We start from the raw sequence: 62089 nt of genomic DNA, 5'->3' as shown, positions 1-62089 counted from the left end.
AGAATTACAGAGCGAAATAAAATCACTCTTGCGAACAAAAAGTTATTATTTACAAAAGGTCATGTTGGTTGCAAACCTGGGTGATTTAGTCCCATCCGTTAATGCGGATAATATGTAAATTTCAAAAGGAGTGTGACTACAACAAACATGGACACAATATAGACGAATCCAACGAGCCAAGTGATGGTCGGAATGTAGCGGCCATGACCGGGTCCCCGGCGCACCAAACTGGTGTTGTGACTGCCCAATTGGGTGGATTAAAGGCGCTTAAAATCAATGTTATATTGTATTACCCCGCCAAGGACGCATTGTGTCATATTTTAGGTGGATATACCCGACCGGGACCCAGCTGTGGCTGCCATTGAGGTGTAGGAATGCGTGAAATTGGATTCGTCTATAAACGGCAATGGATAAAGGTAACGACATCGTCCTGAGTGAATAGATCATTTTTGTTTCTTACTGGTTTAGCTATCTGATATATATACTACGCTAATGATAACATTTAAAGCGATCAATTGATGGGCAATACAGCTGAATACACATCGTATTCATAACGCAAATTAAGCATCACTGACAAGAAACGATAGCGCGATTACTTTATATTAAAGCATTGTCACGTATACGTACGATATACAATATTTGCCTTGTGGATTGATACATTTATATTTGCTCGTATTTTCCGACATTTAGATGGCAACAATTAAGTGATTTTTCTCGTGCTTGATAAAGGTTAAACTGCGTTTTACTTGTTGTTCGAGAAATTTAACAAAGTATTTGATGCACTTGTGCTGAGATGTTGATACGTCTATAAATGTACTCTTCCTACAGGGCTCATGCATTAGATGCATCGACATCTTTTGTATAATTTCACTCTCAACCATTGCCTCTGATTGGTCAATTACATGATATCTCTACTTTAATCACCAATCAGAATGGCGCTTTGCAAATAATTCACCCCAATTTTTTTTTTGCTTTGTGAAATTATTCTAACAATGTTGCTGATTGGTCCAATATTGATAATGAAAAAATCGGCAGGTAGTTCTCATGGGGTTTACACAGTTATTACCTAAACTTAATGGTAACAACTTAACACACTCTTTTGTTTGTTTTTCAATAACTTTTCATATTTGTAACAGACTGTGGAACCGGTTGTTTAAATGGTGGGGTATGTGTAAAGGATGGACTGTGTGCCTGTTTTCCGGGATTTGGTGGTAACCTGTGCCAGATGAACGGTAAATGAACTTTATTTTATCATTTTAGTGTATAAACAAAGATTTATTTGTACTCACCGGACCAACCTACCTAATCTTGACAATCTGAACAAAAATACTTTTTACTCTACAGAAGAACAAAATAAAAGTTTGGAAATTAATTTTTTTATGTTATCGGCATGGGGACAAACGATAGCATATTCAGTTTTTCACTGTCAGGAATGTCAAAAAGTAAACACTAATCTCTTACATATATGCTCTATGTCGCTCTCTATCCACATCACACGTGTATTCAATAATTACATAGTCGTAACATCGATGGGATTAACGAGATTCACGTATAGAATCGGTATGTCATATTAAGGCAAAATAATTGAAAAGACATCTCGGTGACCATCAGTACTGTTGTACATAATCTACGAGGAGGATGCACTACGTCATACCTCGAATAGTACATGATGGGATATACAGTAAGCCAAAGAATTAAGGTACCAGTTATGTTTACCCCCTGTATATGCTAAACAAATCTTTTATCTCGAATTTAAGACCTCATTTGTTGAAACTGTTCAAGAAATAAAGTCACGACGATCCAAAAACCAAATGGCAATCTAAAAGTTGCAGTTTACTCCATTGCATGCCCTAGCAAAGCGTTCGCGAACAGGAGAACTAGCGCCGGGCTTCCATTGATCAGCACGTTAAAACTAGGGTCGTGCATTCATTGATTAGAACACAAAAGTGCAACTTTTGATTTCGTTTTTTCATTAGGTTTTATATCACCGTTTCTTTAATTCTCAACCAATTTCAACAAATAAGGTCTTAAATCATAGCTAAAGAGTACAGGTATTAAATTTTACATATCTGTGTTTGTTTTGGATATAAAGGGGTGAACACAACTAGTACCTTCATTTTTGCTTACTTTTAAGAAACGGTCTATAAACATTACTTTATTGCAACTTGCAGATCTTGCAGGTTTTGCTGTTGTTCACTTTCTTCTTCTTCTTTTTTTTTTTAATTGTTGGCGGTTTTTTTTTGTACAAAAACGTTGATATAGTAGATTACTTCCTTAGGCCCTTTCACTAAATTAAGAAATAAAGGGTAATGCATTATCCTTTACACGAAAATAATGTGTCCGAGGCAGTAAAAACGTATATAAGTGGGTGAGGCGCAGCCGAGGATACATTATTTGTGAAGGATAATGCTGCACCCTTCATTTCTATTCTATTACCACAAAATACTACGATTTAAAGAGAAAAGATCACATTTTTTGCCCAAATATTACAAGTTGTTTACCTCAAGGTGGAGCGCCTACGCGTAGCCAAAGCGTAAGTGATAGCGATATTGCAGAACGCGTAACAAAGCGTAATGCTTTGCGTAGAATGCGTAATGACGCTAATACACTGCATCGCGCTTTGCTGTGCGCTGTGATGCGAGAAGAACATAAAGTTCGTTGCCCTGGCCACTTTATTGCTAATAAATGGTCTTTCACGTGACGCGTTTCAACAAATCACAAAGTTGAAGCCTCAATCAAATACATGTAGCAAATTTCGCGACTAAGTATAAAAATGACAGATAGGTGTAAAATGTCTTATTTTGTCATTGATACATGGCTTTCAGCTTAACCACTAGCAGGCTATGTTAGCATATCTTTGACAGTAACCAGGAAACAAAGTCTGAATTTTGGTGATTTTACGATCCTCCCGATGAGCAAATCACTGAATGAGCATTTAAATCATACGAGATATAAATTCCATGATGGAAAATTACTTTCTGGCTTTGGAGATTCTATTCAAGATGAAAGTTAAGCTGAATTTATACTCCACCGCTGAGTCATTGAGGTAGCGCGCTTTTTTGTAGCGTCGGGAAAAGCGCGAACGATGGTGTATAAATTCACTTTTACTATAAACACTATGGGTTGTTTTTTCAGACACTGACGGTGATGGAATACCAGATGATATGGATAACTGTCCATACACACCAAATGGTAATCAAATAGACACCAATAACGACGGAGAAGGAGATGCTTGTGACAATGATATCGACGGCGATGGAGTACCAAATGACAACGACACGTGCCCTTTTACATTCACCTTAAATCAAAACGACACTGATGGAGATGGCATCGCTGACGCTTGTGATGATGATGATATTGATGGTGATGGGATTCCGAATGATTGTGACAATTGTGTAAAAGTACCCAATGTAGATCAGGCGGACACTGATAGTGACGGCCTAGGCGATCTATGCGACAAAGATATCGATGGTGATGGAATACAGAATGACATGGACAACTGTGTTTTCATTCGTAATGAAGACCAATCAGACCTGGACGTAGACAATGAAGGTGATTCTTGTGACGAAGATATTGACGGTGATGGAGATCTTAATGGCGATGACAATTGCCCATTAACACCAAACCCTAATCAAAACGACACAGATGGCGATATGATTGGGGACGCTTGTGACAACTGCTTAAACGTATCTAACACTAATCAACTAGACAGTGATAACGACAATGTTGGTGATGCATGCGATAATTGTGTCTCTACTCCTAACGTACATCAAATCGACATGGACGGGGACGGCATTGGGGATACTTGTGACAAATATCCTGGTGGTGAGTTTCAGATGATAAAAGCATCATCAGCGCCATCATTGATCCACACACACCCCACACAAACTCCACACCCCTTTCACCCACCCCTACTTGTAAAACGTGCCAACCGGGGATACGTGTGTGGAGACTATCCAAATGCGCTATGCTATGTTGCATTGCATTCGTGGATAATCCCCACTTTGCTGGAAAAAAATCATGTGTGTATCCCTAGTTGGATAGTATGGAATCAGATTGGCCGGATTTTGTACTATGCAATAGTAATGCAGGCCCTATGCCTAACTAATGCGTTTAGCGCCCTCTAGGGGGTTGTATAGCCCTAAGCATAAACGGTCAACCGGGAATATCCCGTTTGCAGGTAAAAAATCAGAAATGTATCCCCGTTTTACACGTTTTACGCACGCCACACGCACGCATGGGCGTATACACAAGCGTCCACTTTTGCACACCCATAAGAACATAATAACAACAGGCGGTGGTGGAAGCGATATCGCCATTTTTGACGTCGCCATTGGATTAACACATAATCATGAATTCTTCACAAACAATTTTAAATTTGTTATGTGGTGTCAAAGCAAAATTATCTTACTCTAAAACCGTTGAGGTACGACAAAGTACCCCACTGCAAGTATGTTAATTTTCCATTTGTAATTGCTAACCGTGTATTTGGAATGGGGCTGTCAGCCCTGTATCTTCGGCAGCCTCGTACGTCACGTGTTGCGTGTCCTATGCCGCCTGATAACAAAATGCAACACGGCCATGTAACCTGAGCGATTCATTCCGATCGATTATACACAATGCCTTCAAGTATTCTATAAAGACCGATACGAACCACGGGATGTACCGGTACCTGTTATTCCCAAAATGTTCTGGAGTTTGTAAATTTGTCAACCCAGGGTAAGGTTACCCGGGGTAGAAAGTCATATATACACCCAGTCGCGCGTACTATCTTCAACTGACAAACGAGCACAGCGATGAGATGCCTGCTCTCCGTTCTTTCAAGCGTGATTGTAACAACTCGTCAAACTACGTGAAAAATACATTTGCAATGGTCGATCTGGGGTGGTCACTTGGTAGAATCTGTTATATTATATTTAAAAGCAGGCCTTATAACATCGAATTTTACCCGTATAAAAAAATCGGAGATTCTGATTTATGCATTCAATCGTTTCTTACAGCTGTCTATACTTTCATGAAGCCTGTCTATTACGTACTCGAGACGCAAGGAAATATATCTATTGGTGTGATAAGAACTGGAGATACAACTATAAATGGATCGGTTGGTAAGTGTGTTGTGGATAAAACAGTTGTAATAACATGAATAAAGAGTTCCAATAAATCCTTTGGCGATGCGACCACACAAATCAGCCTTATCCCACCCATGTCAAAAGTGTGTCATATGTCCACTTATTAAAGTCTCGCAACTACATTTTTTGAGGTCGAGGCCTGATTTGGGATCGCGGCCTTATTAGAACAATAAGCGGGTTGTTAGAACTAAAAGCTTTTTGTATTTTAATTTGACCACTACAACAACAAACATCAGTCTCGTAGCCTTGATTTTCATAATCAGCACCAAGAGGTCATCTAAGAAACACTCTTGAAAGGCCTTTATTAACCAATTTTCGTTTTCATATATTATTGGCATGAACTCAAGAACCGCAAGACCTATGGAATATAAATGTGATTAGTGGCTTCCTTGACCCATTTTCTATCAGATTAATGTATATTAATATTAAGAGGTGCATCACAGTTTTTGTGATTTGGTTAAATTTGGACAAAAACGGTCTGTTTCCTTTCATAACCAATCGGCTTAAGAGATATTATCTGAGAAATACAGATGCCATGGGAAAAAGGTGGAAGATGGGGGTCAGCAAATTTCAACCATATTTTGGCAATTTAATAGGTTTGGATAAGTGTTCATAATAATCAGTATAAAAAATATGCTATGCCCCCTCCTGGTAAATATGGGTCCCCCTAAAATATGCTCCCTAACACGTACTTCTCTGACTTGTAAAATACCGTTGTATACCATTTTTGAACAAATATTTGGCACCTAAGACAAGCATCTATAAAAGTAAATCTTTCTACACACCATCTTTCATCCTTTGTCTTTATGAAAAAATATAAAACAACAAATGTTTGTATTGGGATGTTCCATTTATGAACAGGGGTGGGGCCCATATTTCACATTTTACAACTTTTGCAAGAAAGTGAAATATCCCTCTACTTTGTGACGTCATTGTGGGAGTTCCTCAATCTTTTTTAAATTGTTCACTACAGGAAGGAACCTCTGTACATAGGTCATTTATATAATGCAATAAAAATCATGGAGACTTATTTACTTTTCATAAAACACAAACATGGATTTTCCCAATATGTAGCATTGGTATAATAATGCTGTGTACAACACCAAAATCAAATGTAAGATATTTTAACTGTAGCAGTTCCTTTTCTTGAGCCAATAGTCAGTTATTGCATTGAGGAGTTAAGAACCACATTTAAGAATGCAAATCATGTAAAGGGTGTGTGTTCTCGTACAGCATATTGGATAAATCGCCAGTAGATAATGATCCTTGAATATGAGCCCCTACCTCATGTCACAAGCTCGTATTCATACATGTTAGTAGTATTATGATTATTATGAAAATCACAAGCTCCTATTCTTAATCATTTCACATGCATCAGTTCTTTAGCTATAGGAACTAGGCCTAGTAGGGCCCCATACCCCAAAGTACTAAATCCTAATAACCTGGGGTGGATCTTAATACTAGGAGTGGGCTATAAATGGGTCTTGTTTTGTTTTGCTTCGGGATAAGGTTTTTTGTATGTTCTATTTGACCTAGGCTTATCTCAACATGAAATTACAAAAAGTTAAGCCAGGATTTCCAAAAAGAATGTGCACGTCAAAAATCCAAAATGGCCGCCTTTTCCCCTGAAAGTCAAATTTTAACCAAAATGTGTGGGTCTTTTTACTTGGTTCTGGTGTCTAGTCTATGTTTTATGGGTCAATCAACCTATTTATGCAGTTAGAAGTAGTCTCAAATCTTCATATGTTGAGTTACGACCATTTCTGACCCAATGCACCCTTTTGACCCAATTTTGAACCAGGCCCGTAGACCTCATATAGAAAAAGCTAGACAACAGGTTAAACATTACATAACAATATTAATTGGAAAAACAAAATAGACACACAACATACGTTACATTAAGAAAAAATGTAGATTTTTGCACTGCAGACTTTTATACAATAATTTTTTGATAGTGTAATGGATTTTATTGTAGGCCTATTCACATTTTTAGCAATTTCTTGCATTACAAAAGTTTGTATGACACACAACATACTTTACATTTAGTAAAAAATGTAGATTAGAATTTTGCACTGCATACTTTTTATACAATTTTGATAGTTTAATGGATTTTACTGTTTTACATTTCTAGCAATTTCTTGCAAAAGTTTGTATTACACTTTATATTACTGATTATACGAGGCATATTTGATTGTGATCTAGGATAATTCAAAGAGAAGGCTGTTGGCAAATTCCATCATCATGTGAACATGACCTTAAACATAGCTAGTATCAGGGTAATAAATGTTCTTTTCCTGATATTTTTTACACTGTCAGCAGGGGAGAGCTCCAACCAAGCCATGTGTATTAACCCTTGCCCTTCTACGGTGACAGTGGTATGTTAAAATAAGATCAGGGAAAGAAAATATATTATTCCCAATACTGGCTATTTGGGAGTAAAATTTTTAAGTACATCTCCACAACAAGAGCAAAAAATTTAAAGTAATATAAATGGCTAGTTGCTATGTTGCTACAAAAACTGATAACTGTCACAGGAAAAATCTCAATCTGCTGCATGATAGTGTCCTAGATATCATCAATGACGTGTGGTCGCTGCTAAGTTTCATCTTCGGTATCGGTACCAACGCGCATCAGGTGATCCACTCGAAGGTTCTGCCCCCCCATTATCATCACGGTAAAACCCAATATACCAACTTTTGTTGCCTCCTCATCCCAGATGACAGCAATAACATTTTTCTGTGACCTATGACCTTTGAATTTTGGGCAGTTTGACCCCAAATTGACCCATTTTCTTCATTTTGAGCAATTTGTATTACAAAGTATACAAGTATATACATGGATTCGTAATTTTAAGCATGTATTAGGAGATTTCAAAGGGAAGGCAGTTGCCATGGCAATGGCCATATATACTAATATTTAAGCGAATTTCCCCAATAATCTATGATTTTCATTTTGAGCAATTTGTTGCATTAAAAAAGTTTGTATTACACTTTATACATGGATTCTTTAATTTTAAGCTACATGTATTAGGAGATTTCAAAGAGAAGGCAGTTGCCATGGCAATGGCGAATTCGATTTCACAAGAAAAGTAGGCCCTCTCCGAATAACTAAACAGAGCCAGTTTTAGTGCTAGTTTCGGTGTTGAAATAGCACCATCACTTGGAGACAAAATTTGGTGCTTAAGTGAAAAATTAGGCTTTATTTAATACACCTAAAGATGACGTAAAAATGAAAAATATTGTCATGCGTGGTAGAATTCATAAGAATTGTCGCTTAAAAATGTTGATTTTTACATGCTTTTCACAATGATGGAGAGGTTATTTGGTGGTCTGCGCCCCCTTAATAGACAGAGGTCACTTAGATGAAAGAGAGCAGTATACTAGTTTATTGACCATCAAATGACCCTCAATACAAACCCCAAAATCCATTTAATATCAGCAGCATGATTGGTATTTCAAAAATCGAGAATCATAAGCATTTTTTTGTTTAACACAATAACACCCCTACTTGATCAATGTAGTGTTCCAATATATTATTGTCTTTGTTGTTCACTACATAGTGAACTAATTATGGAATAGTCCTGGTCTAAGCATTTATTTAACACAATTTAGGCCCCAATTTATTATGTAATAGTGTTGTTGATGTTGTTTACTCTTATAGGCCCCTTTTCATCAAATTTCATTTCCAAGCTTGGAAAATCACTGAGCCTGAGTTTAGCATGAAAATATCGCAATTTTGCACTTTTCTGAAAAAGAGCATAAAGTAGGATGTGCTCATTTTAAAACGGAAAAAGTCTCCATGATTTTTATTTGCTCAATTGTTTAACCTATATCTACTTTATCCAACAAGTAAATAACTTTGACAAAAATATTGAGGAACTCTCATAATCATCTTGCAAACATTGCTTCAAAATTAGGATTTTCACATTTATACAATTGTGAAAAGGCCATTAGACCCCTCTCTGAAAATGGAACAACCCAAATGTTGTCCAAAGAATTTTAAATTGTTATGTCGAGACAAAATATGTATAATTACTGTGAAGTATAAATAAAATGTCTGCAGATGCACGTTATTACGTGGTTCTACTCATAAGTTGGTGCTTATTTCAAAGTTTTTGTGTCTGAGAAGGCAATCATGGGGGTCAATTTGAGGGGGGCCCATTATCTCCCAGTGGGGGGGGGTCCTCAAAAAAATTTAATACCTCCACTGTAAATACTCATGGACACATGTTTGATTCACAAAATATGAACAAAATGTGCTGACCCCATCTTCCACCTACCATCTGAGTCTATGGGATAAACTCTCTTAAGTGCAGTAGACAAGAGTGATTTTACACGCGTATTGTTTAGTTAATTCAACGCTTGATGAGAATACTTAAAAACTAATTACTTAAATTGCAACACATTATATGTTTGAGTGAGGGGTTAGGGGTTTTGTTTATGGCTGATTTATACAAGTGACTGTTAAACACAAGTATTTTCAATGATGACTTCTTTCTTATAGGCAAACTAAACTGTTACGCTTTTGTTTTCAGAAATTTGTACATCCGATCTGTCTGCTAAAGCAGACGTGCACTACGAACCTCTTACAGATGAGCTCATTACTTTTGAGGTGTCATCCGATTTACAGTATATAACATTAAACCTTGAAGAAGACATTGATATAGAAAAAGACAAATACTTGGATGTATGTCTTAAAGACCCCACAGCGGGTACACTTGGATCATTGCGATGTGCAACCGTTATTATCGCCGATTGTGGTAGTAAGTATCCATCGTTGCTGGTTCAGAGGACCCTCATATAAAAGCGAATGCTACTTACTTATTACTTACTTACTAAATGTATTACTTACTTATTATTTACTTTCTTTTCTTATTACTTACTTACTTACTTACTTACTTACTTACTTACCTACTTACTTACTTACTTACTTACTTAGCTTGATATCAAAATCGGCACAGCTTTTCGAAGTATATTTTTTAAACCTTTTTCAAATCAAAGGTCAAAGGTCATAATGAAACGGCATACGAATATCTTTGAACACCTCTATAGTCTGTATATCTTCCTCAAGTCAATAATTTAGATATTGTTTTTCATTGCATCTCTAATGAAGTATATAAACGTATACATTTGCAGAAAGGAAATGCTACAAGAAATCCAACTAACATAACAGATTCCTGCAAAAAAATATATATTTTTGAGAAAATCTCAAAATTTGATTTACTTTACTGACTCGAGGAAGGTGTACGGACTATAGGTGGACTATCGGTGGTTCGAAACCGTCTTTGCTATGATATCACTACGCTGTTAATTAATTTCGTCATGTTCATACAGACCTTGTGCAATAAATCAACCGTTGGAGGACAGTTCAAAGATGACAGGCAGGTCTCTAGTTTGATTCCACAACCATTCATACCTATCACCTGTTTTATTGTATTATCATGGAGAACATAATTTTATTTAAATGAAGATGACTCTGTCATGAGTGATGTCGTATTGCATACCCTCTATAAACAAACTCCATACATAAAATTCCTTCATTACATCAGCTTTTTAAATTCTTGAAGTCTTCTTTTTATGTTCATTCTTCTCTCATCTTCTTTATCAGCTTCATCATCATCTTCATCATTATCATCTTTTCTTCATTTCTATTTCTTCCTCCTTTAGTTCTCATCTTCCTTTGTTTTCTCATTTCCTATACAATATTTTTATGTCATTAAATGAAAAAGCACACTTATATTGTCCATACACTAGGGTCACGAGAATGAGCAATGGCTAATTCTCTTTAAATTGCAATTCTTGTGCAAAAACTTACTATTTTCGCATACGGTTGTAAATTCAATGAACTATGACTTTGCAAAAGAGCGCTTACAAATTGATATGAAACAATATCTTGAAGACACTAAAATTGATTTACTAAATGAAGCAATCAAATGATAGATGAAACATTTTGTTCTGCTTATTTTGTCATTAGACATTATGCGACTTTATTTTATACAACATATACCAATTTGAATTTTGAAAGTGACAAAATTTGCAGACGTTTCTTTCGAAACACGCTAATCATGAGCGTGGCGAGTGAGTGTTGGTCTGCCACTCTGCAGTGAACCCGTTACAATAGGTGGTAGGAATCACCCTGAAATGCTGTTTCAATAAGCCCAATCGGCATTGGAAGTTTGCAATGCATTGTAGGACAGTTTTTGCAGTTTTAGGACACTTTGTCCTTTGACCTTTCAGAAAATTCAGAAATATTGGGTTTTTGTACGTACAAAATATAATCTAAAATGTTTTAGAATATTTAAAACAAATATAAAAAATATTAGTGTTGTATAAATTAATTATTTGGTATTTTTAATGATCAAAATTGTGACAATAATAAGAAAATTAATAATAATTACGTAAATTTTCCCGATATGTCATAGGTCAAAGTGTCCCAAAACTGCTCTCAAAAACCGGAAGTTAGAATGGCGATTGGGCTTATTCGGTATAACTTGCGGAAATAAAGTCGCATCGTGCCAAATGAAGTATCAAACTACTAAATTATACACCTTATAGTTTGATCAGCTCGTAATCGGCGGACCTTATAACATCGCGGATTAATATCACTATATTTCATTTGGAGAATTGCCTTGAGAAATCTCGCCAGAAGTAGGCTATTACAAATTTTCATTTAAAATCCTATACTTTGTCTACATTTTTAACACGCAAAATATAGACCAGGCAGATCAATTATATCCTTTTTAACGTGGGTCCACTTTTCGGCGTAGTGGTAAATAGTCTAATAATTTCGGCCGATTACTAGCTGATCAATGTATAGCTTTTGTTTTAAGTGTTCGAATACTTTTTTTTTTTTTTATATATAGTCTATATAGATATCAATGTTAATATACTTAGTATACTAAATAATGAACTTGTTCTTCTATTGTAGCTGAACACAGTTTCTGCCAAGCAGTGTACTATGTCAGAAGTCATGGCAGTAATGATACAGTTGATTTGGATATCACTCGATTTGGTTCTACTAATGTCGAGTCCGTATTGGGTAAGTGAAGGTAGAATTTAGATCTTAATCAGTCCGGCCCTTGTGATAGTGATTAGCGCAGAATCCTTGAACAAACCCTCTGATCACATTCACCAGGTCCTGAGACTACATAAACTTAGAAACGGTTTTTACCAATTTTAGATTGTTTTCTTTAAAATTGGACTTTTTTTTCAATTTTGACCAAAATTGGGGATATTTCAAAAATTTGAGAAAACTGTTTCTGAGTTTGTGTCTTTAGAACATAAATATTCAATTTTCATCGTTTTGGAAGTTTAGGATAAGTTGCTATGGTGGACGAATAATTGCCATGGAAAATAAAATTTTTGAAGCAATCTGCCGTGCCGTACTAGTTGGATTCCTTGCATCATTTCCTTTCTAAAAATGTATACTTTTATGTACCTGTCATCATTACTTTAAAGATACAATACAAAACAATGTTTTCAAATTTCCAACTTCGAGTGATCCTGCGTGCCATCTTAACGTTTAATTATATCTTTTCAGATGTGAGAACCGAAGATGGTACAGCAATAAGTGGTCGAGATTATATTGCGTTAGAAAATGCGACAATCAGTTTTGCTCCTGGAGACAGAAACAAAACAGTCACCATTGATATACTGCAATATAAACGCTGTAAACGGAAAACGCCTGTGCAATTCAAGGTGTGCCTGCACAATCCGTCCAAGGGAGTTATTACTGGTGTCAAGTGCGCTGTTGTTGTTATTGAACCTGTGAGATGTAAGTATATAGATCCGTAAAATATTATAGCCTTACTCAATGATTATAGGTTAATGAAGACGTCTTACTTGTTGAGAGTGAAATTGTACAAAATAATGCACGCGTACTGAGATGTTGATGCGTCTAATGCATGAGCCCCGAAGGCTTTTCTGATTGGCTATGTGGTTTTGTATGAATGTTTGAGTGTATGAATATTTGATATTACGGAATGACATGATTTTCATCAATGACTTGCAAATTTATGAAGTACATACATCGTTGGATTCATCACATAGTGACGTAATTTCGGTCATTTTGTAATTTTTGGTTTTGGTATTTAGATTCTTAATATCGTTCTGTTCAATTACGCCATGTCCCAAATCTGAAAATTAAGTAATTGATTACTAATTCAATTATTAAATTGAGGTATGGTAAGAAAATAGTAGAAATCGGTGTATCAATCGATTTGTGTCAATTGATCAGCTTGACGCTCTGAAAACTGAAGTAAACACTGATCATGCGTGAAAATCGTTTTTATGCAAAAGCGATCGAGTGTCAATTCAGCTTTAGGCATCATTCTTTCTTACAGATTCCCACGGCTGCCTCTACCTCGTTTTAATTTATACCATGTCTTTGTTTTCACACAGCGGAGGTCAAATTTGGATTGGAAATGTATTCCGCTACCGAATCAGAGAAAACTGTGGAAGTAACAGTTTGTAGGGATGGCTACCTCGGAAACGTTGCAAGTTTTGGTCAGTTTATCATCCAAATTGCTTCGATCTTTCCATCGACTATCGATGCTTCGTCAGTAGTAGGACATTATTAATCGAAGTAGCATCGACGGCCGATCCCTTACAAATTACATTGAATAATTGTATGCGTGTGATTATGTTTCAGGTGATCTTGTATTTCCACCAAAAAGCAATGATAAATCTTACCTCCCGACGTAGATATTGAAATTGTGACTTGAACGAATCGCGCCTAAGTGCGATTAATTAATTTGACCAAAAGACGAATCGTATACTTAGCTGTACTAATCAGGTTTATCTATTGTGTAGTATCGCTGGAAACTCCGACTTTTCCATATTACAATGTCCTATACTGTTATATTTGATACCAATGGGTAGTTATAGGTATCTTCTATCCAGTGATACCAAAATAAGTACAAACATTCCCCCACACGATATTGCTATGGCGTAATTATGTCGCCAAATTGGGAAATCACAAAAAATTATACCCAAAATATAGGCTAATATTATTATTTCTACTCTAAAATGCTTGATTTCAACCGGAGTTTTCACTAAATATTACGGGGATGACTAATTATAACTTGTATACCAAGTTAAGAATCTATAGTGTTACGAGTCGCCTTTTACCCAAATTCACACGAATGCACAACACTAATACATTGTTTGATTAAGCTAACAAAATCTAAGTCTTTAATTGAAAGTTAAATATGATTGGTACATATAACAACAACTGCATACACAATAAAATCACACAATTACAGTTTTCAATTAATCAGTACTTAGCCAGCAGTCTTCTTGTTGGTGATCATAAAGTTCTTGCAATGTTCTGGACGACTGATGTATATATCCTTATTCACTTGTCCTGCGAAAATCAGCGGAGTCCATTGTACACTTGCGTTTATAAATATCCTTGCGAATAAAATCCTCACGTTTCACCTTGCGCTACTTTCTCCAAAAATGTATTTCCTTGCGCTGCTTTCTCCAAAAATGGTGTTCCTTTCACTATTAAATCACCTTTTCTCCAGGAAACAGGCTTCTTACGACACTGCTCCACTGTATTTGACAGATGAGTTGTTTTAAAATACCAGACTCCAACAAGTCGACAGAAGAACTTTAATCCTTTGATGAGCACATTCGCGTACTCATCAATCTCCTTCGTTGCTGTATTAAAATAGCTCAATTATTGGCTATGTAAACTGGTTAAAATGTACTTCCTTTTTGAAGCACGAAGACCAACACACACATGTGGAGTTTTATGCATGGCATTCGGTAAAGTCCAAACGCAAGCCTCAAGCTTTTATACACCAGAAAACCCAAAATCTATTAATAGACCATTCTGTTGTATTACAACACTTCCTGTGGGTGATTCCCAAATCATATCCATTTCACAATCCAAGGGATTTTCCCAATATTATTAATAAAGAGAATCTTCTAGAGATGAAGAGAGGTTTCCCCAAACAATCTAAAATTAGATATGATTCAATTCCCCTCAAACATGCCATGACACACAAACTCTTGCATGATTACTTCCAATGTGCTTCCCCTGGTCTCATATTTCTCATGACATACTTCCAGCTTGTAAACAAAGTTAAACAATTAAATTAAATTACTCAGGGCACATCATAATAGCCTTAGGACAACCGGTAATTTTTAAATAAAAGACCCGAATCAAGGATGAGTGATATAGTAGTTGAATGCGGGTTCGTCCCCACATACAATATATTGCGCAGGGGTGGGCACCTTTTGGATTTAACATAAAGCCGAATAGCTGTAAGTACCTGTCTTGTGGGATATATTGATTGTTTAAGAACATGCAAATAATTGGTGCACATTCACCTCTATAATATATATTTCAAATGAGTTCTCTTGAATGTTCTCATTTTTAAAATGACCAATGGAATGGTACCAACATTTTCAACCGCCGTTTACTCAGAACAGCAATTCTGCGTATTCGGCACTCTGCCGCGTTCATAACGATATATTAAAATAGATATGTCTTCAACAATAGTAAAATTTACAAACATAGAAATATTGAGCTAAAGCTGAAACTGAAGCTGGAGCTTGAATAGCTGAAGACATAATCCAAGAAAATTATTCACCTTTTCGGTAAATCCCATAATTCTTTGCGTTTCGACCCCTAATGTCGTCATTTGACGTCACACCGATTTGTACAATCCGTAGCGACCATGATTTCCAATTCCGTGACGATGTTTGCTTTGACGTGACTTCATGAAGGTCCAAACACAAAGATTTATGGAAAGATGACTTGAAGGGCTCAATATAGAAAACGGCATCCCACATTTGGGTTATTTTGAAAAAATGGATTTTTGTGTGCGAATTTCCAATACAATACATAACAACTTCACTTCTTAAAACGCTGATTTTACAACTTAATTAGGTTACATTCATGATGTTTCTTGTTTGTTATGATGACATTAAATGGTAACCTTAACATTTTAGCAGCGCCCTCTATTTTCACCGAAATGTGGGATAGGCCATTTTCATATTGAGCCTATGCTCAACTGGCATGTCTTCACTGAAGCCGGGTATGGGTGGGGCGAAGTTTACAGTCTCACCCAATCATAATGGATAATGGATTCACTGTTCAAAAGGGGCAATATTCAGCATCAGCAGTGAAGTGCTCTTTTCAGAGTCATCAGTAGGCAGGGGCGGTCTGCATGTCTCATACTTAGGTATTTTGTCCTCACGAAATCACGGATACTCCTGAGTAGACATTTCTTAACTTGTCCGACGGCGAACCCGCATAATAGATTAAGCAGTTTTTTAGAAAATCGTCCAATTTGAATTTACTTTACTGACCGGAGGAAGGCATACGGATTGACCTTTTCAGTGAGTACACCTGAGATGTCGTCATTTGACGTTACGCCGAATCGAACATCGTTACTGCGCATTGCAAGTCAGCGATGCGACGTCAAATGACGAATTCTCAAGTGTACTCGCAAAGGCGTTTGGGATTTACCGAAAAGGTCAATTATAGAGCTATAGGACGGCTGTGCCCAGGTTTTAAGGGCTTAAATAACTTGTTTTGTTATCTTCTGTTAACAGAGGTATTCACTATCGATGGTACTGCCTATGCTCATGGCCATGGTAACCACAATGGCGGTGGGTCTGGCGGTGGCTCTGGCGGTGGCTCTGGCGGTGCCTCTGGCGGTGGTGGCTCTGGCGGTGGCTCTGGCAGTCTGGCAGTGGGGCTGGCAGTGGCTCTGGCGGTGGCTCTGGCGGTGGCTCTGGCGGTGGCTCTGGCGGTGGCTCTGGCGGTGGCCCTGGCTCTGGCAGTGGCTGGCGGTGGCTCTGGCGGTGGCTCTGGCGGTGGCCCTGGCAGTGGATCTGGCAGTGGGGCTGGCAGTGGCTCTGGCAGTGGAGCTGGCAGTGGCTCTGATGATGGTGATTATGATGACTACGACCCACTTATCCGTGATATAATCTTCCGGGAAGGAGAATGTAAATATACTTTCCACGTGGTTATCAATAACAAGGATCGGGATATGGAGCCAATGGAAAGCTTCAGCATAGGTATCCGAAAGGTTGAGGGCGCTGAACTTGGCTGGCCTAATATAGCCAAGATCTTCATTGAAAATGACGATGGTAAGAACAACAGAAAGTATAAACTATTTTGAGCAACAATGTGGCTATTTATCTTGTGACTTTTGTATTGGTTGTTTATATTCTGATGGGATTTTTAAAGCCAGAACGCTCCTCATTTGTTTTCCAATTTCCATTTTGATATCAGTTTTGAAACTATTGTTTTTTCCATATAATTGTACAACAAGTTGGAGCAGTATATTGTTTGAGCTTAACTATAATTGAAGACCTAATTAAAAAGACTAGTTTGCGTCTGACGTCTGGGCAAAGGCGCAGCGTGATTGGTTGCTGACCTGCGCGGTACGGCATTTTTAGTCTTGTTGACAGGACGTCATACGCAAACTAGTCTTTTTTTGGTGTTCAATTATAGAGGTGTGAATTTTTATGTTTAAAATATCGACCTGGTGTCCCTACTGTATATTTCTTATATTTTGTATAGAAGAATCAAATCCGGCAAGTTTGACCATATTACACGCGATCGAAGTGACCCTTTAATGACCATTGACCCCAAATCTGTATATGACTCATATGCACTGGGTAATAACGATGTATGTGTGCATCCTACGTAACGTGTGGGAGAAGTAGAATTTTGAGTTGAAATCACGTTTCAACTATGACCCCTGCGTATTACGATGAATTTTTGCTCGTCTAAAACACTAAAGATATTGTATATTTTAGGAGATGATAAAAACTATTTGGGCTATTCCATTTCAAATGGAATGAGCACATTAGTCAGTTCCATTTGAATTTCATACACCCTCTGAGAAAGATTCAACCTGAATCTTCCACAGAGGGAGAGTGAGTTTCAATTGGAGATGTCTAATGTGTTCATTCCATTTGAAATTCATACTCACAAGGTTCACAATTAGGGGTAGTGTGGATTTTAAATGGAATAACCCAATATAACACTTAGATCGTATTGTTCTTCTCACCCAGAAATGTTCACTATTGTTAGTGGAAACCACGTCTTTCTAGAAAACGCACCTGCAATAGTGCCGATTATGAGGATGGGACACACCAGAAGAAGAACCGCAGTCAGTAAGTTCAGTGGGGAGGGGCACTCTGTTATATTAGTATACCCGTGGTCTACTCAAGTTTGGTTTGGGTAGGGATGTGCCCAGTGTCGTGCACGTGCCCCCCCAATCGATCTGAAATTTTAAAAAATCCCATAGGAAAATGGCCGAAAACGGCTTGTGCCCCCCCATCAGACCCGGTGCCCCCCATCGGATGACCCACGCTACGCCACTAGATGTGCCGCTGATAATTTGAATATGAACCCATCAATATACCAATTTTTTCAAGAAATTTGGACCCATCGATACACAAAAATTCAAAATTTTAGGCCAAATTTACTCAAATTGTCTAACTTTTTACAACTTTTCCCCCAAAATTTTGGGGAAATTTCGAAAATGTTGGCTAAAATAAGGCAAAATTGGGCTATTTTCCGAAAAAATTTGAAACTTTTGAAAAAAGGACCCAAAGAACCAAAATTGGCCTAGGAAAAGGGGTCATTGATATACCAAAAGGCCAAATATGCTACCCATGTTTGCGGCACATTCCCGTATGTTCATTTGTACTGAGTCCCCTGGGTGTATACACACAAACAAACTGAGTGAAAATGGGGTGTTTTAGTGAAAGAACACGGAGTTCCGCGTTTAGGGGATTTCAAACATCGATTTTAAGATAAAGAGAATTTTCAATCTATTTGAAAATGTAAACCTGTTTTAGGGGTTCATGGTTTGGTTCAAACTTCTTTGTTTAAGGGACATTTTTTGCGAAAAGACCAAATACCTGTTTGGGGGTATTTTGAAAACAGTTGGTCACGTCTTTACTGCCATGGACACATTATTTGGGTGTAAAGAATACTGCATTACCCATTATTTCTTAATTACACAACCTTTTTGCTGAATGTTCTTGCAGGCGTCTCGACGAGATCTAAGACCGCTTTGCCGGGCATTGACTACACAGAACTGTCCAATTATGAAGTCGTATTTAATGAAAAGGAAATGGTGAAAGACGTTGTCATCCAACTTAAAGATAACAATAAGCCCGAGCCTCCAAGAGTTCTCTCTTTGCACTTTGATGCTGGGCCAGAAATGACTGGTGTAGGCAGCACTGATATCATGATCATGGATAATGATTCTGCTGATGGCGATGGTAACTTTAAGTTTAAATTTCTTACAGTAAATTCTAAATCATATTAAATGAAACATTTACATAAGCATTTACCAACCGCGAAATATGGTGACCGAAAAAGACAGGTGGCCGCTAGTGTATTTTTAAATGTTTATAGATTCAACTGTTCAAGATGTGTCACGGTGGGTCGAGGGTACCATTGTGGGTCAACTAGTGTCATGGTTTGCCAAGGGGTATCGTGATGGGTGCAAGGGGTGTCAGAGTGGGTCAAAGGGTGTTAATGTTGATCAAAAAGTGTCGACTGTCATGGTGGATATAAAGGGGTAAGTGTGGGTTAAATGGTGCCGGGTGGATTAAATGGTGTCAGAGTGGGTTAAGGGGTGTCACGGTGTGTTAAGGGGTGTCTAGGTGTGTCATGGTGGATCAATACTTGTCAGGGTGAGTTAAGCGATGTAACGGTGTGATAAGAGGAGTCATGGTGGATTACGAATGGACAGGTTGGGTTAAGGGGTGTCACGGTGTGTTAAGGGGTGTCATGGTGAATCAAGACTTGTCAGGGTGAGTTAAGCGGTGTCATGCTGTGATAAGAGGAGTCATGGTGGATTACGAATGGACAGGTTGGGTTAAGGGGTGTCACGGTGTGTTAAGGTGTGTCATGGTGAATCAAGACTTGTCAGGGTGAGTTAAGCGGTGTCATGCTGTGATAAGAGGAGTCATGGTGGATTACGAATGGACAGGTTGGGTTAAGGGGTGTCACGGTGTGTTAAGGTGTGTCATGGTGGATCAATACTTGTCAGGGTGGGGTAGGCGGTGTCATGCTGTGATAAGAGGAGTCATGGTGGATTACGAATGGACAGGTTGGGTTAAGGGGTGTCACGGTGTTTTAAGGGGTGTCACGGTGTGTTAAGGTGTGTCATGGTGGATCAAGACTTGTCATTGTGGGTTAAGCGGTGTCATGCTGTGATAAGAGGAGTCATGGTGGATTACGAATGGACAGGTTGGGTTAAGTGTCACGGTGTGTTAAGGTGTGTCATGGTGAATCAAGACTTGTCAGGGTGAGTTAAGCGGTGTCATGCTGTGATAAGAGGAGTCATGGTGGATTACGAATGGACAGGTTGGGTTAAGGGGTGTCACGGTGTGTTAAGGTGTGTCATGGTGGATCAATACTTGTCAGGGTGGGGTAGGCGGTGTCATGCTGTGATAAGAGGAGTCATGGTGGATTACGAATGGACAGGTTGGGTTAAGGGGTGTCACGGTGTTTTAAGGGGTGTCACGGTGTGTTAAGGTGTGTCATGGTGGATCAAGACTTGTCATTGTGGGTTAAGCGGTGTCATGCTGTGATAAGAGGAGTCATGGTGGATTACGAATGGACAGGATGGGTTAAGGGGTGTCACGGTGTGTTAAGGTGTGTCATGGTGGATCAATACTTGTCAGGGTGAGTTAAGCGGTGTCATGCTGTGATAAGAGGAGTCATGGTGGATTACGAATGGACAGGTTGGGTTAAGGGGTGTCACGGTGTGTTAAGGTGTGTCATGGTGGATCAAGACTTGTCATTGTGGGTTAAGCGGTGTCATGCTGTGATAAGAGGAGTCATGGTGGATTACGAATGGACAGGATGGGTTAAGGGGTGTCACGGTGTGTTAAGGTGTGTCATGGTGGATCAATACTTGTCAGGGTGAGTTAAGCTGTGTCATGCTGTGATAAGAGGAGTCATGGTGGATTACGAATGGACAGGTTGGGTTAAGGGGTGTCACGGTGTGTTAAGGTGTGTCATGGTGGATCAAGACTTGTCAGGGTGGGTTAAGCGGTGTCATGCTGTGATAAGAGGAGTCATGGTGGATTACGAATGGACAGGTTGGGTTAAGGGGTGTCACGGTGTGTTAAGGTGTGCCATGGTGAATCAAGACTTGTCATTGTGGGTTAAGCGGTGTCATGCTGTGATAAGAGGAGTCATGGTGGATTACGAATGGACAGGTTGGGTTAAGGGGTGTCACGGTGTGTTAAGGTGTGTCATGGTGAATCAAGACTTGTCAGGGTGGGTTAAGCGGTGTCATGCTGTGATAAGAGGAGTCATGGTGGATTACGAATGGACAGGTTGGGTTAAGGGGTGTCACGGTGTGTTAAGGTGTGTCATGGTGAATCAAGACTTGTCATTGTGGGTTAAGCGGTGTCATGCTGTGATAAGAGGAGTCATGGTGGATTACGAATGGCCAGGTTGGGTTAAGGGGTGTCACGGTGTGTTAAGGTGTGTCATGGTGGATCAAGACTTGTCAGGGTGAGTTAAGCGGTGTCATGCTGTGATAAGAGGAGTCATGGTGGATTACGAATGGACAGGTTGGGTTAAGGGGTGTCACGGTGTGTTAAGGTGTGTCATGGTGGATCAAGACTTGTCAGGGTGGGTTAAGCGGTGTCATGCTGTGATAAGAGGAGTCATGGTGGATTACGAATGGACAGGTTGGGTTAAGGGGTGTCACGGTGTGTTAAGGTGTGTCATGGTGAATCAAGACTTGTCATTGTGGGTTAAGCGGTGTCATGCTGTGATAAGAGGAGTCATGGTGGATTACGAATGGACAGGTTGGGTTAAGGGGTGTCACGGTGTGTTAAGGTGTGTCATGGTGAATCAAGACTTGTCATTGTGGGTTAAGCGGTGTCATGCTGTGATAAGAGGAGTCATGGTGGATTACGAATGGCCAGGTTGGGTTAAGGGGTGTCACGGTGTGTTAAGGTGTGTCATGGTGGATCAAGACTTGTCAGGGTGGTTAGGCGGTGTCATGCTGTGATAAGAGGAGTCATGGTGGATTACGAATGGCCAGGTTGGGTTAAGGGGTGTCACGGTGTGTTAAGGTGTGTCATGGTGGATCAAGACTTGTCATTGTGGGTTAAGCGGTGTCATGCTGTGATAAGAGGAGTCATGGTGGATTACGAATGGCCAGGTTGGGTTAAGGGGTGTCACGGTGTGTTAAGGTGTGTCATGGTGGATCAAGACTTGTCATTGTGGGTTAAGCGGTGTCATGCTGTGATAAGAGGAGTCATGGTGGATTACGAATGGACAGGTTGGGTTAAGGGGTGTCACGGTGTGTTAAGGTGTGTCATGGTGAATCAAGACTTGTCAGGGTGGGTTAAGCGGTGTCATGCTGTGATAAGAGGAGTCATGGTGGATTACGAATGGACAGGTTGGGTTAAGGGGTGTCACGGTGTGTTAAGGTGTGTCATGGTGGATCAAGACTTGTCAGGGTGGGTTAAGCGGTGTCATGCTGTGATAAGAGGAGTCATGGTGGATTACGAATGGACAGGTTTGGTTAAGGGGTGTCACGGTGTGTTAAGGTGTGTCATGGTGGATCAAGACTTGTCATTGTGGGTTAAGCGGTGTCATGCTGTGATAAGAGGAGTCATGGTGGATTACGAATGGACAGGTTGGGTTAAGGGGTGTCACGGTGTGTTAAGGTGTGTCATGGTGAATCAAGACTTGTCAGGGTGGGTTAAGCGGTGTCATGCTGTGATAAGAGGAGTCATGGTGGATTACGAATGGACAGGTTGGGTTAAGGGGTGTCACGGTGTGTTAAGGTGTGTCATGGTGAATCAAGACTTGTCATTGTGGGTTAAGCGGTGTCATGCTGTGATAAGAGGAGTCATGGTGGATTACGAATGGACAGGATGGGTTAAGGGGTGTCACGGTGTGTTAAGGTGTGTCATGGTGGATCAATACTTGTCAGGGCGAGTTAAGCTGTGTCATGCTGTGATAAGAGGAGTCATGGTGGATTACGAATGGACAGGTTGGGTTAAGGGGTGTCACGGTGTGTTAAGGTGTGTCATGGTGGATCAAGACTTGTCAGGGTGGGTTAAGCGGTGTCATGCTGTGATAAGAGGAGTCATGGTGGATTACGAATGGACAGGTTGGGTTAAGGGGTGTCACGGTGTGTTAAGGTGTGTCATGGTGAATCAAGACTTGTCAGGGTGGGTTAAGCGGTGTCATGCTGTGATAAGAGGAGTCATGGTGGATTACGAATGGACAGGTTGGGTTAAGGGGTGTCACGGTGTGTTAAGGTGTGTCATGGTGAATCAAGACTTGTCATTGTGGGTTAAGCGGTGTCATGCTGTGATAAGAGGAGTCATGGTGGATTACGAATGGACAGGTTGGGTTAAGGGGTGTCACGGTGTGTTAAGGTGTGTCATGGTGAATCAAGACTTGTCATTGTGGGTTAAGCGGTGTCATGCTGTGATAAGAGGAGTCATGGTGGATTACGAATGGCCAGGTTGGGTTAAGGGGTGTCACGGTGTGTTAAGGTGTGTCATGGTGGATCAAGACTTGTCAGGGTGAGTTAAGCGGTGTCATGCTGTGATAAGAGGAGTCATGGTGGATTACGAATGGACAGGTTGGGTTAAGGGGTGTCACGGTGTGTTAAGGTGTGTCATGGTGGATCAAGACTTGTCAGGGTGGGTTAAGCGGTGTCATGCTGTGATAAGAGGAGTCATGGTGGATTACGAATGGCCAGGTTGGGTTAAGGTGTCACGGTGTGTTAAGGTGTGTCATGGTGAATCAAGACTTGTCATTGTGGGTTAAGCTGTGTCATGCTGTGATAAGAGGAGTCATGGTGGATTACGAATGGACAGGTTGGGTTAAGGGGTGTCACGGTGTGTTAAGGTGTGTCATGGTGGATCAAGACTTGTCAGGGTGAGTTAAGCGGTGTCATGCTGTGATAAGAGGAGTCATGGTGGATTACGAATGGACAGGTTGGGTTAAGGGGTGTCACGGTGTGTTAAGGTGTGTCATGGTGGATCAAGACTTGTCAGGGTGAGTTAAGCGGTGTCATGCTGTGATAAGAGGAGTCATGGTGGATTACGAATGGACAGGTTGGGTTAAGGGGTGTCACGGTGTGTTAAGGTGTGTCATGGTGGATCAAGACTTGTCAGGGTGAGTTAAGCGGTGTCATGCTGTGATAAGAGGAGTCATGGTGGATTACGAATGGACAGGTTGGGTTAAGGGGTGTCACGGTGTGTTAAGGTGTGTCATGGTGAATCAAGACTTGTCATTGTGGGTTAAGCGGTGTCATGCTGTGATAAGAGGAGTCATGGTGGATTACGAATGGCCAGGTTGGGTTAAGGGGTGTCACGGTGTGTTAAGGTGTGTCATGGTGGATCAAGACTTGTCAGGGTGAGTTAAGCGGTGTCATGCTGTGATAAGAGGAGTCATGGTGGATTACGAATGGCCAGGTTGGGTTAAGGGGTGTCACGGTGTGTTAAGGTGTGTCATGGTGGATCAAGACTTGTCAGGGTGAGTTAAGCGGTGTCATGCTGTGATAAGAGGAGTCATGGTGGATTACGAATGGACAGGTTGGGTTAAGGGGTGTCACGGTGTGTTAAGGTGTGTCATGGTGGATCAAGACTTGTCAGGGTGAGTTAAGCGGTGTCATGCTGTGATAAGAGGAGTCATGGTGGATTACGAATGGACAGGTTGGGTTAAGGGGTGTCACGGTGTGTTAAGGTGTGTCATGGTGAATCAAGACTTGTCATTGTGGGTTAAGCGGTGTCATGCTGTGATAAGAGGAGTCATGGTGGATTACGAATGGCCAGGGTTGGGTTAAGGGGTGTCACGGTGTGTTAAGGTGTGTCATGGTGGATCAAGACTTGTCAGGGTGAGTTAAGCGGTGTCATGCTGTGATAAGAGGAGTCATGGTGGATTACGAATGGACAGGTTGGGTTAAGGGGTGTCACGGTGTGTTAAGGTGTGTCATGGTGAATCAAGACTTGTCATTGTGGGTTAAGCGGTGTCATGCTGTGATAAGAGGAGTCATGGTGGATTACGAATGGCCAGGTTGGGTTAAGGGGTGTCACGGTGTGTTAAGGTGTGTCATGGTGGATCAAGACTTGTCAGGGTGAGTTAAGCGGTGTCATGCTGTGATAAGAGGAGTCATGGTGGATTACGAATGGCCAGGTTGGGTTAAGGGGTGTCACGGTGTGTTAATGTGTGTCATGGTGGATCAAGACTTGTCATTGTGGGTTAAGCGGTGTCATGCTGTGATAAGAGGAGTCATGGTGGATTACGAATGGACAGGTTGGGTTAAGAGGTGTCACGGTGAGTTAAACCTTAATATACGATTTCAGTCAAATATTGATTTTTTATTCTTTGCTAAATATTATAACAACTGAATTAGTAAAAACTGTCCGGAAAGTTGTCTGGTAACTTTCAGCAAAACTAATAAGGTAAAATGAAAGAAAACTCATTTACTATCCTAGTCGCTGTTGGTTTCGGGGGGTAAGTCATAATTGTGTTTATTATTGCTCTGTTGTCCAAAAACACAATAAAGGCCAAATAGGTTTAAGTTGGGACATGTGTAAACATTACAAATATGCTAAAAAATCAGATTAAAAAAATTAACCAAACTCATTTTAAAAGATCGTACATTACGGCTTTAAGGGGTGTGGACTGTGGGACGTGAGGATGGGTTAAGAGGAGCTATAGTGAGTTAGGGGCTATATATTGGGTTATTGGGAGGGGGTCGGCCTGTGACATCTAGTTTTCTTTAGTTTTTCAAGAACAGTTTTTCAATTTTTCGTAACTTACCATTGCATGCCAACTTATAAGATATAGTTTGCTGCAACCGTTCACTTGGCCATACCCAAAAGGATTATATTTATAAAATACGATATATGCTATTAGGTTCAATAACGGTACAATGGTTATATATTCCAGGTCGTGAATCGGCATAACCGTCCAATTATTGTAGGCATATTAGTTCCAAGAGTGTATCTTGTTTTGTTTTTGACTTAATGAGAAACTCAATTGCACCAACCCTCTCTACGCGGGTGTGGTCTGCCGACGAGTTTCAATTACTTTTTCAAATAAAAAATTCAGAATTGTGAATTATAACCATATTTCGAATCGGTATGAAAGTGGTTTTTAAGATATAATAGCTCTTGATATTTTGAAAAAATATCTCAAAACTTGGGACTTTTTAAATTGAAGCCTATGACTAGCACATTAAATTATGTATCTTTATAGATTCAAACCAACCATGTACTGTGGTATGTATGAATGGTGGCACCTGTATGAATGGTGGCACCTGTATGAATGGCACCTGTCCTTCCGATTGGTGTAAATGTCCCTCGGAATATACAGGAGAAGGATGTCAAACTGGTAAGAAAACTTGTAATAGATAATTGACCTTTTCGGTAAATCCCGTCACGCCGACTTCAATGCGCAGTAACGATGTTCGATAAACGATGTGCGTATCGGCGCATATCGAGTTCTCATGTGTACTCGCAAAGGCTTATGGGATTTACCGAAAAGGTCAATTGTTACTAACATAATGCTTAATTGTCATAATCTGAGTCGACAGAATTACAAAAGACTAGTTTGCATCGGATGTCACCGTCAATCAAACTTCCCACGACCCTTGATTGGTTTATAGCACGCAAAAGCACGGAAGGTTGGTTCGTCTGGTGCTGATCGGAGAAAAGGAATCCGAGGTTCTATTAAGATGTAATCAGTCCGGTCCGACTGCCTGATCAGGAAGTACTGCCGAATCAGGCAGCATGTTGCCGAGTTAGGCAACACAGGCTTTGGTAACCCTTCCGAATTCGACAGACTAAGGACTAAATTGTTCATGGTGATTTTATAAAAGATCGGTGGAAATTTTACTTTGACACATGAGCTACATGTCAGTTGACAATTTTTCACCGGGCGAAAAAAAATTCCACCGGGAGAAAAATAATTTAAATAACAAAACAATTTCTAACGGTTTTTTTAAAATTTGATTTAAATATGCAAATTAACTTTATTTTAACTAAAATTGATGAAAAATGACTACTAATTGTACATTCATTGATAATTTTATATATTTTCCCTACTTCTTTACTCTAAACCAAGAAATAATGGTATATTAAAAGATGCTCTATTTGAAATAGAGCATTGCATTGTGGGATACCATACTGACTGACTCGGCAACATGCTGCCTGATTCGGCAGTACTTCCTGATCAGGCAGTCGGACCGGACTGGTAATAGTAAATTAATTTGCAGAGTAATAGATTTGGCTGGTAAACGGTGATTGGTTAATGGAGCTCACGTGACAAGATACGTCGCACAGGTTCTATATTTTTTTACAATTAAAAAAGCGCGACGTCTGTCTTTGTTTTGCCAAAATAAATTGCATGAACGCACTAAAAACGGAACGGATGACGTCAGACGCAAACTAGTCTATTTTATTCTGTCTGATTATAAAGGAATAACACCCCATTTTTTCATTATCATATCGGTAGAGATTGTTTACTTGTTACAAATATCTGTGCATGTATAAACCTTCGTCTTGTAATCAGTGCATTGTTATTCACTCAATCCGTAAGGGGCGTACCGGGGCCATCAGCCAGAGGGGGTAAAATTTCCAAACAACACGCTGACCCGATACTAAACTGTGTTTACAGGGACAAATGCTCGTGAATCGCCTGATATTTTGCTATTTTAATGCTGAGATGGGCTAAAATGAGGACAAATGTGGCCTAAAACCGGGCCAAAGGAAGATGCACATAACAAATTATGTTCACTTGAATTTTGTACCGCGGTATTTCGAGCCAGGGGGCATCTTTGTCCCCTGCCCGGGTCAGGCCCCCTCCGGTCGGTACGCTTTTAAATATGACCATGATGGTGTCACATTTACCATGTTTACCCTACAATTTATTTCAAAATGGCGCCTCCCATATTAGTGATAATTAGAGAGTAGTGGATGAGTAGATTTGAGTAGATTTGAGTAGTGGATGCCGGCGCAGCCGGTATCCACTTAAAAAATGCCAGCCCATCCATTATGACACGATATTGATAGGCAAAAGACAAAATCCTATCATTTATTCTCATTCTTATTCAGTTTTAATGTAATTTTTGCGAGAAAAAAATAAAGTTACTTTTGTGAGGACATCCCGTTGTTTTAAATGAACGAAACCATCACGAACATCTAAGCCGCCGAATCGCGTTCTTAGTTCTCGCACGTGTATTACGCGAACGCATTATCGCGCGATCATTGAGGAGCAACAAGCGTGCCGCCGTTGCGCGGCGGCGCGCGCCCTGACTAATATCACTATCAACTATTGTGAGATATTATACACCTGAAAACCAATCAAATTACGTGAATTCTTCACAAGACGCACCCATTGAATAAGAATTTTCAATAAATATTTATTAAAGCAAGACTTCCAGAAGTTTATGACGGTCAGTTTTGACATATAAACATAACTTTAACAATATACGGGACTACCGGCAGGCGAAATCGGTTTTGTTGTTGTTTTTCTTTATTTTAGTGTTGTGTAACCGCTTGAGTATGTAAAAACCGAGTCGTTTGTAATTACGAATTGTACGGATGCCGGTTCAGAGTAACCAGCAATACAAGTCATTTATGATTGTTTAATTCCAGGATAGTACAACTGCTAACACATCGCATTATCATTACATCGATATATTTCTTAATCCTTGTAATTGGACGAGTAATTTGGTATAGGCGCAACAAGATTGGAACATTTTCATTCTTTTACCCCTGTATGACCTTGTGTGACCTCTAGCGTCCTAAAATTAACCTTGGACGTACCTTGTACTTACTCCCTCACTACAGCACTGATTTTTGGGATTACAAAATTATTATCAAGTTCTGCCAAATGAAACATAGTTCAACCCTAATCATTCATTTTGTCCTAACTGGAGATAAAAGAAAAAGTTCACTATTTTACTAATTTCTTGGGAAAAAAAAGAGCCAAAAACATGCATTTTCGGCATGTTTTCATACAATCAAGTCACACAAAGCATTCAAAATCTTGAGTATAGGCCGACATTTTGTTCTAATTTTCACGTTTTTGTGTGTTACTTTAATTATGTTTTGTTTATATAAGAATGAAACATGTCTTTTCCAAAAATTAGAATGCATAAACTGAAATTAGTCTTAGTACAAGTCTTTGGGCTTGATTGTTACTGCATACGAAAAATACCCTAAAAAGGCATGTTCTTGGTCATTATTTCCAAAAACTGGTTAAATATTAAAATTGACTTTTATTGCTAGTTGCGACTAACTAAAGGATTAGGGTTTAGCTATGTTCGTGTGGCCAAACAGGATAATATTCTTTTATTCAAAAAAATTAGTTCTGCATTTTTCTGGAATAGAGAGTAATGTTTGATAACTCTCATGCTTCTATTTGGAAGTGCACAATGGTTCAGGTTAGCAGCTGTACTAGTATAACATTTCATCGTATGCTTTTGACATAGCATAGTAAGGTATGATAAGATAAGTTACCATTATTACATTGAAAATTGTTAGTGTATGGAGATAAAACCTTTGAAGTCATGTAAACGCGATGCATTTGATTGTATAATTATGTTTAGTATTCTTATCCACAAAATAATGACAGGTTATGAGCTTTTACGAGTTTAGCGTTCCAAATTACTCAATAAAGACATTGCGATTTCCAAACGTAGACATCGGACGTACGTTGATCTATTCAAAACCACTCTCCTGTATCGAAGCGAGGTCACGTATTTAATTTTTGAAGATATTCCACGTGCGAAATCGACGTAGATACATCGTTGAAAATTCACAAAATTTGTCCATTTCACAATATGTTAAAGACAGTCAAAGATAATGAACATATGAAGGAAAGTCTAATTATTATTATGATCATTTTTGTTTGTAACAAATCATTATAATAAAGGTACAGCGATGTGTTAAAAATGGACTAAATTTAAACGCAATATTCACACGCAGAGATTGCCCATTGAAATGTGTGTGATACTTTGCGTTAAAAAAATGACATTGCGATTTCCCATTTTGGATTCCAAAGTAGAATAAAAACGCAGATGCTACGTGATTATGCTGATTTTACCTTATGTCTAAGTCCATGCAACGCGCCCAATTTTCAGGACGAAAAAGTTTCATTTTGAAAGTAAAGTCATGATGTATGTATGTATGTAGTGATCTTTAATCTACCAAAATATATGTTTTGGGACAACTATAATATTTGGGGAGCACAAAAAAACAATTAGGTTTAATCAGCATGTAGGTCAAAATTTTAATCAAAATCAAAAGCGGTCTGTTTGAATTTAGGCAGAGACTCAGCTCACTGTTATTTTTTCAATCACTATGCCCTCTATCGACCTAGGTTAGAAGCTATTAGATTAGATCAAATATTATAGTCATTATTCTAGCTGTCTTGTTCTCCTTTGTGACGAATGAGCACAATCCAGTCTGAAACCGAGACTAGCAATATTTAACACCGTATTAACGTACGTAAAAACGTACGCGAAAACGTACGTTCCACGTGCTGCGTTAGGAAAATCGCAATGTCTCTAATATTAAATTTCATTTGACCTAATATCATTAATGTTATATTGCTATTTGGCGTTATTGATGTAAACGACGTTTTTTGACAAAGAGCTTAAGTATCATGAAATATCGATATTTTCTGATAAAGGAACTTGAATCTTTTTGATATGTCAGGCATTTATTTCTCCCTCTCCCAATGATATATGTATCGTGTTTTACCCTAGACACTAACGAGTGTGACACTGTGCCACCAGTATGTCCAAATAACTTAAAGTGTGAAAACCAGGAACCCGGGTATAGTTGTATGTGCCAGCCACCGATGGTCATAGACCTCAGAGTCAACGATAGGTGTGTCGACGTCACAGGAAAAAGTAAGGGTTTTGTTGTTTTGTTATTATTGCTGTTCTGAATAATTCGTTATGAATTCGACAAATGGAGAATTTTAAGCAAATTGAGTTAAGGTATGCTTCTAATATTATGTTTCAGGTGATCTCTCATTTTCCACCAATTCATAAAAGTTTATTATGGTCAGTTTTGACATATAAACATAACTTTAACAATATACGTTAATGGATTTGACAAAGAGACGAATCGTATACTTAGCTGTATAGTACAGCTGAGCACCGCACCCCACCCACCCCCATTAAAAAAACCATTTGTTTTTCCTTTATATTAAATGTTCTGTAGTGCTATATTGAATGCCAATGTAGAGCTCCAGTGATTCCAAAATAAGTACAAACATTCCCCGCGTGACGTAGCTATGATGTAATAAAGTGTACAGTACGCCATCGCAAAATTGCAAAGTCCCAGAAAATTATACACAAAGTATAGGCCAAAATCCGGTTTTCTGCTTCAAAATCTTAGAAACATGCAATTTCCACCAAATTTATTTGCACAACGCATATTTCACCTTAGCAAATCTATTTGAAACTCATCCTCCCTCTGTGGAAGATTCAGGCTGAATCTTTCTCAGAGGGTGTATGAAATTCAAATGGAGATGCTTATATGTATTTGTTCCATTTGAAATTCATACTCCCCCGTGGAAGACAGGGGTAGTGTGGATTTCCAAAAACCAAAATGAAAAACCAAAATGATTTAAATCTTCTTTTCCTATAGATGTGTTAGCCCTGACAAGTGGATTCAAAGTCCAGGAATACGAGGGTAAACGAGTTTCTCTTGATGCTCCAGAATGTACACGAAGAGGACATAGAGAATTTAACAAATATTTATTCTTGGAATCAATGGTGAGTAGGAAATCCCCCAAGGGGGCTCTCTTAGCTCAGGTTAAAGGTGTACGGGGATGTGCCACGGTTTGGGAGGGGGTACATGTACCTTTTCACCGATTTTGGTATATCGATAGGTTGATTTTACTTAGTGAAGACCAATGAGCCGGGCGCATGTGGGTAAAAGTGCCCTGAACTTTGTTAATACTGTTGTTTTCCTCGTTTTTTGCCAACTTTTTTCCATTTCAAAACTACCTACAGTTTTAATGAATGTCCTTCACTTTAAAGCAAGGTAACTTTGTCTATCGTTGTTAATTGTTAATAACCTGTGTATGTAATGTATTAATCAATACAATTTTACCATTTCTAATATTAGTTAGTCGATACTTCATCAATCAGTATTGGTTCACAGCAGCATCGATCGACATGGATGCAGTGCCTAATTAGAATTATTAATAATGTTCTTCTTGCTGGTCAAAGGCTTCAACATAAAAAGTAAAAGTTTTGAGATATGTGCTGAAAATAATCTATAGCTATCTTAAGAACCACCCATGTAGGCTTTTTCGTGTATTTTTTATGCTGATTCCAAATATGGTCATGAAAATATACAATTTTGACATTTTTGAATTTTTGAAGAAAATTTGAAACTTTTCGTCTGCAGTCGACACCCATGCAGAGAGGGTTAAACTTGAAGAATTGTAATAAAACTTAAACGCTTAATGATTAATTTGGATTTGAAAAAATACCTGCCACAAATGATATTCTTGCAGTCAGTTGACATAAAATGTCATTGTTAGTGACCTTGTAACGAATAATTTGAGTTTATTCACTATGGTCCACAATGGCCTCATCCCATTGGCATAGTTCAATACCCTCAATTAAACAATCATATAGTAAAAAAATTGACCTCAAGTTGTGGAGTATGAATTTGTGTAACCACATTTTTAAAGGTCATTCAATGAATGTACAAATGTGTTGGGGTTAAAGAACTGTGCCCTGATGGATGAACATGTTGTGGATCCTAGTGATTCCTTTCAAACAAACTGTTCCCGTGACTGAAAATACAGTGGAATGCTAGTTAATAAAACTCCATTTCTTTTTCTTAAATACAGCTGTATAAGATGTATTCTAGATATGAAGGAGTCATGAACGTAACCTTAACAGGTATTTGTCCGGGTAGTATAATCGTCAACTATACTGTCTACGCAGAAGCGGGCAGCGATCTTACCCCGTCTCGGATAAATGAAATTTTTTACACCTTTGTAGATGATGATTATTACATCCAAGACTCTACCGTCAGACTTATCCTTTCCGGTAAGTATCTCCTTTTTCATGCTTTCTAAGGGGTTCAGCTTTCCGTAGTCCAGGGATTTTTGATAGCATAAATTTAAATATACACACAATAAGTTGTTGACGTATAAAAACGTACATACATTGTCGTTATTGTACATATTTGTCGACTTAGTAACAATGGATCTTAAACCGTTTCGCCGTCGTAGTCGTGGTAGTGTGACGTCAAAATCAATCGTTGCCAGGTCAACTGGTTCACGCTGTGTTCGGAACCACGATCAAAATGATCACAACAAAAAAATGGGTTGCTAACAGGTGTGCAAACCAAGCGTGAACCTGCAAATAAGAGACATATTGCGATGTTCCAAACGCAGCACGTGGAACGTACGTTTTTACGTACGTTAATACGGTGTTAAATATTGCTAGTCTCGGTTCCAAACTGGATTGTGCTCATTCGTCACGAAGGAGAACGAATCATCTGGAATAAAGACTATAATATTTGATCTACTCTAATCTAGGTCGATGGAGGGCATAGTGATTGAAAAAATAACAGTATGCTGATTAAACTTAATTGTGCTCCCCAAATATTATAGTTGCCCCAAAACATATATTTTTAGATTGCTCATACATCGTCTTTGAAAATAAGGCGCGTTGTCATGGACTTGGGCGCGTTGCATGGATAGACAAAATTGGCATATTTCAACGTAGCATCTGCGTTTTATTCTACGTTGGAATCCAAAATGGGAAATCGCATTGTCATTTTTGTACGCAAAGTATCACACACATTTCAATGGGCAATCTCTGCGTATGAATATTGCGTTTAAATTTAGTAATACATCGCTGTACCTTTATTATAATGATTTGTTACAAACAAAAAGGATCATAATAATAATTAGACTTTCCTTCGTATGTTCATTATCTTTGACTGTCTTTAACATATTTTGAAATTGACAAATTTTGTGCATTTTCAACGATGTATCTACGTCGATTTCGCACGTGGAATATCTTCAAAAATAGCTAAATACGTGACCTCGCTTCGATACGGGAGAGTGGTTTTGAATATATCAACGTACGTCCGATGTCTACGTTTGGAAATCGCAATGTCTCTAAGGTATGACGTATTCACTACGACGTATTCAGCATCGACGTGGTAACGTAATATTGTTGCTTACCGGATCACGCTATTTTGGTATGCCTTCAAGTGACATATACTTTGTGTGGCGATTGTTTCGATCGTGGTTCATTTCTCAAGCGCGTGATCCCGTTGACATAGTATTACGTAATTGCGATTGATTTAATTGAGGTAATTGAACTATGCCATCGGGATGAGGCCATTGCGGTCCATAGTGAATATGGACCTTAAATGGAATTCAGGTCATGTCCTATATTATCAATTTGTTCCATAGTTTAAATATCATTTGATATTAGTTATCATGGAGCGTTATCATGCATGTATATGACCATGCAAAAAGGTTTTTTTATGACCATTAGTTTTCTTTTAACGTATTTTGACCTTTACAGATCAACCGTGTTCCAATTCACAATGTGAAAACGGTGGGACGTGCGATGGATTCGCAGACGATTTTAGATGCATGTAAGTGATCAAAACGTTTTAACATTTTACTATAAACCGGTCCCTATCTGACACGCGCAGTGCTGCAGGCGATTCGCCCAGCGCGAGTAGCGATCATCCTTTGCATCCGTCAACAGAGGGCGATGTTACTGATTTTTGCCGTTTTTGCCTTAAAGACGGTGTATACCTTCAATAGAGGGAGAATGAGTTTTGAATAGAATAGAATAGACAATCTGGTAACTTCCATTTGTCATACTCACTCCAGTTGTGGAAGATATAAGTAAAGACATAATACAGGGGAAGTATGGGTTTCAAAATGATTACCCCTGACCAATTACATTTAAAAACATACACCCCCTGTGGAAGATATTTTCAAAATCTTCCACAGGGGTAGTGTGGATTTCAACAAGATTTACGAAAGATGGATTCAACCAAGGAAAAATAATTGAAAGGGAAGTGCTATGGTCTAAAAGACACCTATGGCAATAGTTTTGACAATTGTTAATGCAATTGCGGCAACACCCAACCTCAGATCCATTGGGAATTTTACTATTCTCAAGACTCACCATTGTATTTTCATCTTGGACATTATGCCTACATGTTTATATTGAATGTAATTTTACTCTTTTGTTATATTGTGCAATATATCTTTTGGATAGATGGATAGAGCCTCTATAGTTTGATCAGCTCGTAATCGGCGGGAATAAGCCCAATCGACATTGGAAGTTTGCAATGCATTGTGGGACAGTTTTTGCAGTTTTGGGACACTTTGCCCTCTGACCTATTGGCAAAATTCAGAAAAATTGGTTTTTCTGCATACAAAATATAATCTAAAATATTTTACAAAAATAAAAACAAACACAAAAAACATTGTTATTGAATAAATTAATTATTTAAATATATTTAATGATAACATTATGACAATAATTAATTAATTAATAATATTAATATCAAGTTCCCCAATATGTCAGAGGTCAAAGTGTCCCAAAACTGCTCTCAAAAACCGGAAGTTATAATGGCGATTGGGCTTATTGTTACGCTTTTTCACAATGCCGAAAAGTAGATCGTGGGACAGAGTGCTGAGTTGACCTGACTGGTCTATATGTTGTGTGTTAAAGGAAGTAGACAAAGTATAGGACTTGAATTAATAATTTGAAATGCTCTGGCGAGATGTAACAAGACAATTTCAAAATAGAAATATATTGATATTAATCCGCGATGTTAAAGAGTCTGCCGACTGCGAGCTGATCAAACTGTATTGGGTTATTCAGTTTAGATCCATACACCACTTATGACCTTAATCTCCTCAGCATTTGGTATCAGATAACCCCATTTGAAATTCACACTCCTTGTGTGGAAGGTTAAAGTCACGTCTTAGGGGACTGGATTTCAACTGGCCGTTATATTAATATGTACCCTTCTTCATGTTTTTGTTTTCTCCATGCAGATGTCCGCCTAGTTTCTATGGCAGCCTATGCCAATATACGACAGACCCCAGCCAATCAAGTAAGTTTAAGTAACGTCAAGATTTCAGACACAGTTGTCGATCTTTGGGTCTTTTGGATCATTGGCCTATATTGAGGTTGGCACAAATGTGTTTATTATAAACATAATTCGTTATGAATTCGTTTCAAGTGATCTTTCATTTCCACCAAAAATTAATGTTAGATGGTAGTCCCCAATCACAGCAGCAGATAGGTGTATCCCATCATGCTCTGCAGTACCACAGTAGAACTGCACATGTCATAGAAAGTGTACACAAAATCCCTCACTTCAACTTTCAATTACTCGCTTATATCAGGGGAGTTAAGAATTTTGTTGGAAAAAATATGATCTCCAAAGTATTGTGAAACTATCCATAGCTCTCAATATGTGTGGTCCCCAATGTAGATATCGAAGTTTTTAATTTGGCACCAAACTGCGATTGATGAATTCGACAAAGAGACGAGTCCTATACTTGTACAACGCGGATCGATCTATTGTATAGCTGGAGCCCTCGGATTTTCTATATTAAAGACCCATTCAGTGATCCCAGCGCAAGTGTAAACAAAATTAAAAATGTTTATAAATTGCTTAAAAGTGAAGTATAAGTCATTCAAATTCATGTAGCTAATTTATATACTGTCAGTATATAAATTACAGAATCATGTATACTGCCTTATTTTGTCTTAAATACACAGCTTTTGGCTGAACCACTAGCAAGCTATGTTAACACGACAATGACAAAGGTACCAACATTTTTACGATCATACGAATGAGCAAATCACTGAATGGGCCTTTAATGTCCTATTAAAATGCCATAGGTCTCCTCTATCCAGTGATGCCAAAATGAGTAAAAAAATCCCCACATGCCGTCATTATAACGTAATTATATTAGAGCCATAAGTTTTCCGTGATACGGAAAACGGATAATTTCACGAAAACATGATTTCATGTAGTTGGAAAAATAAAATTGAAATAATTAAAAACAAAGAAGTGAATAAAATAAAAAGAAAAAATTAAATATGTGTGCCTGTTCTTGCTTTCAATAAAATAAACGTGTAAAAAGCGCGTTAAAGTTTGTAATATATCTTTATTAAACTTCTTGTAAACGGACAAAACACGGTAAAACGGACAAAAACACGGACAGCCACAAGAAACAGGAACACAGAAAGTGACAAAACGAAATTTCAAAAACGGCAAACTTATGCCTCTTAATTATATGAGTATGTTCTAGCAATATTAAAAAATCTCAGAAAAGCATGCACACATTGTACGAAAAGTTTTTCTGCTTAAAAATCCTAGAAACGTGCTATTTTCACTGTATTATTCACTAAACGTTAAGGCTATAAGCCATATACGTAGGAAAACCAGTAATTTCTGCAAACAAAACCCAAATCAATGATGAGTACTATGGTTTATATACCGGTTTTCATGGCTATTTCAATTCTCGCGTTTCACAATACGTTGCGCATCCAGCAGTCGCTGGGTCGAGGCCAATATACGTAATGCATCATGGGAAAATGAGTCGACATCCAAAGCCCGCGTAATACGAATACAATACAGGAACATGCATCATTGTGGGTTTAAATGTCATTATAATGATGTCACATGCGAATGCACACTAAAACAACAATTTACAACTATAGTAGATCCATTTTCTATTAATTGATCACAGGGAATCCTTCGTGGATCTGTTTTCAACATATTTATTAAAATACTCGCGTGAAAATTCAATAGCAGCTAGAACGGCGATGTCAACTCTGGAGTCGAAAATTTGACTGCCTAAAGCAACCGCTGGCGGCGCATCATATTGTGAAACTCGAGAATTGTTTCATAACATAAGAGTATTTCAAATAAATACTAAACATTCACTTATATAATATACATTTCAAATGATAGATCATAAATGTTTAGGAGTACCGATGGAATGGTACTAAAATGTTCAAACGCCACTTACTCAGAACAGCGATTTTACGTATTCGGCACTCTGACGTGTTCATAAAGATCCCGGATAACGATATACTCACCTCACCTCACCCCATAAAGTGTGTCAACATTTTTTCCAGGATTTTAGGCTGTGTCTCTGTTGTATGAAGCCCTCTTCAAGAATCTTCCATTTCTTTCTGCCTTGTACATCCCTTGCCCTAGTATCCCCTCTATGATAGACACTACTGGTTATCGAACAACATTTCTGATTGGTTGATAACTTGAAATGCTCATTTCAATTGCAAATTATGACTAGGTTTTAAACTATGTATGGTCAAAACTTGCATTTGCTGATGATCTTATTAATACCCTCCTTGATTGGTTCAAAATTAGACACAATATTCATTTTGGCCAATCGGTAGGTAGTTATCCTTGGGTTAAATCATATCGACATTCTCGTCTTTGCCTTCCTCTTCTCCGCTTTCCAGATCTTGGTTGTCACTCGACAGTTTGTCAAACTTATAACGATATGAGCAAATGGTTGTGTTTTTTTTTCACAATTTGTTTTCAGGCGCTGCAAAACAAGAAGGCATGTCTGTTCTCAACTGGAGCCTAATCATCATGGACATAATCCTTGTTATGACTGTGATAGGTTTGTTATTGTGTTGGTTCTACATGTGTCGTCGTGCTCGTCGTAGTTCGATATCGCAACCTACCCAATACAGGCCAGAGCCCACATCAGTTTTGAGCGAATTTGTTGAGCAACCTGCATTTGGTGGAGCTGGGCTAGCTCACCCTATAGAATGGATGAATGCAGGAGTGACCATGGATATGAACGTACCTGTATTGACAGATAATCTGATAACTGCAGCGGGTTTAACGCCCAATTCTCCTTCAATAACAGGGGTGAGAATAATCTTCTTAGCTGTGTGTCGGGAAAATGTAATGTGCGTTTGGTTTACTGACAAAAGTGAATTGATTTTGACTGCATAAATGCGACCGATGTTATAATAGTATGTATACCAAAAATTACGTTTTTGAGAAAATCTCGAAATTTGATTTTACACGAGGAAGGTATACGGCCTACAGCGGAAAAATATGCACATTCTAGCAGTTATTATTATTATTACAATTGTTATTACAATCGCAAATTTCCAATTTGCGAGTGTTCTGTTTTTGGTCAGTTCTTCTTCTTTCTTTCTTTCTTTCTTCTGTCAAACTTTTAACGAGCCATCGTAGCCATATGCTTTAAGCCAATGTGACCATATTTGGTCACAAGGACCATTGGGTGGGGGCACAAATGTTACATGACCAACTCGGGGTCAAGGTCATCCAAAGGTCATTATGACCAAAATGTGATTTTCACTAAAATGCTTCTTCTTCCACAAATTACATAACACAATGTCGTCACTTGCATACCTGCATCGCCTTTAGCCAGTGTCTAAAAGTTGTACAAATAATTGGGGTCAAGGGTCATTAAGGGGGTAAAATCTTACAATTGCATTATCTCAACATCCGTAAGGGGTATGGGGCTCAAACTCAGTGACAACAAATCTCATGACCAGGGGAGCATTTTACAGGGGTCAGGTCAAAGGTCATGCAGAGGTCAAATTTAAGAAATGCATTTTCTGTACATCTGTAATGGGTACGGGACTCAAACTCTGTGACAACAAACTTAATGACCAGGGAATATTTTGGAACACTTTGCAGGGGTCAGGTCAAAGGTTATCTTGGGTCAAATCTTACAATTTCCTTTTCTGGACATCTGTAAGGGATATGGGGCTCAAACTCAGTGACAACAAATCTCATGACCAGGGGAACATTTTGTAGGGGTCAGGTCAAAGGTCAAATTTTAGAAATGCATTTTTGGACATCTATAAGGGGTACGAGGCTCAAACTCGGTGACAACAAACTTAATGACCAGGGGGAATCTGTTGGAACACTTTGCAGGGTCAGGTCAAAGGTTATCTGGGGTCAAATCTTATACCGTAATTTCATTGTCTGTAAGGGGTATGGGGGCTTAATTTCGGTGACAACAAACGTCGTGACCCGGGAAACATTAAGGTCAAAGGTCAGGTCAAACGGCCATTAAAGGGTTACATGCTTTGCGATTGTCTGCGTTCTGTGAGCGCAAATTATCTCTAGTTATTATTATAATTGTTATTATTATTAATATTATTATTATTATCATTTTAGTTAATTCAAACAATGACAGAACCTTTTGGCTCTGTGAAAGATAATAAAGACGTTTTCCGTTTATTTGCGTTCACAGATAATGGCCTCATGGGACCAGCCGATTGCTCTTGATACCCTTAACAACGATGGAGTTGGCACAGATATACTATTCTAAGTAATTCAATTTTTGTAAATTATAATAGTTCTTACACGCACATGTGCGCGTTCTGTACAAATTTTACAAACGATGCAATCATAATAAAATATCTAAAAATGGGTTGGTAAAAACAATTATTTGTGACCCAACTTTGGTGTCTCCACTTACTTCCCCATTGCACCAGACTGTCAGAAAGTGGCTTTGTTGGGTTTTTTTTGACGATCTATGCTTTTATTACGAAAAATGTCGTTTTTCCGCCCAGTCTCTTTCCACCTACTTACTTATCCAGTGTCCATATACGCGTAAATACGATCATCACGTATGAAATATCCTTGTCGTACATGTAGTGTAAACGAGCGCGTGAGTACAAAACAAACCATGTAAATACAAATCTCTAACAATTTTGAAAACTCATGTCTATTATTTCATTTATTTTTCTTGATTTATTCACAGGACAAGTTGAGGGACCGACATGAAGCAGCTGATTGTAACATAGAATATGTCGCAATTACCTCAAACTTCATTTGTACTTGCTATATCAGATAATACTCTACTTTATAATAGGCGATAATTATTAGGTTTTGTTACTGCGCGCGTCAAAAAGGTTCCAACTCACGCTCGCGTAAATTCACGCACCATACGTGCTGCGCCCAACTGCGTGCACTCCATTCTATATCAATACACAGTGTAATAAGTCGCTTATCATAAGCCGAACAAACTTTAGACAATTGTAGATAAATAGTAGATGATCCCGGCAATATTAGATAATCCCGACAATTATAGTAGATGATCCCGACAATAGTAGATTCTTTTGACATTAATGGGCGACTGTACACCGGTAGCGGAATCCGCATCAATAGCACCACTGTATGCGGATCAATATGATGTCCTCTTATGCGCGCAGACGGCGTCACGACTTAAGCGTCCAACACGCACACGGTATCGCGTCACGAGCGCCCTACGTGCACACGCGTTGTAATGCGCTATAACTTCCTTTCAAGAAACGCGCTCACTACGCGATCATTTCTCAGATACGGATCTCAGATTATGGATGCACATCTCGGGTGATCGCATTGATGCAGATTGATGCAGATTCCGCTGTAGTGTGGGGTCACCTAATTATAGTAGATGATTCCGACAATAGTGGATGATGCCGACAATAGTAGATGATCCTGACAATAGTGGATGACCATTATAGTTGAGCGTGTTTATAGTGAGCTAGTTTATCCGGTATTTAGCGTATATAAGCGTATAATTACTGCGAAATCAATCGTTATTGCAGCATAATCTTTCCGTATGCAGCCACTATAAACATCCTCGTGGATAACTCTTGCAAGTCGCCAATGAACAAGTTTAACAGGATTCTTAAAAGAATATGATTGAATGCAAAATGTTGATGTAGCATAATCATGATAATGTACTTGATACAATACAATACGTACTTCACTCAACACATTTCATAATTATTTGACACGATGATCTGATCAAAACAGACCAAAGTCAGATATTTTGAAAATTGAGTTATTACCAGGATAAACTTACTCAGTACCTATGCTTACTGATGTTGTAATCCTTAAATCACTGGAATACTTGGTTGCAAATGGTTTGATTTTTATATATCCATTTTTTTCAATTTTTTACTGTATTTTGCTTCTTGTTTTTACCTATATCTTAACTTCATTATTGCTGACTTTAGACTGATTTCATCAGATCATGCCACAAGTTTATGTTTTTTTATTATTTTATTTAAAGAAGTGTTTATAATAGAAAAGTAAATATATTTATATAGTTTGTGCATGTTTAACTTATTCAAGTCAGCTTTTAAATTTTTGCATTAACTTACTGAAATGTGTAGTAGTTACCTCAATATCATGTTATTATGATTGATTAAGGGGGTACTACACCCCTCAATAAATCTGTGCCTATTTTTGCATTTTTCTCAAAAACTAATAACACCCTGGTAACAAAATTTATGTATAGTATTGGGGCAAGGAATCCAATTACTACACTGGAATTTCAGTGACCCAAGACAAGCGGTTCGTTATTTATGATAAGAAATAAGGTACCGCTAATATGTACCTCATTTCCTATCATATATAGTGAACCGCTTGTCTTGAGTCACTGAAATTTCAGTGGAGTAATTGGATTCCTTGCCCCAATAATATACATAACTTTTGTTACCAGTGTGTTATTATTTTTTGAGAAAATGCAAAAATAGTCAAATTTACCACAGGGTGTAGTACCCCCTTAAGTCTACCTTCCTGCTGTCCTAATGAATTAGTAGTAGTAGTACCATTTTGAGTAACGCTGACTCGATATCATTATGTTGGTCGCACTCATTTGCACATACTTTATTGAGTTGTTGCAACTCAGAAAATGAAACTAGCCTAGGTTAGCATAATTTTCTAGAGGTGTGCTATAGTATACTACATTTTGCACTGATTACAAAAATAAATATTTGAATGCTGCTAATTGTGCAGAAAATGATCAAATTACGTGAATTAAGTAACAAAGTACCAAATTGGAATAACTCAAAACAATAAGTACCAGTAACTTAATATGAATGAGTTACATCAACTTGCATGTTGAGTTACAATAACTCAACTAATTGGTTCTTTGAACCTTGTTTATTTTTCTAAGTTCCCTGAACTTGAATTCAGAAGTTGACATTACTTAAAAAGTTGACGCAACGACTTACATCAACTTTTTAAGTAATGCCAACAAAGTTGATTAGTTGACGGAACTTTTGAGCTTTTCAGCATTTTTAAGTTCGGATAACTAAAATGAATTTTGTTTTGGCAACTTTTACCCTGTTTTTGAGTTGCCCAAACTTACTCCTTTTGAATTGCCCCAACAAGGCGAACAAGTCATATCTATGAGTAGTAGTAGTAGTAGTAGTAGTAGTAGTAGTAGTAGTAGTAGTAGTAGTAGTAGTAGTAGTAGTAGTAGTGGTGGTGGTGCTGGTGGTGGTGATAGATTGTGCCTCAGTGCTAATCCATAATTAAGGGCTTTACACATCCATAAACGGAGGTCGAGACCTTTATATATAGTATATAACGCATCGTAGGAATGATATATAAACTGTATACCAATTACACAGAATTAATCAAAATCATTCAAAATAGTGTTTATATTAAAGTGATGATGATCAGATGAAGACGTGTACGTGTTTCAACAGGAGTAGCCAAATAGCGTAAAATTGTCAACACTAACATTGGGTTATTTCAGTTAAATTCCACACTACCTGCTGTGGAAGATTTAGGAAATATCTTCCACAGGGTGATAGGTTTTTCAAATGTAATTGGTCACGCTTAACCATTTTGAAACCCATACTTCCCCTGTATTTTGGCTTTACCTATACCTTCCACAACTGGAGTGAGTATTTCAAAAGCAATTTACACAACTTGTCTATTCTAATCAAAACTCAAACTCCCTCTGCGGAAGACCTCACCTACATTTTCCACCGGGGTAGTGTGAATTTTATTTGTGGGTCAATTCGAAATAATTGAAACTGTTCAAGAACACTTACTTTTATTGCAGTGGCGATACGGTATCTTACCAAGTCCCATATAGGTCCATCCTCAGGTCAACTGACAGCGAGTCCAATTTATAACTATTATTGGAATATACTTGGATGTATATTATTTCTGCGCCGTCAAGTTGTTTTGGGGAAGGTCTGCGCTAGTGAATAGTTCCTCAATCACGGACAATGGCCCCAGAACTGTCCTTTGAGGTACTCATGGCAGAACCTTTGCTGGCACAGACTTTCTCCATGCACGACTACGCTTTGAACCCTGTTGTTCAGGTAGTTTGCAACTCAATCGCAATCGTATCCCATAGTGCTGAAGTTCGCAGCCGACACCCGAAATAATGCCATTGTCCAATCAGATTTTGTATTTATAGACGAATCCAATTTTACGCATTCCTACGCCTCAATGGCGGCCATAGATGCGACGGGGACCCAGCTAACTCACCTAAAATGTGAAATGATGCGGCCTTGAAGGGTATTTTAAGCTGCATTCTATCACCCGTGTTACACGTAGACAAAAGAATGATGACCGTTTACAACACAAAAGAATCTAACATCCCAATCGGGCTCTCACAACACCTGTTTGGTGCATGCGGGGAACCAAATATGGCCGACCAAATCCAGAACATGACTTGGCTCGTTGGATTCGTCTATAAGCTAGACCACATCTACCAAATAAGAATGACATAATATGGGACCCTTTCAAAGACAACGAAAACCCATAATGTGAAGCACCATCAGATTTGATATTAATGATGAATACAAATGACTAATAAATACTGACTTACGACTGACGAGACAAACTGAATAGATAAATGGATAAAATTGGTATCTTAAATTAAGATAAGTAAAATAAGTAAAATAATGTTTTTATATTAATCGTAATCATTCATTTTAGACCTTTGATGGTGTTTTATTGATGTGTTGTATGCCATGTCATGAGCTAAATTAGCTACACATATGTCTAGAAACACATGTACACGTATTCGACGTCGCAGTTTAACGTCAAAATCGACCGTTTCTAGGTTAATTGGTTCACGCTATCTGTGTTTGGAACCACGATCAAAATGATCACAACACAAAGTCAGTGGGTTGCTGACAGGTGTGCAAACCAAGCGTGAACCATGCAGTAATTAAGGTATGATGTATTCACTACGACGGCGAATTATTTATCATTATCGTCATTATTTTGTAGTCATTTATAGTTAAAGCCAAAAGTTTTCCGCGTTGCAGATTTTCTGCGAAAAAAGGAGAATTACGATGAAAAGCAGAAGAAGCTGTTTTCATAAAAAAGAGAATAAAAGACATCAAAACCCCCACAAAAAATGAAAATATTGAACAATCTTATCAATAAAATGATATCGGCTTCAAAATGTAACATAATAAAGATTGTTTTACCATAAAATGTGGACTATACATCAGACCAAAATTGTAAAATTAAGCTTTTTGCGAACAAAGTAAAAAAAATTGAAAATTGCAACTTTATAAAGCACAAGAAAGCAGAATTTGACATTTATAAAGCAGAAAATGTTGGGCTTTATTTAAAGTATATAATTCAGGGGCGTAGTAGCTAGGGGAGTACAAGGCATAGATATGCCTACGTATAGATAGGCTACTTGGTGAAAAAGCGAATCTTCACTTTTTAACATACAATATTTGTAAGAATTCAGAACCGGATTAACCTTTTTTGGGTGCCCCGGGCCAGGCCAAAATTTGGAGGCCCCAACTCGCAGTGAGGTCATGTTGAAGCGCGTAGGATGTGAAGAACGAGCCTTTTGACGTTGGGTCAAAGGACCCATTTAAGGGGGATCCAGGGGGCCGCTTAAGGAAGCTGTTAGCATTTACAGACGTTGAGATGCAAAAATGTTGCCAAAATTTGACCCATACTGTAATATTAAAATTATATGCAACATATTTTTGGCATTTATTTATAATGAAGCACTCCAATATTAACAATGAAAAGGGGAATATCTTCCATTTGGGGGGGGGGGGCAACAAAATTGGGGGCTGGAACCGGGCACGTGTAGCCCAATGGTTAATCCGGCCCTGTAAGTATCCATATTAATAGTTATAAATTATTAGTAGCCACTCAATTTGATACATCAATCTTATTCCCAGCAAACACAAAAACGTTTTTAAAACGTTTTAAATAAGTTATATTTTGGGTTTTTGTTTAGGTAAAAACGTTTAAATAACATTAAAATGTCGGGTTATATAAAGGTCATGAAATCGTTTTAAACGTTTTGTATGAAAACACCCTTCAACAATATTTTTTTAATGTTTTCGAAATGTCATTGTAAACTATTTTTGCAAATATTTTGTCAACACTTAAATAACATTATGCTAAAATATTTGCACCCAGCAAACACAGAAATGTTCTTAAAATGTTTTGAACAAAACGTTTTAATAACATTTAAATGTCGGGTTATATAAAGGTCGTGAAAACATTTTAAAAACGTTATTGTAAATATTTTGGGCAAACATTTACAATAACGTTTCAATCCCAAAATAACATTCTGTTTAGAATGATTTGTACCAAGTTTTCACAAAGGTTTTTTAAATGTTATTAAAACGTTTTTATACCCTTTATATAACCCGACATTTAAATGTTTTCTGTAAAACATTTGTGTTTGCTGTGGAGTAAATTACCAACAAATGTTATCTAATGTTATGAAAACGTTTTATACCATTAATGTACCCTTTATATAACCCGACATTTAAACGTTTTCTGACAACCTTTATAACCTTTTGCGAATGATGTCGAAAACGTTTTGTGTTTGCCGGGATTATGATGTACATATATTTTTACAGTACTACAATATGCATTATAAGTTTATTTTTTGCTGCTATATTTCACGAGCTATTAGAATGTTGCAATAAAAAAGCCTCAGGATTATTGTTTTTTTTTAATATTCTATAATCCTTAAAATATCTATAAGCCTAAAAGAAGTGTATTCATTAGATTCCATCAAAGGAATTGCTACAAACATCTTGATAAAGGGTTTCATACTTAAAAACAAGAAAAGACTTGTCATTTAATACAATGACTTTACCAATTTGAAAATTACCGAAGGGTTAGGTTGAATACATGTCAACTTGTTGGTTTATTTTATGCAGATACTATAATGAAAGACAGAGATAATAAAAATTCCTTTAAAAAAGGAATGGGGCGCCCAATGTGAGCTTGGACGTGATATGGTGAATTCCATGGCATGGTGTTTAGATTTGATATTATAATGATTTTTTCTAGGGAAGAGTAGATGATGATCAAATGCAAATGTGTTTGATTGGGGAAGGTGTATCACAGGACCGTTTTGGATGAAATAAATTGAATTGGAATGAAGCTGTCGTGTCAATTTGCGATTATGTGGGGTGGGGAGTTCTGTTTTGGGGGCATATTGTAGTGATGATATTGCTTTGGATATTGAATATTGTTGAATTTCGTTATGCATAAGGGTATATGATGGATAGTATAGAAGACACAAGTAAGTAAGCTCCCCTGGCAAAATATTGGGGGGTTATCCCCATTCTGGATCTACGCCTATGTTGACCAAAAGAAAAGTTTTTATGAATATATAACGTCTGTGATACATATACATCATTTACTTGCTAATACACTGAAAATCTAATAGAGATGAAGGATAAAAAAACAATTACAGAACATTCATTCTTCATAAAAGTAGCTATGGGTATACAATGTTTTACAAGATAAGAACGTTAATGTTTTGTACATGAACGTAACGTCTTTGATACATAGTTGTTAACACACTGAAAATCTGTCTAGAGATTTACAATTTGATGATATCCAAAAGAATACTTAGCATTGAAGAATTTAAAAAAGTTATACAACAAAGAAAATACAAACGTAACGTTTTGTTCATAAACGTAACATCCTCAACACATCTAGGATCCGCATAATTTGTTGATTAATGTCATAAACAGTCACAAAAGATTTATGGTCTGATCATTTTATCATTTTAAGGGGGACCCGATATTGCATTTGGAAGAACCAGGCTTTTCAATAACTATCAAAACTGCTGGGTACCAAACTTTTTTATACAGCTTGTACATGTTGTATAGTAATTTCAATTACACCATGCAAATAGATAAGACCTTGTTAAGATAAGCATGTTAATTGTTATGTCACTATCTTGATCTTGATAAGATGCCTACTCATACACTGCACCCTGCTGCCTGCTTATTAAACAAGGACAACTATACAACATACATGTGTACATTCATTGAATGACTTTGAAACTTTGGGTACAAAAACTCATACTCTGCAAGTTAGGTCAACTTTTGCACTATGATTGTTTATTTGAGGTTATTGGACTATGCCATTGAGATTAGGCTATTGTGGTCCATGGTGTTGGTCACCGTCTATCGGGTTCTAAGAGGCGGTAAACTGGTTTAAGCCCGTACAAAGGTCACGGGTTATTTGGTGTTTTTATAAGTCCATTAATTTTGTATTTTAAACAAAGAATATACGCACAAGATTTTATCCCATGCATATCAGAAAACAATAATAAAATAAAATCCAAGCAAATTGTGGTTTTATTTCTGAGCTGGGCATAATTTTAGCAAAACAATTGCGAAGTAAATCTAGCAAGACCGAAATTAGAAGCTTTTTGCAAAGTCAAGCCTGATAATGGGGGCCGCCGTAGCGGGCGCCCCAAAAAGATTTTATCGCGTCCGATGTCACAGTAAATTAGATCCTTGATTGGTTTACACAGGTTAATAGCGCGTAAAAGGAAGACCGATTTATCTGGTGCCGGTCGGAGAAAAGGAATAGCAGAAAATGGCGTAAAAATTAGGTACGTTTACAAGACAAAAAGCAACTTTTCGGTGCCTTCGCGAAAGAAAATTTCCTACTATAAAGACCTAACTTTTGAGATGGTTTGTATGTTTGAAGGTGCAAATTTAACAATAAGGCGCCCGGTTATACCGCCGCGTTCAGCAAGTCATCATCACGACACTTGTAAACAAACCGTGCTCGAGTTTTATTGACAGATGACGTCAGACACGATAACAAAATTTTATCTCTGTCTTTAATTTAGCCTGTCTCTGTCTTAGTAAAAATTATGGCTGTGGTACAGTATCAACGTAATAGCTCTCAAATGGTGTGAGTCAATTTGCTTGTTTTAAAAAGTTTGCAAGGGTAAAGCAAAGAATCGATATCGATTATGTAAGAACCACTTTGAACATTTTCAATTATTGCATTAAAGTTTCTCCCAAGAATAAACGCGCTCATTAACTATAAGTTTCAATATTTGTTTGTCACCTGTTGTGTATTTACCATGATAAAAATTGACATGCAAGTCAATCACCTTTACCATTTAATGGAAAGTTTTATGATGATCCAGTAAAAAGTATTTTTTTATTTTGTATAATTGATGCGTTCTTTTGATTTCGATACCCAATTTCATTATCAAATTTTGTACGCCCCCACGAGGTACCATGTATTTTGAATGAGAGCACCTCTACCATTTAATTTTTATGAGTCCTTTTGCTACGATACCCAATTTCATTATTTGTCCACGAGGTACCATGTATTTTGAATGAGAGCACACAATGCACGATAAAGGCACCAGCTCTGAAACTGACTTTAACTTAAATATTGTTGATTTTTGCGTTATTTTAATTTCTTTTTTCTGTTCAAACAAACTTTTTAACATTACTTTAAGTCCTTCATACCTCACTCGACTCCAACTCCAGTTTTTTTAATCCCAGTATGTCCAACTTACTGGATATTTTATAATTCACTCCACTTCAATTTGCGCGCATTTCATTTCGACATTTGAAAAAATCCGCCTGCAAATGTGTATGTTTTTGATAGAGAATAAACATCTTTAAAGTAAAGGTAAAATGAAAATAACAACAAATAATGTTTCTTTTCCTTAAACAAGACCAAGGACAATAACAATTTGGGTGCTCCATTTTATTTCAATGCCAATAAGGTTACGAAAATAGCAGATGTTTCTTGGACAAACATTAAAATTGGGTATCGCTATAAAATGTGTCATAAAAACAAAACGGTAAATGCTAATTCCTTTATTTTTTCACACAAGGTCACTAATGGTTATATCATTTATAAAATGTTTTAAAACCTATAAGGTTCAAATCGATTCTTAAATAAAAATGGATTCTTTACTCTATTGCACTTTTTTTACTCACCCTGTACAAACCACATACTGACATTAAAAAAAAACCATTCTTGATTACGTAACAGCATTAGAATAAAATCAGTAGACTTCTGACACTGCCAAAACACGCCAAAAGGCGGGTCTTTAAAATTGTAGTGAAAACATGTACTAGTATTTAAAACGTCAGATAACAGAGAAAGTACGCGGTGGATATCTCTATTTCGGGGCAGGAAAGTGGGAATTACCATTAAACTTAAGTCGAAACGGGGTCTTTACACTTCAACAACTTTAGGACTTTAAAGGAGGCAACATTTTTCTGCTGAAATGTCGAAAATGTGAACGGCATGTCGTATATTCAAAATACGGGGTGGCTTCAAACCCCACACGACTCTTCGCAATATCCTTGTGTCACCCAGGACACCAATTGAAAAAAGTGGGCATATATTAAAGAACTGCGTTATCTTACATTTTTGAAGGAGACTTTTTGGGCCAGGACAAAATGGCATTTTTGGGATTTTGGGCCAAAAATGGCATTTTTGGTCCAAATTTGACCTCACAAATGAACTTATCAAGCCATTCTAAATATGTATACTTTTATATACTTTACACCAACAATTTAGCAGTTATGAGGCCCGAAAGTTTCCATACACAGTAGTATACTTCAACTATATTTATAAATACGTTTTTATAAATACGCACGTGACCAATGAGCACGACATACCAAGACCAGCAAGCCGACCTAATCCTTATGCATTGACCACTATACAGAAAAGGATAGGAACTCTATAGATAAGTATCACCAAATCTAAGTATTAATTGAATTGCAAAATTATTACACATGTTGCAATTCCGAATTTGTAGTAATGTTATCAAACATTTTGAAAGTATTTGACGACGGAAATATATATTCAACGACGGAAACGTTTACAAATTTCAACAAAATGCAAATTTTGCTGCACGGTAGTCTCATGTTGTTCCACCTTTGCATTCAAATGTATAGGAAGACCAAACGCTATGGCAGCGCGGAGGTGGTCACGTGCGTATTTATACTGGTAAAACATCGAACAGCCCATTAGGTCAATACCGCTAGCAATCAATCACACTACCCCGCAATCATGGGATGTCCAAATACGGCGGCAAGCGCCCGCGTAAATTGTTCGAATGCATAACACGTCACGTAACGCGGTCATTATAAATCGTACATGCTGTCATTACACTTTTTCAATAACCTGCATTTGCGTCCGCCTATTTAAAAGTTATTATCTGTGATTGGATTAAACAGGTTATGAAATATTTTCTACTGAAACTCCATTTATAATGTTTTGGAGTTACTCAACTGAACTGGCAATTAAAATTTGACGTTTGCAATTGTTGGCAATATTAAAATATTAATAGAAGAAAATAGCCTTGTTATTATCAAACACAAATTTGAGAACACACTATTATAACGGAAAACTTTCCAGCTAAACAAAGGAAGTTTTATAAGGCCTAACAAAGAAAATTGTTTGATTGGCGTAACCCGACTGACCCTAAAAATAGGCCCGACCCAAGACTTTTTTCTTATTTTTTGGCAAAATTTTTTTTTTAATTAAAAAAGAAAGTTCAATTAAAAAAAAAGAAACAAAAAGTTCCAAGACCTTTATCATACGCAATTCACCGCTTAAATTATGTGTAAAAATTTAAAAAAATAAAAAAATAAAAAATTGCCGACCGACCTACCCTAATTTTTTTAATGTTACGCCAATCAAACAATTTTCTTCTTTAGGCCTAAGCTGGAAGTTTGCGTTCTATAACTCTTCCAAACGGCAGTACTCTTCATACTTTAATTCCAGATAAAATCAAAATATATTAAAATGCCTCAGTTCAGTCTCTTTATTTTTGAACAATCAAACAAAGTGGGTACAAAACCAATTGGCCGGATTTATCTTTTCTAGGTCCTGGGCCACGCTAAAATTTAGGGCCCCTGGCTTTCCGGATCCATGTATTATCTCCATCCGTCAACCTCTAACATATTTTACAATCCATAGCAATGCTTCGTTTAATATCTAATTCGCTTATTTCTTTACTTTGTACTTCTTTTTTATCTTGGTAAATCCTGCCTTGTCAATGGACAGTGCGTTAATATTTCTCATCCATATGTTCAATTTTAATCTATATACGACCCATGTATTATAGGCCTGCAATGATTAGTGTATTTTCCAGAAATGCTATTTTGAATTTATTATAAATTATTGAAGAAATTCAACAGATATACAAGGGGTGTGTAAAAGTACATTGAAGAATGGTTTTCTGTTTTGGTATGTGCTTGCGCTTAAAAATGGGAATATCCTTTACTATCAGAAATATTATTAAAACTTTGTACATTATTAATATTAACATAGAAAATGCAAACGAATGTTTATATCTTATTACAAACACTCGATTTGACTCTAACTCATGATGTCAATAAAGTTGGGGAATAGAAACTAAGGAGCTCCAGATTCCAGTTACCTAGGAAGTGGATCAGATGCCCTTATTTGTCGAAATGCTGTAGTGAGTACAAATTAACTTGATTCTGACAACCATCATATTCTAAATTAAGAGAGTTTTTCTTTTGTCGAAACTAATTTGAAGAAAACTTACTAGTTTTTCTTGATGACGGTTTCATCAGTGAGCCACTGACTTTATCAAAGCTTGGTGTTGTTGTGATGATCTAACAGCTGATGACAGACGGGAAGTTATGTCACTTCCGGTAGCGATGTTAGTCCTGCTTCAAAAGTGGATCATACACGTGACTTAGATTGTAGATCCCCTCGTCTCTGTTCATTACTCCTCGCCCCCTCTTCCTGATCTGAATTGATTCTTTAATCCATCTTGCATTTCTATCACTCTCTCTCTCTCTCTCTCCTTCTCTCTCCCTCTCATTATATAGTGGTTAAGTGGTAAGCTTTTCCTCCTTAAATTATTTGTTATTATGGTGTTATACCTGGGTGTCTCCAAGAGGAGGATTCCCCCAAAATTATTTTGTTTTTTCCTTTTTTTTTATTTCAAAATTTATTGATTTTTATATTCAGAAATAAAAAATAATTAATACAATTAACAGCAAAAAAGGTAGCAAAAATGGTTACACAAATTATGCAGTCACTTCTACCCAGACACAATAATAACATGCGCATATGCACAAGGTCACAATATAATCCAGTCACATAGTCTACCAAATTTTATAAATAATACAAAATTATCAAAAATCTAGATGTCAAATCTCCATTTACGAAAGTGGCAAGAGAGTTTGTTTTTCTTTTTAGCAATGAAATACTCTGTATCTCTGTTTATTTTAATGAAAGCCTTAAGACCAATTGTATTGGGGGGGGTGGTTGTTTTGAAATTTACACACATAAATATAGCATTTGCCAAAAAGTCAAAAACATATCATCGAGCACCCCAAAAATTGTATCAAAGGTTGAAATATCAAAATCAATATCATCTTTATAATTTCAACTATGACAATTTTAACAGGAAAGAATAAGAATCCGATGCATATTAACAGAAAATCTTACTTGCATACATCCAAAGGTTTGATTTGGTGTTTAAATCATCACGAGCGATGGTCAAATACCGGCACAGTGGCCATGTGAGTTTCATGCACAAACCTGTTGAATTCGGAAAAAAATCACCCCGAACTTTCATTCATATTTCAAAATCAATTAAAATGTAGTCGTTGAAACTTCAGATTTAGGTAGAGATAATATTTCCTCAAATTGTTGCCAAATAGCATCCATATAGGCTCTAGCAAACGAAAGTATAGAATATTTTCGTGTCGCTATGTAAAATTGACTCGGTAAATTTACCCATCGTAATCAGCTCTGTCAGGCATTTCAGTGACCTCGCATGACCTTCCGGGGGAACGCACTACATATGCGATGTTGGGAGCTGTGTGGGAGGGTGAATTTATTCAAAACGCACTACTTCGGCTAAAATCATGAGTTGTTTAATTTTAAGTATTCTACCAGATACCATTTATGTATTTAAACTAAATTTGCTATTTTAATGTAAATTCAGATAATATTTTGGGTAAATGGAAAGGATTTTTTTTTGTATCGGTGACCCCCCGATTGACAATATTTCGATCGCATTTTCTACTTTTGATTCTTGCAACTTTATCTATATATTTCTGAATAAGTGCATTAATTACTTAAGTAATTGAAACATTCTTTTCACAATATTATGGGTATTCTACTGGGGTTTTTTTTTCATTTATTTAGACGCAAGTAGATGTAAATTTCGACATTATTTCAGAAGTTTGGTATCGTTCGTATTTTCAATAACATTTTCTAAGTGTACGCACACATTTCACATGAACTTTACAGGACAAATTCACATTTTTTTCAAACCATATGTGATGCGATCAAGCAAAATCAGTCGGAACTCGGCCATAATAAATTTTCAGTTTCCTAGAGGATAGTAAAAAGCATTTACAAAGCTGGATTTTGCAGAAAACTCCATTGAAATTGAACAACCAGTTCCAAAGATATGAGCAATTTAAGAGTGTCCAAAACAAGAGGAAACAAAAGGAAAAACTTTCTTTATTTGGCTATATCTCAAAATCAATATTTCCGAGTTCCGACTGATTTGGCTTGATCGCATCACATATACGTTTAATGCTCAAAAAATATCAGAAATTGTCCAATATATTACTCTCAAAAAGTCAAAAATGCGGGCAAAAATGTCGCAAAGAATTAAGAAAATGCTGAGTATCATGTGTAAAATACCATTGCATGTGTAAACATTGCATTGCATAGCTTGACAGTGCTGTTTACCAGGTCAGTGTGGCCATGCATAGACGTTCGCTTTTCGTATCTCTTTCCTTGTTGGAAAGGTATAACGTTGAGGAGATAAAAACCGTCATCCGGGCCCACTAGGCTGAGTAAAAAAACACGGTCTTTGTGCACTAGTGTAAATTAGTCATTGTGTAAAGCTGTGTTTATACCCATTTTGCTCATAATCAGACTGAATCCTTGACCGACAGAGGGTGTCAATATAGGCCTACGTGTCGCTTTTGAAAAACAGCGATTCATGCGCATGCTCAGCAGGCAAATACGACGGCGATTTAGTACACTGATCATGCGTGCGATTCAGATTTCTGCAAAAGCGATTGAGTATAAATGCGTCTTTAGAAATGACTCGATTGTGTGTTCTCAAGTGGGTTTTATCAAATTAGTGACCTGACACACATTTGTATTGGTTCGATCAAGCATTGATTTTTTGTACTGATCGTTCAAGCATCTCCAACAAATTTTTCAATGTAAGTGCCTCTGGCCCTAGTGGAAGTAAAAACGGATACTATGGCCAGAGTTCTAGGGCTAGCCATGCATGGGCAACAATTTACGTCAGGTTCTACGCCCTGTTTGTAAGCTTTTTAGATTAGATACGTAAGAATTATTGAAAATACGAACGATATATTTACTAAACTCTTGAAATATGCGAAAATTTATATCTACTTACGCCTTCTTTGGGTCCAAAATGTTAAATTTTCCACCCCGTCTTCGCTCGCGCAAACAATAACATCCCATCGCCATTTTTATCCAGGCAGCATGGTGAATATGTGACGTAGGTGGGTCATTTACATACACCACACGTGTTAGTCTCCTCCGCAGCCAGTTTGGTTACGCTCCCTCCACACACTGTGTGGAGGGAACGGAACCAAACTGCCTGCTTTGGAGACTACACATGTGTGTAGAAAACCTGGCCAATGAAAATAGGCGCCAATATTTATTACTGAATATTGATGAACATGGGCAGTTACTCAGTTGTTTACTGCATACCAATTATTAACTTCTTGATTGACAGAAAGTTGGTGACACAGTTTGTAGAACGTTTGAAAATGGGCCGTTCAGAATCGGATTTTCTTAAATTACTCCAAAATTACGCAACCGTTTACAGTATAAATTACAGAATAGTTTCAACATATTAAAACAAGTTTAATTTGTAAAGAAGAAAGAAATTGATGCAGATTTAAGGAAAATATGACGGAAAAACGAAAATGACCTTGATGGTTTTGATACCTTGTAACGGTCAGTTTACTAGCATTTCATTCAAAATGAAAACGTCCTTGACGGCCCAAAAAGGCCTTAGCAACCGGCAGACTTAGATTTTGAACGAATATTTCTATTAAACCAACCGTGTTTTTTTTTTAAATAATTTTTAATCAAAATAATTCACGCTAGCTGTTTTATAGAAGGGCCCGTGTAATTTTTCTTTAAAGTGTCCGTCTGCTAGATTTGAAAAAGTTCTTAGAAAAAGAACAGTATTTTCCTTCTGTGGTATTTGATTGTCTCAAAAAAAAAACCTTGTCACTGGGGAAAAATGGGAATTCGCCATGAACTTAATTTATTATTATAAAGGGTTTTTTTTTTTTTACGAATTTTACATTTTTGAAATTATATTTATTTTTTATCATTGTGATTTTTTTCTTTTTTTTTTTTTTTTTGGGTGAAGTTTGAAACATTTCCTGCGATTTTACATTTTTTGCGATCTTTTGTGGCAACTTTACAAATTTGTTTTCGATTTTACAAATATGTTGCTGATTTTACCACAATTTTAGCGATTTCGTATGAACTTGCGTTTTTATGTGATTTCCCTTTTTTTCCTAGTGACATTTGGCCTATTTTAAGTATTTTCTTTCAATAGCCTAAAGAAAGATGTTGATAAAACAACAAAGTCCGAGGAGAACATACGCCATCACCCGCCTGATTTTAGACAGTAATGACCAAAAGGTTGATTTACATCAGCACGTAATTTCCCTATACCCAAAATGGACCATAAACGGGATAGCAACAGGCATAATTTGCATTTCCGCCTAAATTGGGCTACAGTTTTTGATGATTAGTGTTTTAAACGGGCAGGAAACGAATGGTCACGTTTTTGCAGAAAGTTGGGTGTTGGGTTTTTTACATGTTTTCGGTGTCTTAGGAGAGAGACATTTTTAGCAACTCTGATATCACGCTGCAAACGACGACAAGCACCGTCTGGGTTGGATATCCGTGGAAAAGATACGATGTCATGTGCAGTGCAGGGCGGCAGCGGGGACCATTGAAGGCGGACTTGCAGTGGGAGTAGGGGGCATGGGGGGTCATGTGCGTAGAATCGAGGTGAAGGGAGGTATATTCCACTAATCTTCAACAACGAGGAGTGGTCCAATTTGTTTAAGGTTATACTGGGAGCGAAATTCACCCGCCACTCTGTTTCACAGGATTTATATAAATCTCCATCTCCCCGGCCAATGTTTACATGAAATCTACGCCACTGGAGGAGAAGGAGGGGGTGGAGCACGCCCCTACAAATCACATAATTATGTAGACCTATAATAACCGCTAACATTAGGATTTTTAACATCAACCTATGTTATGCTTCAACCGCCGGGGGAGGGGCTACTCAAGACAAGTTGAGAGGTTCCCGCATGCTTCCTTGGTTTTTATAGCTCGACACCCGCAGTGCGGTATAGTAGTGGCAGCCAAAAAGGGAAGGTAAGGGGGAAGCTGCCCCTCAGAAATCTTGCTTCCTCTTTCCCCCGGTACTGTCTGCCCTGAGATTTAAGATTGTTAGGCCTTTGTTGTACTTTTGATTTGTTTGTTTCCCCCCCCCCCCCAATATTTCTCGGGATTTATCTATAACGGCTATATGATAAATACAAACATGCATCAGGCGGTGTTCGCTGGCATCATGCCGTGACGTCGGAGTTGAATCACTTCCAATGATTAAAGAAACATTTAAAATGTCCTAAAAAGCACAACCTTTCATCAACAGTTTGAACCCGAACGGGCGGGAAGTCACGATCGACCTATTACTAAAAGCGTATCGATGTGAAATAAGCAAGTTGGTCGGCCAGGGCGAAGACGAAAATGGCGGCGTATTTCATTCTCCAGAGACTGCGATATTTATTACTATTTTTTTAATAAAGCGTTATAGGCCAAAAAACATGTTTGTTTCCTGTAGCAGGTCAAAAAAGTCAAATGCGAAATGCGTTTTTTTTACTTTTTTTTTTTTTTTTATAATCCATGTCTTCAAATGAAAAAAAAACCCCACCTTTTTTGCTGCAAATTGGAATGGGAATTTACAGTGGGTCTTTTCGACACACACAAAAAATCATATTTCTTCATATTCAAGAATATTTATGATCCCCTTTCAACCTGCAGATTAAAAAAAGTATTCGTTTGTTGTGTGATGTGTAAATGTTTACTCTAGTAGTGTTTCATATTATTTTTTGCGATTTTGTCCGGTTTTAGGGTTTTTTTTTCTTTGTAAGTGAAAAAAAATTTAATGCGCAAAATACGCCGTCAAAAACGTAATGCCCGCGCTACAGGAAACAAACTTTTTTTTTGCCTTATGGCCATTTTGTTTATGTGTCACGAATTGGGAATGGTTTTACCATTTTATGTACCAATTGCAGTATGTAAAAGTATACATTGCTGGAAAGCATAAAGAACAAAGATATACACTAAGCCAAAAAAGAAACTTTTAATTTTTCACAAGGTCATATCTTAAAATCCTGTCCAGCAACATTAACCAAAATTACACACAGGATTGCCTCAATACTCTACTCCAAGCACATGGCAGTAACCAATCAGTTGTCCAACTGACATAACAGCAACATGCACTGATATGGAACAACTTCCTGGACCATATTCACAGCCCTATTGGCACCCAGCAAAAGAAATCTGTGAGAATGGCATCTTGAATCACAGGTCACAGCAAACAATTTTAACAACATTAAGTTAAAAACATTAAAGAGAGTCAAAACAAACTTACCAGGATCATCATGTCACATGTCCAAACAAATAATGAAGTCCTTTAGTAACGGGAAGCATGGCACGATCTTCCCCGGGATATCATCAGAAACTTGGTTGGAAGCATGAGAAACAGGTGCACAGTATGCGAGCAAGCGCACGGTGGACATACCCGTTACTAAAGGACTTCATTTGTTTGGACATTATTTGTTTGGACATGTCAGTTGACAATCCTGTGTACTTTTGATTTGATACGACTTGTGAAAAATTATAAGTTTCTGTTTTGGCTTAGTGTATTTCAGGGTGTACTAGAAGATTAAGATTACACGAAGAAACGTATAAAAAACGTAAAAGACGTATAAAGTTGTTTTGTTTTGCAATCAAACAGTGAGTCTCTTAACATTATTTTTGTGTTTTAACTTAATGTTGCTTAAAATTATTAAACTATTGGGTGCCAATAGGGCTGTGAATGTGATCCAGGAAGCACTATTCCATAATAGTCAGTTTGAGATCAATCGATTTCACAGGTCACGCAGTAGCTCAATCGGTTAGCGCGCGGCCGGACTCACGTTCGACTATTTAATACTATAGTTTTGAGTTCCATATCAGTACATTTTGCTATTGTGTCAGTTGGACAACTGCTTGGTTACTAACATGTGTTTGGAGTAGAGTATTGAGGCAATCCTGTGGGTAAGTTTGGTTAATTTTGATGGACAGGATTTTTAAGATACGACCTTGTGATTCCTTTAAAAATTGTAAGTTTTGTTTTTTGGCTTAGTGTATTTCATAGGGTGTACTAGAAGATTAAAACATCAGGGCGTACAAGAAGATTAGAATATTTTAGTTAGGTTAAAAACCTCATTTCCGTGACCACTCTCTGACTAGCAAGGTTTGGAGATTGATTCGACTTCTATGGACCATTTAGAAAAAAATAGCCCCCTATCATGTCCCTCGCGAGAATCACGAGCCGCGGTTTGTCCGTGGGCATTCTTCGCTAGAGCATGGCTGTTTCCATTATTAAAATCTTGAAAATGTTGTATTTAACCTTAAAACATCCGCCGCTACCATTTTGAAAATTTAAGTTTTGAACCAGAGCACCTATAATCATGCACAAAGAAACTTTTTCGGGTATGTCGAGCACAAGGATTCCGATTCTGACATTAGTTTGACATTACGGCATCATTTTCACCCAGAAATCCAAGATGGTGGCCGGCACCATCTTGAAAAATTTAGTTTTGAACCAGAGGACCTAAATCGTGTACAAAGATACTTATTCGGATAAGTCGACCACAAGGATTTCAAATCTGACATTACTTTGACATTACGACCTCATTTTTACCCAGAAATCCAAGATGAAACTTAATAGATCACAATAAATTGGTTCACAATAAATTGGAACACAAAATGATAATAAGAACGTACTCTTAAAACACAGGACTCGTTTCTTCGGTTTTGATTTTTTGTCGACAAACCGAATATAATTTACCATAAACTTATCAAAAATATGACAAGCAAAATATATTTTTAATAAATAAACATGAGTGAGATTTACTTGAATTATTATACAGCGCTTTCATGCGTAAGAATTATGGCGTTCACTAGGATCCCCAACATGCTCATCTATCAGGGGCACAGTTCTTTAACCCCAATACATTTGTACATTCATTGAATGACCTTTGAAAATGTGGGTACTAAAAATTACTTGAGGTCAAATTTTGCACTATGATTGTTTGTTTGAGGTTATTGAACTATGCCATTGGGATGAGGCTGTTGTAGTCCATAGTGTTTGAGCTTTGCCTTTTGTAAACATTACGGTTCAGCAGATCAGAAGTGACCTTTAAAAAGTACGTTTTGTTTATTTATGACGAATAGAAACTTCTAGCCAGATATTTGCATTCAGCAATATATATATATATATGATTTGTGTTGTGTGACGACTTTTTGGTTTGAGGTGACTTCTTTTTGTGAATATTATCGCGGATAATTGTACAGGTCCGACAAAATGGTAAGCTTAACTCATTATACACTCATGCTACCACGAATGTAAGTTACATTGTCAAGTTCGTATCGTCCTATGAAGGTGGAATATAGGCCTCAATAAGTACTCGATTATCATGTTGTAAGTCACTTAGACAACTACCACCACGCTAACACCACTTGGTGCAGTCATTTCACAAGTATATGTGACGCGATCAAGCACAATCAGTCGGAACTCGGAAATATCGATTTTGAGATATAGCCAAACAAAGGATATATTTCCCTTCGTTTCCTATTGTTTTTGAAACTCTTTAATTGCTCATATCTTTGTAACAGGTTGTTCATTTTCAATAGAGTTTTCTGCAAAATACAGCTTTGTAAATGCCTCTTACTTATAAGAAACTGAAAATTTAATATTTCCGAGTTCCGACTGATTTTGCTTCATCGCATCACATAATATTAGCACTAAAGATCCGTTCAAACTACGCCGCAATTGCTTTTCGATGCGGTGCGTTGCCGCACTGCATCGTACTGCAAAATATTGCATTTTGGTATCGCAATAAAAGTAAAATGTGGGAGTTAGAGATACTCTTTACTTGTTCACTTTACTTTTTCCCTCACCATGCTCATTTAAATGCTTAGTTTTAACATCTTTGCCTTTCTACAGGAAGTAGCGTGCCACCTTACCTTCACTTATGCATCTTTGCTGCTCATTTGTTTATCAATCAGAGCTGAAGCTATTAATGTGGAGCTCGACTTTTTGAGCTGGACTGACCCTAAAGACACCAACTTAAGCTTTTTACGCGAGAATATGGTAATGACGTTAAAATGCAATGTAAAAGTCAACGGTAAAGATCCTGAGGATAAGAACGCCTTCAACTCTGCAACCGATTCTCTAGTGGTGACTCGCCAATCAGGTGAATCTGCTCCTACTGTGTTAGCTTCTCATAAAGGACTCAATCATGATGCTCCAGTGAATATACAGTATTTAAATTGTTCTAACCTGGCTTCTGATGATCCCTGCTTAATTCTGATAATTTCAAACACCACAAGATCAGACAGTGGCAATTACCATTGTGAAGCCAAAGTGTACGAGAGAAACAAATCAGAATATACAGAAGTAATCAAAACCAAAACTGTCGATATTTTGTTCCCACCAAGTGGTGACGTCACCTGCCATCCATCTTACCG

At 37.7% G+C, this 62089-nt stretch overlaps 2 protein-coding genes across 2 annotated transcripts in view; both read left to right on the top strand.

Annotated features, from left to right (window-relative positions):
* Positions 1-18766: 18766 nt before the first annotated feature.
* Positions 18767-41219, top strand: LOC140170992 (uncharacterized). The gene is made up of 11 exons (XM_072194178.1): positions 18767-18794; positions 19154-19390; positions 26370-26504; positions 30886-31032; positions 31778-31905; positions 32997-33198; positions 34696-34768; positions 36195-36253; positions 38727-39061; positions 40428-40505; positions 40941-41219. The coding sequence occupies exons 1-10, from the start codon at positions 18767-18769 to the stop codon at positions 40503-40505; spliced, it is 1422 nt and encodes a 473-aa protein (XP_072050279.1). The 3' UTR covers positions 40941-41219.
* Positions 41220-60826: 19607 nt separating this feature from the next.
* Positions 60827-62089, top strand: part of LOC140171731 (uncharacterized) — a 4600-nt gene continuing 3337 nt past the window's right edge. Inside the window, exons 1-2 of the mRNA XM_072195044.1 lie at positions 60827-60926; positions 61566-62089. The exon at positions 61566-62089 is cut by the window's right edge and continues 3337 nt beyond it. Coding sequence (XP_072051145.1) covers positions 60924-60926; positions 61566-62089 — 527 coding nt within the window. The 5' untranslated portion in view covers positions 60827-60923. The remainder of the gene's footprint in view (positions 60927-61565) is intronic.

The sequence above is a fragment of the Amphiura filiformis genome, chromosome 15 (assembly GCF_039555335.1).
Source record: "Amphiura filiformis chromosome 15, Afil_fr2py, whole genome shotgun sequence".
In the NCBI taxonomy this organism is placed as follows: Eukaryota; Metazoa; Echinodermata; class Ophiuroidea; order Amphilepidida; family Amphiuridae; genus Amphiura; species Amphiura filiformis.
Note: the sequence above shows the minus strand (reverse complement) of the source record. Positions and strands in the feature narration are given on the sequence as shown.

Excerpts from the sequence above, each read along its gene's own strand:
- LOC140170992 (XM_072194178.1), top strand. The coding sequence starts at position 18,767 with ATGCTACCCATGTTTGCGGCACATTCCC. Across the intron at positions 18,795-19,153 it reads CATGTTTGCGGCACATTCCC|GCGTCTCGACGAGATCTAAG; the intron begins GTATGTTCATTT and ends ATGTTCTTGCAG. Across the intron at positions 39,062-40,427 it reads ATTCTCCTTCAATAACAGGG|ATAATGGCCTCATGGGACCA; the intron begins GTGAGAATAATC and ends TTGCGTTCACAG.